Source organism: Hypomesus transpacificus, chromosome 4, assembly GCF_021917145.1.
Source record: "Hypomesus transpacificus isolate Combined female chromosome 4, fHypTra1, whole genome shotgun sequence".
Taxonomy (NCBI): Eukaryota; Metazoa; Chordata; class Actinopteri; order Osmeriformes; family Osmeridae; genus Hypomesus; species Hypomesus transpacificus.
In genome coordinates, this window is record NC_061063.1 from 1,165,185 (window position 1) to 1,234,653 (window position 69,469).

General features: G+C 49.0%; 5 protein-coding genes across 7 annotated transcripts; 1 reads left to right on the forward strand and 4 right to left on the reverse strand.

Annotated features, from left to right (window-relative positions):
• Positions 1-12,088: 12,088 nt before the first annotated feature.
• anp32e (acidic (leucine-rich) nuclear phosphoprotein 32 family, member E) lies at positions 12,089-17,821 on the forward strand. Of its 3 annotated transcripts, XM_047019766.1 has the most exons (7): positions 12,089-12,315; positions 14,478-14,627; positions 14,799-14,921; positions 15,271-15,433; positions 16,027-16,157; positions 16,385-16,454; positions 17,728-17,821. In XM_047019766.1, exons 1-7 carry the CDS (start codon positions 12,262-12,264, stop codon positions 17,811-17,813), a joined length of 777 nt encoding a protein of 258 aa, XP_046875722.1. In that variant the 5' UTR covers positions 12,089-12,261; the 3' UTR covers positions 17,814-17,821. The 3 variants fall into 3 exon arrangements, with proteins under 3 accessions (XP_046875722.1, XP_046875720.1, XP_046875721.1); XM_047019764.1 differs by lacking the exon at positions 17,728-17,821 and having other exon boundaries at positions 16,385-16,594; XM_047019765.1 differs by lacking the exon at positions 17,728-17,821 and having other exon boundaries at positions 12,279-12,297; positions 14,563-14,627; positions 16,385-16,594.
• Positions 17,822-20,865: 3,044 nt separating this feature from the next.
• Positions 20,866-26,216, reverse strand: LOC124467313 (T-complex protein 1 subunit gamma). Its single transcript, XM_047019560.1, has 14 exons — positions 26,109-26,216; positions 25,282-25,343; positions 25,107-25,157; positions 24,958-25,020; positions 24,215-24,311; positions 23,853-23,970; positions 23,437-23,623; positions 23,177-23,326; positions 22,911-23,043; positions 22,725-22,806; positions 22,324-22,504; positions 21,926-22,171; positions 21,689-21,820; positions 20,866-21,558 (listed from the first exon to the last, which is right to left on the reverse strand). The coding sequence occupies exons 1-14, from the start codon at positions 26,134-26,136 to the stop codon at positions 21,466-21,468; spliced, it is 1,623 nt and encodes a 540-aa protein (XP_046875516.1). The 5' UTR covers positions 26,137-26,216; the 3' UTR covers positions 20,866-21,465.
• A 279-nt stretch (positions 26,217-26,495) lies between these two features.
• Positions 26,496-31,912, reverse strand: LOC124467314 (protein disulfide-isomerase A3-like). Its single transcript, XM_047019561.1, has 13 exons — positions 31,627-31,912; positions 31,214-31,292; positions 30,960-31,077; positions 30,750-30,857; positions 30,401-30,530; positions 30,054-30,167; positions 29,646-29,771; positions 29,299-29,481; positions 29,072-29,180; positions 28,582-28,710; positions 28,282-28,361; positions 28,110-28,167; positions 26,496-28,027 (listed from the first exon to the last, which is right to left on the reverse strand). The coding sequence occupies exons 1-13, from the start codon at positions 31,785-31,787 to the stop codon at positions 27,938-27,940; spliced, it is 1,485 nt and encodes a 494-aa protein (XP_046875517.1). The 5' UTR covers positions 31,788-31,912; the 3' UTR covers positions 26,496-27,937.
• A 185-nt stretch (positions 31,913-32,097) lies between these two features.
• Positions 32,098-44,759, reverse strand: gon4la (gon-4 like a). Its single transcript, XM_047019544.1, has 27 exons — positions 44,677-44,759; positions 43,750-44,006; positions 43,381-43,488; positions 42,881-43,086; positions 42,671-42,745; positions 42,512-42,562; positions 42,276-42,326; positions 41,915-42,010; positions 41,678-41,782; positions 41,095-41,253; positions 40,638-40,842; positions 39,863-39,964; positions 39,739-39,779; positions 39,394-39,509; positions 39,053-39,236; positions 38,844-38,930; positions 38,492-38,654; positions 38,089-38,239; positions 37,752-37,902; positions 37,068-37,184; positions 35,597-36,616; positions 35,275-35,469; positions 34,864-35,058; positions 34,165-34,308; positions 33,636-33,949; positions 33,084-33,186; positions 32,098-32,986 (listed from the first exon to the last, which is right to left on the reverse strand). Exons 2-27 carry the CDS (start codon positions 43,988-43,990, stop codon positions 32,858-32,860), a joined length of 4,509 nt encoding a protein of 1,502 aa, XP_046875500.1. The 5' UTR covers positions 43,991-44,006; positions 44,677-44,759; the 3' UTR covers positions 32,098-32,857.
• A 9,176-nt stretch (positions 44,760-53,935) lies between these two features.
• On the reverse strand, positions 53,936-55,396 carry LOC124467203 (tumor necrosis factor receptor superfamily member 11B-like). Its single transcript, XM_047019393.1, has 4 exons — positions 55,325-55,396; positions 54,795-55,187; positions 54,494-54,676; positions 53,936-54,401 (listed from the first exon to the last, which is right to left on the reverse strand). The coding sequence occupies exons 2-4, from the start codon at positions 55,171-55,173 to the stop codon at positions 54,073-54,075; spliced, it is 891 nt and encodes a 296-aa protein (XP_046875349.1). The 5' UTR covers positions 55,174-55,187; positions 55,325-55,396; the 3' UTR covers positions 53,936-54,072.
• Positions 55,397-69,469: the final 14,073 nt, after the last annotated feature.

Here is a 69,469-nt window from a genome sequence, read left to right on the forward strand (position 1 = left end):
CTGGTCTCTGTAGTATCAATATTGTTCTATAATTATTTAAAACCGTGCCTCTTATTGTTCTACATGGGATCATACCTCCTCCAGGAAAACCAAGACAATGATTGAACAGTTGTCCTTTTCAGAGAGGGTTGAAGCACGAGTCCTTGTTCCCTTGTGGGTGTGTTTGAAACGACCTCCCAGGCACTCCTGCACACCCCACTAACATTTCCCGGGTGGGATAGTGGGGTTCATTGGTTCATTCTCACAAATACCTGGTCACTCATAACAGCTGGACTTATTGCAAATAACCCAGATGACCGTTCTAACCCAACCTTAATGCGGCCCGGGAGAATGGCATGCTGGGACTTGTAGTTCATTGTGAAGTGTTTCCTGGTGGGCTAGTCAACGACGGTTTAATGTTTCTCATGGGGGCTCTCCGTCCTTCTCAGCTCTGAAGCTCTATAGATAGACCTGCACACTGGCAAACACACACGCACACTTCAGCGCCGTTGGGACATAGGTCACGAGCCAACACGACAGTTCCCACATCAGTAACCCTGACAGGAACATAAAGCCTTCACCAGGCTCCTTGAAGAGTACAGTAGCGCAAAGTAGGAGACAGTAGAGCAGGGGTGCACAATTGGCGGACCGAGTGAAGGTCCTTTCTGGACCTCGATACGTTTCGCATAAATAACTGTTGCATCAAATACTGATGAAGCCAACGTTATTTTCAATGAACACGTACTGCGCTGACTCAGCAGCACAGCTGGGAAGGTCCCAGACAGCGCCCCCTACTACCATGTGTTGTCCAATCACGTGCACTATTTCAAATCACTTCGCGAAACTAAGAAGACAATCAAAGCAAAACTTTACAACGCATGTTAGGAGAGAGAGACGGCGAGACAAGCAAAAGCAGAAACGAGAAAAGTTGTAGAACGGCGTGTGCAAAAGTCCCGAAAGTCAACACAGAGAATGTAGCTTTCAAAAAGGAGTGGCTAGGCAAAGTATGCCTTTATCCATCCCGCAGCAAGTGTCAGTAGTTTGTTGATTAGGGCCTACTCAGACAAGAGTGACACCCCCAAAATACATTTTAATGGTTTGGACCTTTGGGGGGAGAAAATGGTGGTCAATCTCTTTGAATTTTGATGTGCATTCCTGCAGTAGAGTATGATGGACGAAAGTAAAGTAGTGAATGAAAGACAAAATGTCAAGTTTAGTATGACAGAGCAACATAGAGCATTATAGGGTAGAGTCGAGTTGACTATGACAGAGTAGATGACAACATCATGGAGTATGATCGAGAAAGGTAGAGCAGAAAATAATAGCCGGGTAAATGAGGATAGAGTAGAACATGATCGTCAAGAGAAGAGGAAAGGAGATGAGGAGACTCAGAGGGGAGGATGGGAGTGCAGATATCCATTCATCAGGGTCCTAGAGAGATGCACTGAAGATTCCCACATAAAACCACATGAAAGGAGACCATGTATGTGACTCTGCATGGACCACAAAAAAAAGCTCATATCCTCTCTGGATCTGACCCCACATACATAACATTCTTGATCCACCACAACGTATCCTCAAGAGAATCCCAGGATGTACCCATAGGACACAAGTACACTAGTATGTACCCATAGGACACAAGTACACTAGTATGTACCCAGCAGGACACAAGTACACTAGTATGTACCCAGCAGGACACAAGTACACTAGTATGTACCCAGCAGGACACAAGTACACTAGTATGTACCCATAGGACACAAGTACACTAGTATGTACCCATAGGACACAAGTACACTAGTATGTACCCAGCAGGACACAAGTACACTAGTATGTACCCAGCAGGACACAAGGACACTAGTGTGTACCCATAGGACACAAGTACACTAGTATGTACCCATAGGACACAAGTACACTAGTATGTACCCATAGGACACAAGTACACTAGTATGTACCCATAGGACACAAGTACACTAGTATGTAACCAGCAGGACACAAGGACACTAGTGTGTACCCAGCAGGACACTAGGATGTTCCAACTGGATACATTTGACATTAGCAGACACTGCATTTAAAGATCAGGTGCATGATTCTGACTGTATTTAGGGGAGATTCAAGCAATGGTCTGTATTTACCAGGCCTAGTGCAAAGTAACCACATGAGATGAGGGATGCATCCCATAAGATGTATACTCTACGGTACTATCCTGTGTAACCGATCCCCTGTGGAGGCCATCGATGTCAGGTATGCACTCCTAGTGTCCCCGGTCATCGTTCCTTTATTCCCGTGGTAACCACAGCTGGGACTATGGGATGTGAACAGCAGTGTTGGGCCAGCTCCCTGCAGAATCAGCCTGGCAGATGGGAAGAGCACAGGAATGCAACCACATACGCAAGTCTGCATAGCCATTCTTGTGGCTTAAAAAAGCCTAATTTAGTGCCATAAAAAAAATCCTGTTTTCCCTAACCTTTGGGAACGCTAACTTTAACCCAAAAGCCTACCCTGAAGCTGAAACCTTACCTTAAAACTATCCATAACTCCAGCCCTTAATGTCATTCGAAACCCAATACAAATTCGAACCCTCATCTCCTTTCCTGTGAACATAGAAACCTAATCTTTGAAACACACACACAGTTTGACAGACAGCCCCCTCTGCAGACAATATGTGGGTGATGACATCACCCCCTCTTCCTCTCTGGTCTATACTACAGCTAGCGTTCACCACACACATACTGGCATGGTTCGTTCCAAAACATGACGACCTCTCTCTCTCCCACTCTCTCTTTCCAGAGTTGTTGTACCCCTCATTGCCTTGGCGATAACATGTCGTTTTTTAGTGTTACTCACCACCCCCAGGTGTGCAGTTAATTACAGTGCCGTCTATATGGAGGAAATGTTTATTACAGGCACTATGGCAACACTCTCAGGACTGACTGTCTCTGAAGTGTACAAACAAGGTGATATGAACTTCCACACTCTGCTAATGTCTCACCTGGGATGGATTTATGCTAGAGAACATCTGGAAGATGTACACCTTTTGTGTTCGTTAGAATACCTCACTCTAACTCCTAACTCTACCCCTCTTATATAGTACCTCACTATAGTACATAACCTGAACACTTAAAATCCAGTCTCCACGGGACACTTTTCAGAGCCAGAGAAATTCTGCCTCCATTTTCCATGGGATCAGCTGGAAACCTTCCACATATCATTGTGGGATATGTGGCGATGCCAAACTGGTGAGGAAAGTGAATAGAACACAAAGCCCTATCCTAATTCAACTTGTGTCCTGTGGTGGAATTTCAATGATTGAATGTCTGAGGTCAGAAGAATTTGTCTATCTGTTTATTCTTGAAATCAAGGAGGAGCAGTTCTAAAACAGTACCATAAATGATGTCTGGAGTAGAAGGGCTCTCTAAAAGTGTCATGATCTGAGCACTATTATACAGTAATTCCAGACAGTTACATCATTAGTTCAATAGTTCATGTCTATCAAAAGAGGAACTCTTCAATAAACAGAAAGAAAAAGGGAAATAGGTTGCAGAAATGAATACAGATGCTCAATATTAAAAACGTAGCTTGAAACAAGAGAGAAGAACTTGTCAGCAAAATTCCTTAGAGTATGGTCAAAACAACCAGGGTTAAACAGTCAAATTTGTTAGAAGTTTGTCACCAAACGGAAACTTAAGCAATACTGTCTTGGGTTATCAAAAGGTTATGCTAGCTTTACAGAAGTTAAAACCTCAGCAATAATTGTTCTAGGCCAAAGAATATTATAGACATCCTAAAAAATAGTAATCTTCTATTACAGTCCATGTGTATCCATTACTTGGACAAAACAACAAACAGTTCATAGTGACAATTGACATTACATTTAGCAGACGCTTTTATCCAGAGTGACTTGCAGTAAGTACAGGGACATTCCCCCCCGAGGCAAGTAGGGTGAAATGCCCTGCCCAACGACACAACGTCATTTTGCATGGCGGGGAATCGATCCGGCAACCTTCTGATTAATAACCCGACTCCCTCAACGCTCAGCCATCTGACTCACTCCTTTATGCAAAGCGACTTCCGAGAGAGAGTTTTACAAAAATGCATAGGTCACTGATCATAACGAGATAGCCCCAAACATTGCGGGTAGCCAAACATGAAGCATACATTGTGAAACCAAATAAGTCCCAAAGGGAAGAACAATAAGAGCAAGTAGTTAGAAAAGTTGCAATTAAACAGCAAAAACCTCAAAAGTGCAAGAGTGTACCTGTGGAAAAAGCAAGCAACAATAATATATCTACAGCGAGTACAATAATTTTAAGACAGTTACAACAAACCAACAAGAGCAACAAGTGTTAGGAAACTAACATCATATCCAGCCAAACATTCCCGTTTGTGCCGTTGTAATCCCGGAACAAGTGCGTCTTGAGCCTTTTCTTGAAGGTGGGGAGACAGTCAGTGTCCCTGATGGAGGTGGAGAGTTGATTCCACCATTGGGGGTCCAGACAGGAGAAGAGATTGTGTTGGGGCCGGGCGCTCTTGAGCGGTGGGACCACCAGACGGTTATCAGAAGAAGACCGTAGGTGGCGGGTAGGGGTGTAAGGCTGGAGGAGAGACTTGATGTAGTCGGCTGCAGTCCCGTTCACGGCTCGGAAGGTCAGTACCAGTCTTGAATCTGATACGGGCCGTGATGGGAAGCCAGTGGAGGGAGATGAGGAGCGGGGTAACATGGGAGCGTCTGGGTATATTAAAGACCAGACGGCCTGCCGCGTTCTGAATTTCTGTCTTTGCATTGTTCGAATTATAGGCCATGCCTTTCTTATCATAGAAGGACACTTAGATTTCGGTGCGCTGGCATTTGGCATTATTTCTTTTTTATATTTATTATTATTTTCCCACCCATTTTTGCACTATATAGACAATGTCGGTGTGATAATGTTCGTCTTGGTCGCAATTCGGTTGCTTGTATCTCTGTGACCTTTTAGTTTGACGGTTTTGCCATAAAATGTAAATTATGGCAAAAAAGTGAAGCTACCGGTAGCTAACTAGCTAGCCACAGTCAATAACCCGCATGTAATTACCTATAGTAGAACATCGGTTTATTAGCTCGTTAACTTCTGGGAGATAGCTAGCTAGTAGCTAAAGCCGAAGAAACACCACAGGCAAAGTCCAGGGTAATGTAATGTAGCTAGCTATGTTTCAAGGCTGTGATATCAACACATTGTTGTAATAACATGTAGATAGCTATGTTTCCAGGCTGTGATATCAACACACAGTTTTTTTTGTATGCCTTTCATACTGGTTAGCTCCTGCAATCCCACACAGACTAGTATACTTAGCTCAGCTGTACGGTCTGGGGGTCATGTCTGAATGTAGGAGCAAAATGAAGCACATACGGCTTTTCCATGTGAGGAAAATAGCTGCTAGGATGTGCTCTTCTGTAGTAGATAATCCAGTTCTTCAAAGCACAGGATGTACCAGCTGGTAGCCAGCTACAGTACTAGCTTCCAAGCAGTTAGCTAATACTTTTGTCAGCTTTGTTTTCAATGTATGTGTTCGTTAGAAGGAATGTTCCTACCCCTCCAAGAACAGTGTGCAGGCTTTGCCTTCTCCATGATATTGTGACAGCCAGGTATGAGTCCATGTTCATGGAAGTACACAGCAGAGACCTTCCTCACCTTAGACATGGCTTCCTCTTTGTGGGTCTTGTATTTGGACTCCACTTTCTTCAAGGCCTTCCTCCCAGGGATGATGTAGGTAGGATCTAGATGAACACAAGCCTTTCACAACTGTAACAGGCTGGGCATCCTAACATCACGTTGATTAACGAGTCATCCAGCATTTGTTTTCTGGACACTAATGAAGAGGATCATGTTCCAGATTCCAGAACAGATCCTGGATTCCAGGATTATGATGTTATGATGACAGTACAGATTAAACAAGTCTAGTACTGTTCGAAGGAACTCGAGCGCTGCCTGGATTAGTCACATTGGCTAACGGTGTAGCCCGATGCTCATGTTTGGCACAAAAGTGCCTCAACATTGAAGAGGTGTTATTGTGTTTTGTGCCAACTCTTCAGAGCACAGTATACACTGAACCTTAAAATAATGGCAGTTGTATAACCTCTGACAATATGCCAATCATTATGAATGAATGTAATACATTCCACTATAATATTTACCTTACTGGGGGATAACACATCAAAATGTTCCAATACTCTTTAACGCTTCCTTCCTCCAGTACCTCTTTAATGGTAAGAATTCCTCTGTGGCCAGGGAAGGTGACAACAAACACATTGAACAGTCTTTTTAAAGATGGGTAAACCACTTGTACAGAGCAGTAAGCTGATGCTGGACCAGTATTCTTTGCGTCACCAACTGTTTAACCAGGGCCGGTCCTTCCTAAAGGCGAGGAAATGCTCTGCACAGTCCGTGGGTGTAAGGGGTGGTGCAGGGAGGCCCCAGGTGCGAAGTACATTTACATTTAGTCATTTAGCAGATGCTCTTGTCCAGAGCGACTTACAGTGAGTACAGGGACATTTCCCCCGAGGCAAGTAGGGTGAAGTGCCTTGCCCAAGGACACAACATCATGTGGCACGGCGGGGAATCGATCCGGCAACCTTCTGATTACTAGCCCGACTCCCTCACCGCTCAGCCATCTGACTCCGAAGTAGACAGGAACAGGACTTTAGACCAAAGAAGAACACGGCAGGGGTACTCACATACAGCAAACAAGGACTTCAATACAAAACAAAACAAGGTACAGGTGAAAGCTAGGGGCAGGGGCAGGGAAATCAAGGACTACGCTTAACATGAAAGGGGCACTGTGGTGATGGGGGAAACAAAGCTTTCCGAAGCAACACGCTATTTGAAACAATTGTGTCAAAAAAGTCTCGCTTTTTGGAAGCCGTCATTACATCGTCTCCATAGGGACATCTGCTGGTCAGTACATGGTATGGCAACTCTATTGAGAGATTGAAGGCATCGAGTGATGTCAAGTCCTTTTTACAGCTTCCTGTGCATTGAAATGATTTCCAAAGGCTAAGGTTTTGAATTGTGGGTCCAGCACCATAGCCATGGCCAGGAACTGAACATTTTCCACACTGCACTTTAAGGCAGTTGAGTTGCGCATTGTGGCACACTTAGAAGCAACCTTATGCTGCACTGCAGCATTCTAAGGCGGGGTATTCCTTTGCAAGATGAAGCTCCTCGCTCCAGAGAGCCTTACGGTCGCGTGTTTGAAAGGTCCAAGCACTTCCAGGCACTCGGATACAGTCAGTATCTCCGTGGTGCTCAAGGCAGGAATATCCGTTATTCAACTGCCCAGGGCTACTCCCACCGCTAGGCGCGGCTCATGCATTTGGAAAGTGTTATTCCATCTATCCGTCTCCTCCTCCTGGATTAACTTCAGTTTGGGAATGCCCTGCTGGTCTTGTATGACTGGGAGCCTCTCTTCAGCATTGATGCTGGACTTAAAGAATGCCACAATCTTCCTGGCTTGGGTGTGGATGTTGTTTATTTATTTCAGGGGTGAGTTCCAGTGCCTTCTTCACCACCAGGTTGAGGGTGTGGGGCCACATGGAGCAATCCAAGTCGCTTCGCACATAATATCACGTTGGAAGCCTTGTCGGTAATGAGGCCAGGGACATATCTAGGTTCCCACGTTTGGGGGGGGGCTAAGCCCCTAGATAAAACGTATAATTTTTCCTGTGACCCAGCAAAACTAGGGGGGTCTGGGGAAGAAGAATACATTTTTGAAAATATTTCTTTAAAATAGTGTCCTCCACTGCTTTTTAGGAAGAGAAATTAACACATTTAGTTTAATTTTGTTGTTTTTTGTTTTGTTTTGGGGGGCTAATGAAACTTTTGGGGGGGCTCCAGCCCTGGCTAGATAGATACGCCCATGAATGAGGCAATGAACGTTGTCCTTTAGGCCCTATTCTCCATGTAGAACATTCTACGCCTCCTTTATGCGCTCGGCTGTGTGCATTTGCGGGAACTTGGCCCCACCCCCAAGAGCACGGTGGAGAGCTTAGGAATCATCACTGATGAAATGGCATGTGACGGCAAGGACAGCCTCCATGTTCATGGAAGTCTACATGTCTGATGTCAGACTCACTGACTGGACCTCAGACACCTCAGTCATAGCCTTTGCTTTAGTAACCTCATACTTGGGGGCCACCATGGTGTTCAGTGCCTGTCTGGTGGGCAGGATGTAACTGCCGACCCAGGCAGCAGCCAGGAGGCTGTGGGACTGGCGTCAGACGGCCAGGACTCCCCTGGAGGAGGAGGCCGCACGGACGGTGCTGGGCAGTGGCTGAGACACCGGCACAGGGGACAGGGAAGCTAGCAGACCCACCCCATCGTGGGAGTCCCCTCCCAATAGGGCTGGAGGAATTGTATTTTTCCTTTTGAAGGCTGTTTTTTTCTAAAATACGTAAATGACTATATCATACAATACGTAAAGATATGGAAAACACGATACCGAAGCAAATTCCTGCATTTCTGATTCATTCTTGTATAGACTTTTGTGGTCAAAGTGAAAAGGTGTTCTTTTTGTTCTGTGAAGAAAAACGGATTAGTGTGAAAAATCATTCAAACTTCAAACCTGATCTTCCCTCCTCAGAAGTTATTGGCAGAACACCCCCATGGTCATCCACACCTGTAGTAATGTGATCTGTGAAAGTCGCTCCATAATACTCAGGGCCCATTCCTCCTCCGGGGTTAGAGAGCTGACAGAGCCAGTGCCACAGCCTAGTTTGTCCTCTTCGTATTATGCTTAGTTATGACACCTGCTATATGCAAACATCATATGTGAACAACATGCACTTCTTTTTTTACGATAATAACATTTATAATAAATGTTACGTTTTCTGTACCGACGGTAAATAATTTGTGTACCGTGATTAATCTATTATTTTAGTATTGAAGTTGCGACAGAACAATTTTATCTAGTACACCATGAAAACGGACAGTGTCTTGTTAGAGCATAATCTTTACTTACCAGCAGATATATAAAGACACTGCTTCATGTGATAACACCACCCAGTTTAACTCCTGCATTATAGTTGTTTTTGAGGTCACAATGACCTAACCGTCACCAACCCTGACCTCATGACCCGAGCAATGCAAACACACGCGCATGTGTGCACAGACATAGAATTAAGTAACATGCTTGTGCATACACACATTGTCTCTCACACACACACACACACACTCACACACACACACACACTCACAGACTCACAGACATGTCTGTGACCTGCAGCAATAGGTCACCATGCTGCCCAAGGACAAAGGCACAGCAGGCTGCTACAACTGCCCCCTCCCCCATTAGGGTGGAGGCTGAGACTCACCATGGGGGGTGGGGGGCATACTGGGAGGGTCAAGGATGGGGGTGGGGGGTCGTTAATAGAACCACCAGAGCTCCTCCTGAAACTAAGATGTATCCTGGTTTGATCCTTTTATCTAGAATCATGTCTAGATACATGACTACTTAGTCAAGCTAAGTAGAATTCTAGATGTCATTTAAAATGCTTTGGGGTGGATGGATGGAGACAGATAGGATTGATTTATCTATATATGCATGTCGTGATTCGTGCCTGAGGAAGGCCGCCTTCAAACCACCAACTCATAGTAAACTGCACACCAAACCCATCAGACAGCTGGTTATAGACCCACAGCGCCCTCCTGTGGCCGCTGGACCTCACGGCACCCCCTCACAGTCACCATGATACAAGGCATTGCTGTGCGCCAGCCAGGAGAGCCTTGCACACTACGATTACACAGATCCAGTTTGAGCAGGTTCTGCCCTCGTCGTTGTACTTGGCCGCCACTTGGTGGCTGTTGGCAGAACTGCAGTCTGTTTATCTGACGGGGTGTGATTCTGCATGGACTCCATTGCGAACGTTCAAAACACTATGAGTCAGAATAGATATGACTCGGTAATAAAATGCTGGTGGCTCATTCAAAGAAGCAACTTGTGTTGTTCTAGATGTGCTCCACATACCTGAATTGTCAACTAGTGCATGGAACACAGACATGTAACAGAGAGAGTTGGAACCCAAGTCAACCGTGACTGAAGAAGGGTTTGAGAGACACTCCGAATTGGGGAAACGTAGAGAGGGGGAGGAGAGAGGGAGCAAAAGGGAAGAGGACGAAAGAGGGGGAGGAGGAGGAGAAATGGAGAGAGGGGGTGGAGTGGGGAACAAGAGAGAGGGAGAAAGAAAGAAAGAAAGCAAGAGAGACAGAGGAGGACACTTAATGTATGTGGAGTTGAACCTCACCATTAACTTGGCTCTGTCTAAACTTTAAATACCAAACCTTGATTTGTATATTACTTTCAAATGTTTACACTAGGCCAGTGTCCACTTCCTCTCGCCGCTCAAGCATTTCCTGTTTCCTTTCTGAGTCGTTACTGCCCCCTCCCCCCCATCCCCCCTAAATCACACACACAATAGCACACAAACAATTAAATGGCACAGCATGTTGTTCATACAGTCTCTTTAACAGTACTCTCTTTCTGTCAACTTTGACCTACAAAAAAGTATGCACACAGATTTCACTCAAATTGTTATTTTTGGACTTCTAAGACTTTAATTTGGTATTCTGCAGTCAAATTCATTACAAAAACTCTGTGCAAAATACGAAAGTCCACCAATGGAGAGCGACCACACAATAATCTGACATCATATTCACTAGGGAAAGAGCTGTTGTTTGAAAAGAGAGACCAATTTCTGCGACGGTCTCTATTGTATATAGAGAGAGGGAGAGAGATAGAGAAGGAGATCAGCTCATTGTTATGGGGGTATAGCAGTCTCCATTCTAGTTGCTTAATGACCAAATCTGCTTAGAGAGGCTGGAGAGAAGATCTCCTGTGCGCTGAGGTCGTCCCCCTGCTGGTCACCTTGGGGTACTGAGCCTGCTCTGTTTACACCCTGCGATCCAGGTTTTATATATGAGCTCACTGCTAGTTTGACACAGCGCTCGGTCACAGAGGCTACGCTGGGCGACAGCAGCACAGACACAGATTGAATCCACAATCTGTAGATCAATGAGTCTTCTGACATGGATGGCGTGAAAAGCAGAGGATTAGAAGTTCCTAAAGTAACTGTATGATCCTGGGGGGGGGGGGGGGGGGGGGGGGGGGGGGGGGGGGTTGTCTTATGGTAATTATAGGCATTGTAACTGTGTGGCCAAATATAACACGTTCCCTTCTGTCTAGGAGTGCTACTCTAAGGCACATGTAGGATATGATTTAAGATTGTGGGTGAGTGAGTGAGAGAGTGAGGGATAGAGGACTGACTGACAGAGTGAGCGACTGACTGAATTCCAGGGCACTGAGGCTAGAGGACTTTGCTCTGTGAGAGTGGAGCAGCTGAGCGGAGAGCTTGACGACACATTACTCTGCACAGATGGTCTCTCTGCTTCCCTCTCCCACAACCTCCCCCCTTCTCTCCCTTCTCGGTCTCTCTCCTCCCCTCTCTCTACCCCACATCGCTGCTTCTCTCTCTCTCTCCCCTTTCTGCCTCTTACTCCCTTTCTCCCTCTCTTCTCTTCCATTGCCGCCTCTTCTGCTCTCCTCTCCACTCTAAGCTTCAGTCAGCTCCCAGTGCCTGGTGGCTGATGGTCAGCCATTTTGTGAAGCCGTCTCAACCCTTGTAGCTTCTCCTTTTGCCCCATAACTCACATGGCAGACAACAGGAGCAAGGTTGGCAGAGGGGAAGGTCATGCAGTGGGCAATTGCTCAACTAGTGAAGATTCAATGTAAAAAAAAAAAAATGCTACATGTTCTATGTGAATGGGCTTTTGTGGCGTTCTTGACCTTAAACCTCAAGTTCCTGACCGTCCATTTAAAATGTGGAGGAATTAGAGGGTAGAGGGGGGCGAACGCGACCGTAGCTTCTGGAATAAAGGCGCCAATCGGAACAAAGCGGAGGAGGAGGTGTTGTTTAAAGACGGATACTGACGTTTGCACCGACCCATCTAATTCTACTGCGCGCACAATAAAGGCCAATGGCGACCGTCGTGAGAGACGGATTATGTTGATAAGGATGATCAGTTTGATTGACAACCGCGTAGTCCCATCGAGATCAGAGATGGGGGCACTGGCCAATAGGGAGCCGCGGGAGGCGGGCTGGGACAGAGGGGGCTGGGTGCGAAGTATCATGGAGGATCAGTTGGAAACTGTGGTTATCCAAGAAAGCCGAGCTGCGGGTCCAGACTCCGGAGTTTCTTAACATTTGATTGATATTTTTTTAACGTTCGCCCGGTGTTTTTTTTAATCTATTAAATTATGGAGATGAAAAAGAGGATCAGTTTAGAGCTGAGGAACAGGACACCAGCACAGGTGAGACTTTTAACGACAATATCATTTATCTTTTAATAACCGAGCAGTGATGGAAGCCGGGGAGCTGAAGATAGGCTTGCGCTGTGGTCCAGGAAGAGCCGCGCGTGGACACTAGAAAGGATGCGAGTCCTATTACGTGTCCAAGTTAGTTTTTTGATTGATTCCGAATGCTCCTGGTCGCAACAATTATGGAATGTTATAGTATAGTATTTAAACAATTACAAACAATCCTAAAAAGACGTAAGCGTTAGGGTCATTTTGTGGGAGCACAAGCATCTTATCGATATCACCCTCCTTGTCGTGCGCCGAGGATCTCCATGGACAACGAAGGCGGCTACAGGGACACCATTTGATTTAAATCCTTTATTGATTTCGGAGCCCTGTTTAATCACCCAAAGTCAATAACGTCGAAAGAAGCTCAGAGAACCGCGTTGTTAACTTAAAGCACGTCTCGCTGTTAAGTATTAACGGTGTAGACCCTGAAGGTGTAACTTTTAGGCTATTACCCACGGAGGCGTGGATCCGTTGTTTTGAAAGTTGTTTGCTCTAATTATCATTTTGATGCAACGGCCAATTTTTTTTTTACCGAAATCATAACACAGGCGTGTCGTGCGTAATGGGGCGATTCAAACGAGCTTACCGGGATGACCAAATGGCACAACGTTCGTTTTCCCGAGCGGACATTTTACATCGGGTTTAACTCCGACCTCTTTTTCTCTACACAAGCCAAAGCTCTCCGCAAAATCAATGTTTTATAAACGATAGCTACCGTCTTTAGCTATGGTGAGCAGCTTCTGTCGAAATGTAGGTATATGCGCATGAAGTTGATCTTTGCCAAAAACACAAACCGACCGCTCTCGGGGCGAGACGCGCAGGCACTGGCGTCGGTGGCGTCAGTGCTGCTGATTCTGTACTTGCCACAGTAGCCTTGAGTCTGTTGTCGACCTCCGTTCCTGACGGGCGGGGAGTGGAAGTCATTTTGTTACATCTATATGAGCCAAGTGGTGACGGATTTAGACACAGCAAATGGCCAAATATGTAAATGAGAGTTAGGCTACACGTCGTATTAATGAAGTGTTAAAACGGTGTGCTTCATCTGCGAATAGCGGGCACCTCAGCAGCCAGTTTAAATAGTCCATCCGCCCGTCGAAGAGCAAGTTGTTGTTCGACTCCACCATAGCCTTTGTAATGTAGCCTAGTGGTTATGTAATCGACAGTGTTTCGTGTCCATCAAATGATACACACACACACACACACAAAATCACTTCCCTATACACTCAATATACATACATAACAGTTTGGAGTTTAGAGTATTCCCCGGGTTCTGTAGTAGAGGGTATGAAGCAGATGGCTGGCGGGGGGCTCAGACCCCCCCCCCCCCCCCCCCCCCCCCGCGTGCGCCTAGACTAGATTACAGTAAACCCCACATCTACTCCATCAGGCTAGGCATTCACTCGGCAAAGCCCTGACAAGCACGGCGACTCATTCATTCCCAGTTTGCCCGCGGCAAGGCGCTCTCCAACTATACATTTTTTCGTAGTTACATAATTCCGTCGTTGTTTAAACTTTGGCCAGCTTCGGTGAATGTTAGGCGGATATGCCTTTAGCCTAGTACAGAATTCTTCAGTACACGACGCCCCATATCGGGATCGTGTTACAGTAGGTCTAACTATAATGGGATGTAGTAGCCTAGCTAAAAACATTGAAAAGAACAGCCCTCTGTGAAAGGTGCACGGAGAGAGACGGAAGTTTCTCGCGCCTGGGGCTTCTTCAGGTGTGGCAGGTGTGCCAGAACTACTAGCACCGGAGCAGCGTAATACAAGCTAGTTTGTCCAATGATACTTCCGGTCTTTATAAAGCCCCATAGATAAGTAGGCTGAGCGCACCATGTTAAATGTATTTGAAGAAAGAGGCGTGCAATTTAAAAAAAAGTAATAAGACGTTGGACCCTAGAATGGACTTTATCACGTTTTCTTGCACACCGGGCTACCGTTCAGGACCCTTTATCATGTTTAATCTACTAGACTATAGGGGCAACCAAGAAGTCTATTTTGCTATTTTGCTACCTCCCCCTGAGTCCACCACTGATCTAATGTATGTGTGTGCCTGTGCTTCTGTGCCTGTGCTTCTCTGTGTATATATCATATGTGTGTGTGTCCCAGGTAGCAGAGCTGGTGGTGGATAACTGCCGCTCGAGTGATGGAGAGGTGGAGGGCCTGTCAGATGACTTCAAGGAGCTGGAGTTCCTCAGCATGGTCAACGTGGGCCTCACCTCCCTGGCCAAGCTGCCCTCACTGCCCAAACTACGCAAGGTCAGTCCCTGGCATCCCTGCCCCCCAACTACACAAAGTCAAGTCAAATTTGACTGCAGCACAAAAACAGACTTTGCTATCTAGATACAGACTACTGTATCAATGGATTGGTTGATGGATTCATTGATGGACCGAAGAGTTGAAATCCAGTTTCTTGGTCCCTGCTCCTAGCTGGAACTGAGCGACAACAACATCTCTGGCGCCCTGGAGACGCTGGCGGAGAAATGCCCTAACTTGACGTACCTGAACCTCAGCGGCAACAAGATCAAAGAGCTCAGCAACGTGGAGGCCTTGGTGAGCCTACACACACACACACACACACACACACACACACAGGAACCATCCTCTGGGGAACTGTAGGGATAGGTGTAACTCACCTCAGTGGTAGAGTATGTGACGACAGATTGCGAGGTCCCAGATTCGTTTTCCACCATCACCACATTCACATCATGTGTAAATAATAATGTGTACTCAAAGGCCAGTAGAGTCCCAATATAGATGGAAAGAGAGAGCGTGGGAGAGAAAGAGTGTAATAAATACTCCATACTAGCCGCTCTGACCGGCCGTACCTGCACATATGGGTGGTGGGGTGACAAGAAGGATGAATAGTGACGGGAGTTGAACCCTGACCTTTCCACCTCAGCAAAACCTGAAGAACCTGCGTTCCCTGGACCTGTTCAACTGTGAGATCACCACGCTGGAGGAGTACCGCGAGAGCATCTTCGAGCTGCTGCCCCAGGTCACCTACCTGGACGGCTTCGACCAGGAGGACAACGAGGCCCCCGACTCGGACGCAGACGACGACGGTGAGACAGGAAACGCCGCGTCACTAACGGAGCAGAGCTTCGCTAGCCTGGCAGGGGCTACATTTGGGATTGTGTTGGTCTAGCACACGCCTTTATCCAAGGCGACATGCCAATAATGTACATAGAGTAGCGCAGAAGATCAAGGATCAGAAGTGAACGGTATTTTGGTGTTCAAAATGAAGGAGCAGTCTGTATTTACCAGGCACAGTGTAGAGTAACCACATCTCAGCTACCAGACACAGTGTACAGTAACCACATCTCAGGTACCAGGCACAGTGTACAGTAACCACATCTCAGCTACTAGAAGACAGGAAAGGCAGCATTGCAACACTGTTCAGAAATAAAACCAAACCAAATGTCTCTGCACTTCAAGTTTCCTGAAGTATCTGTCACAATGGTACAGCTTTTTTATTGTTTTGGGTTCCTCTAAAACAGAGAACTGGTCGATCCCATAGATCTATCATACTGAAAAAGTCGAGTTCTCAGAGGGGATAGACCCAGGTTCTCATAACAGGAGGGTTCCCTGACAACCTGCTAGACTTCTGGGTTTGCTCAATGTCTATACTCTTGTCTGAGTTCCCGTTCTTCCTCAGATGATGATGAGGATGGTGAGGATGGCGCCGGCCCCACTGGGGACTACGATGACGAAGACGAGGAGGAGGAAGAGGAGGGCTCGGAAGGCGGCGAGGTGGGCCTCTCTTACCTGATGAAGGAGGGCATCCAGGTGAGACCAACACGAGCGGCGCATAAAGGAACATTTCACTGTCTTTAAGAGCCGACTCAAATCAACTCAAATCAAACGTACCAGACGTTTTGGACCGTAAAACTTGAATAGATATTGTAACTGTTCAGTGGTTCATTCCGGTCCAATGACATCTGTGTCTTTAAGATGTGCGTCTTTCATTGTCAGCCAGGGTGAAGGTGTGATGGTCTGTTTTTTGTTTCCTGCAGGACGAAGAGGATGATGATGACTACGTGGAAGAGGAGGAGGAAGGTGAGGAGGAATATTTAGGAATAGTTCGTTTGTTCGTTGTAACAGTTGTGCAGAGTCATGGCGTGACTCAAGCTAGCAACTTTGGCGGTGTTCCTGCCATATCCCACCCGAGGCATGCAGACCAGCTGTGTGTGTGTATTGATCCATGGTAAGGTGTAGGTCTGAGTGACTGTTATTGATCTGACACTGATCCATTTGTCTCTTCTCCCTGTGTGAGACCAGACTCTGGCTTTGACCTACACTCTCTGGACACACACACACACACACATATATAGGCATGTGCACTCATACACACAACCTCACACACATTTGTAGTTATGGTAAGCCAGATAGCATCAGATAACGCATCTTCAGGTTCAATTGACCTGGTTTGTTTTATGTCGTCATCCAGCTACTGCAAGGTTGTTTTCGGCTTCCTGCAGCTGCTCTGTGTGTGTGTGCTTGCACAGTGTGTGTGCCCGTGTGTCGGCATGGAGTGTGACCTGAAAACACATACGCACACACACACACGCACACGTACCATATAGGGAAGTTCATCTACACTCACTGCACATGGTCTTGGAGATGTGTGTGTGTGTGCGCAAATAGGTAATTGTGTGTGCCTTTGTGTGTGGGTAGGAGTGTGCGTATGTGTGTGTTTGTGTAGGCGTGTGTGTGCGTGTGAAGGAGTGTGTGTGTGTGCATGTGTGTGTAGGAGTGTGAGCTGAGGGTTATCAGTAGGCAGCAGCTCCCCCCATGTGTGCAGAGAGTGTAGATGAACTCCTCTATATGTCTCTGCACACACACACAGGAACACACATGCACACAGGAACACACACACAGGAACACACACACACAGGAACACACATGCACACAGGAACACACACACACATAAGCGCACATACGCACTCACACCCACACACTGCAGATCTGAGGTGTTAACAAGATGCAGTGCTTAAAATTTGAAGCCAGAGGATCCCATCAGCATGATTGAACCAAAATGGCTGTCGCAGAACTGCTTCTGCCTCTGTTAATGGTGGACTTGTTTCTTCAAGGAGCCACTGGATTGGTTGGGGGGTGAGACCAGAGATGTAGAATACAGTGGGATTGGTTGAGGGAGGCTGTCTGTCACCTGTCAGACAAGCGTCCTCTCTCTGAGGGTGCCATGACGGCGTGTTCTCACATCACTACGCCAGAACACGTTGTTACCACGGCAGTTGTCTCCAACACAGTAACTGGTAATCTGACGCTGTGATGGGCTGGTTTGCTGTCACAGAGGAGCATGTGATCTGACGCTGTGATTGGCTGTTTTCTCTTCCAGAGGAGCGTGCGCGCGCTCAGGGGGAGAAGAGGAAGAGGGAGGCTGAGGACGAGGGAGAGGATGATGACGACGACGACGATGACTAGGCCGCCCCCCCCCCCCCCGCCCCCCCTCCGCCCTCCCCACCACCCCCTCAGAGCCCCCCCTGGTCTGGACCCCAGCAACTCCCCCGCCCCCCTTAGAAGAACCTGGGAGGAAGACATGGAAATCTTCAGATTGTTTCTCTTTGTACACCTTAGACATTTCACTGTAGAGGCTACATGGGTCCTTTTATATATATATATATATATATATATATGATGAGATATATATGATAAACAACTCCTGATTTTAATGATTCATTTGTAATATTTCAAAGGAAAATGAATACCCCCAAATATCTCCTCGTTGCACCGGGGTCCAGTTGGAAGCGGAGAGGGGGCAGAGGGGGCGGGGCCTGGCGTTCCTCTGCCCCCTCTCAGCTCCGATCCTCTGCTCGAAAAAGTGTTCACCTGGTTCCACGTGTATAAAAAAAGAGGATTCCGTGAAAGTCAAAGCATTTTCTGCATGGTGGAAGGCAACCCTATACACCCCTCCACCACCCTCAGCCCCCCACCCCCAATCAGTTGTTAACCAGATAATCATGCCCACAAGGCAATACAGTAGCCTAGCTGAGTCCAAGGTCCACCCTGTATGTGATTAGCAGTAGGAATTAAACTGGGATGGATAGATAGAGGGAGGGAAGGGGGGGGGAGGTAAAGAGGGGGGGGGGGGGGTTCGTTCAGGTAAAGTTGGTCTCTAGTTGTTTCAATAACAGTATCTGTCTATCCTGGGGAGTTTGGAACATTTAGACCCCTAGAATCTCCGGAACGTTCTCCAGAGAGGTTCCATGTGAGTCGCTGTCCAGGAAGCTAGCCCACTCCCACACCTTAGCAGCTTGTCCTACCACCTCAACTGTCCTTCCAGAACAGACGGAAACAAATAGACTTTTGTACTATTTTTCTGAAAGGTTTAACACACCATATCTGTTACCGGCTTGGCATTCCAAGACTGTAACCAAGGATACTGTTGTCACGGTAGCGAGGTGACCCCAGGGTACTGCTGGGTTGTTTTGATGTCTGGTTAGAGACAAACTGTCAGGAGTGGAGGAGAGAAAATCTAATCTGAAGAACCTTTCTACCTTTCTGTCTTGCTGTTAATGCAGGTTAGTTTAATAAAACTTTAGGTCTGCTTTTGTTACTTATACAGAGCAAGGAACTTTCAATCTATTATTTGTAAGGCAATATGTATATAGATTCAGTTAAAAACAGAAAACAGTTTGGTGTTTTATGTGTTGTTTTTTTATGAAAATAAATTGCAGTCGATTGTTTTACTACGAAGCAGAGGTCAGAGGTTAAACTTCTACTTTGACCCCTAACTCACACTTGATGTTTTTTTTCCATCCTTGGCTGTTGTGACGAGTCTGTGTGTTTGGCGTTCTGTGTGCTGTCTACACGGAGGGGTTTTCAATACAAAAATTAAAAAGAATTACGAAAGGAAAAGACGAAAGCTTTGAAATAAATTAATTGATTGTTTGGCTTTCGGTGTGTGGTTTGGATTACTAGGGGGTAAGAGAAAAAAAACATTGTTTTTGCTGTCTTTGTGGCGCAAGCTGGGTGGGGCCCAGTAGGTGAAAATAAATAAGTAGTCAGAAACACAGGAACACTATATCACTCACTAAAATATTGGAAAAACACGTACACACAGTAACTCAAACCTTTCGGTCAGACCAAGAACATTCTCATAGCTTCTCTGCAGGGTGCGGATTACGGGGGGGTTTGACCCCCCTAACTAAGACTTGGACCCCCCCCACCCCAAAAAAAAAACAACAGGTCGAGGAGGTCGATACACGCCCTGGAGAAGATATTGACCCCCCTGAATTCTGCAATTTCCCCACTGCGGGACAAATAAAGGATCTTATTATCATTGTTTAATTCGCACTCTGCTTCTCTGTGTACCTGAAGAAGCTATGAGCTGCTACAGTAAAGGGTGTGTGTAAGTAGATGCGGTTAGTGGTGTGTGTGTCCAGGGGGGATGGTAGAGCCCACACCGGCACACTGACAGGACCAGGTAGAATGTATTAGTAGAGATTGTCCTGGGAGACGGCGTGGGCTCAGGGTGTGTAACGGGACCCAGAAGGCCGTTCTGCGCGGTGTGTGTTAGCTCACGCTGTCAGTCTGGCCTCCCCACTGGGCACCATGTCACACACACTTGCCTGCCAGCTGCTGGGAAAAACACGGGCATTCATTATGCATGAGATGAGCACACACACTAACGAGAATACACTTCTCACACAGACACTCATGCACTCTTATTATGCTAACACTCCATAGTACAAACACACTCAACCACACTCTCGTGTGGGTATCCTCACTCGGACTCTCACATTTGTATATACACTATACACACAAATATGCACACTACACAAAGACAAACTGATACACACTAAGATGAATTGGAGGGGAGAAGCTATTGGGTTATACCATAAGGGGGGTGTACTTACGAAACTGTACTCTTGAATAAATCATGAAGCTGTATCAGACAAGTTATGAACAACAGAGGGGGCCGGACCACTTAACAAAATCTCTTAAAAAATGTATGAGGAAGATCTCGCCTTGATCACTCAGCGGCAGACGGAGGGGAGGGGACATAAGGCAGTGACGCCAAATGACGAAACGACTTGATGAATCTCAGCTAACTGGTATGAGACGTTACCGTTCACCTCTTCCTCCAGTTTCCGCAACGAATCCAAATCGTTAAAACAGAGCAGAAGCCGGTGCGGTCTCCTCCGTCTTCAGAATCAACGTGGTGCAAGGCGGTTTTAACATGGATACAGCTACAACGTAGTTTAGCTGGCGATACAATAGCACTAGCAGGGTGCACTTTTCGTATGTATGTCTGGAATGCAGAACAGTACTTGTCTATATGTTGAATAATGTTGTATTCAATACTTAATATTTTACTTCTCATTTGTGTATCGCAATGCTTATCCCTTAAGTTATCCCCACTTGATTGTAGCTAGCTCAACACGATTCATGCTAGCTAGAGCTACGTCAAACATCGGATAGTCATTCTGTGGATAGAGCAGTACCCGACATTGGGGCTTATACAACGCACACGTTAGTTTCACACCCAACTTTATTGAGGTTTTAGCAGTCCTAAACGACAGGTCGGGGAGGATGGCGGAGGACAAGTTCTAGACCAACACAGTAAAACGTGCAGCCACCGTTAAGACGACCTCACCACTTGAGTCAAGTTTACAGAAAGAAAGAGCATTCAGTTACAGTACTGTTATACACTGGCAAAGTCTTCAACGACTGGACGTTATCAACTGTGAATGAGTATCGTGTTGGTGTTTTGTGATCCGGTGTTGGTTCAGTCAAACTCCCAGTGGGAGAGACTCCTCACTGGAGGGCACACGACTAGCGTAGATGGATCCTGGTCTGGGAGTGCAGTCAGAAACATTCATAATCACCCACTAACATAAATACTGTAAAAACACACACACGCATGCACACAAACACACTCTCACACATTAACTTCAGTAAACTCAGAAACATATCTGTCAGACTGCCATGATGACCAATGCTACTAACGTGACAACCAACACTGGTACCGAGACAACCAAAACAACTGCCGTGGCAACCAAAACAGATCAGGTGACTGCTGCTTCTTTTGTTCCTCTTCCCTCTCCTCTCACCCCCCCCCCCCCCCTCTACTCTACTCCGCTCCCGGTCCTCCTCCAGTCTGCTCATCTCCCTTCTTCTTGTGGCCAGACACAATGTCGTCAATGCGCAACAACAAGATGGCCGTCTGAGGAAAGGAAATAGACAGGAGGAAAGAAAGAGATTAGAAAAAAGACAGAAAAATATAGAACTCCCAAGGTATGGGATTTACTGAATGAATGATTGTGTGTGTGTGTGTTAGTCCACTTCCTCCTTACCTCCACTGCAGTCTTGTATGTCTGAGCCTTGACGGCCAGGGGCTCCCAGATCCCCATGGCGGTCATGTCGGCCAGGGCTCCGGTCTCCCCGTTCACCCCCCAGGATGTGCTGCCCTCCTGGGTGTGTTTGGCCTGGAGGGGGGAGCAATAGAGGTCAGCATGAAGCATCTTCCACACACCTCTAACCAACACCATACTCTCTCTCACACACACACACACACACGCAGTCTCTCTTACCCGGAGCGAGGTGAGCACCCTGATGGTGGAGGCTCCACAGTTCTGGACGAGGGTCCTGGGCACCACCTCCAGGGCCTGGGCCACGGCGCGGTACGGCCACTGCTCCACCCCGGTCAGGGAGCGCGAGCGCTCCATCAGCCGCTTGGACACGGCCATCTCCGTGGCGCCACCCCCTGGCAGCAGGCTGGGCTCCAGCAGCACGTTACGACACACCTGCATGGCGTCCTGCAGGTTACGCTCCACTTCCTGTTAAGGGGAGAGGGGGGGGGGGGGGGGGGGTGAGTGAGAAAGTTACAAACGCAAAAATCACACACATATGCTGATTGATATGCCTGGAGAATAGTGCAGGGTTAGGGGTCTCTCTCTCTCTCGTCCCCCTACACACACGCTGGACGTACAGCCAGGATCTCCTTGCTGGCCCCCCTCAGCAGGATGGTGCAGGCCTTGGGGTCCTTGCACTCGGTGACAAAGGCGAAGTACTCGTCTCCGATCTTCTTCACCTCGAACAGCCCCGCCCCCGTGCCCACGTCTTCCTCACGCAGCTCGTCGGTCCGGCTGGCGATGCGCGCTCCGCACGCCCTGGACCACGCACACACACACACACACACACAGTTATAGAGCTATAGCTGTATGTGGTCTGGGAGCAGGAGCAAGTTAACTAGCTGCGTGCACATACACACTGCACAAGCACAGGAGGATTACCGTTTATGAGCTCCACATTTAGAGTGCATTATGCATGAGTGTGTGTGAAGATGAGTATGTGTGTGTGTGTGTGTGTGTGTGGGGGGGGGGGGCTGACCTGGCGATCCTGTTGTTGTCAGTCTTCCTGACTCGGCGGATAGCTGTGATGTTGGCCTTCATCAGGTAGTGCTGCGCCAGGTCTGGAGGAAGAGGTATTCATGAGAATACTGGAAAAAGAGTGAGAACAAACGTGTGTGTAGAACGTGTGCGCGCGCCCGTGTGTGTGTGTCTGTGTGTGTATTACCGGAAACTCCCTTCTCGGTGAAGATCAGGTCAGGTTTGAGGCTGATGATGTCTTCACAGATCTGCTGGATATACTCTTCCTCCATCTGCAGGATCCTGGAGAAGTCTTCCTCACGAGTGATCTCTATGTCCGTCTAACACATACACACACACACACACACACAGTGTTGGTGTCATCCTGGAGAAGTCTTGCTTTGTGACTGATCTCTATGTCCACCTGACACAAGCACACACACGCGGTGATAGTGTCTAAGTGTGTATGTGTACCTGGCTCTCTCCCTTCTTGTACTCCAGAGAGCAGTCCAGCAGGATGATGCGAGGGTTCTTGATCATGCGTCTCATACGCGGGTGTGTCACGTCCTTGTTCACCATCACCCCCTTCAGCACGCACGAGTCCTCGATGATGCCACCGGGTACCTGACCACACACACACACACGTTACTCACATAAGGAACTATTCATGTTGCACATGCAAGAAAAGAATACGACTCTTGCTCATGTACTTAACGTCCCACCCCCGTCCTTACCTTCTCAACCTTGGCATACTTCTTGATGTCGATCTCCTTGCGGCCGCTCTCCTCCATCTCCACGGTCCTCACGGCGTCCAGGGCGATGCCGCAGGCCATGTCGGACCAGCGGCTCAGGGCCTTGGTGTTGATGGCTGAGTGGATGATCTTCAGCATCATGGAGCGGTCCTCCGGGTCCACGGGGGTGCTGGGGAGGAGGGGAGGGTCACTGGGTGTCCGGGTAGTTCAGTGGGTGTGTGTTTAGAGGGGGTCACTGGGTGTCCGGGTAGTTCAGTGGGTGTGTGTTTAAAGGGGGTCACTGGGTGTCTGGGTAGTTCAGTGGGTGTGTGTTTAGAGGGGATCACTGTGCGTCTGGGTAGTTCAGTCTCAATGTGTGTGCGTGTTAAGGGGATGCGGATCACTGTGTGTGTGTGTACCTGATGTCCTTCAGGGTGTTCAGCATGTCCTCCAGGGCCTGTCTGTAGGCACTGATGACGACTGTGGGGTGCATCTGCTGCTCCAGGAACTGCTCGGCTACAGACAGCATCTCTCCAGCTGGGGGAGGAGTTCAGGACACGGGCTTTACCTCATCTGGTCCTGTGTGTGTGTGTGTACCTGGAGCTGAGTACCTAAGTGGGTCACAGTCTTAAACTAAACTAGCATGGACAACGTTATATACTATACGTGATGTCCTAGGATGCCGGAATCAGAACTAGGTCGTACGATGTAGGTTTCAGGGCTAGGCACTAGGATGTAGGATTCAAGTCCTAGGATGTAGGAATCGGGGAGCGGGCCGTACCCAGGATGATGACCGAGGTGGTCCCGTCCCCGACCTCCTCGTCCTGGGTGCGGCTGATCTCGATCATGGACTTGGCTGCAGGGTGCTGCACCTGGATCTGTAGGGAGACACAGCCAGACGGGCCTTGGTACACTGCACCCAGTCTGCACACTCCTGACCAAAGCCACATACAAAGACAGCAGAGAATCAAGGATCAGGAGTGCACCTTCTAAGAGAGAGATAGAGAGAGAGAGAGAGAGAGAGAGAGAGAGCTGGGTAGGGAGGTAGGGAAGGGGCAGAGGCCCCCAGGGAGACTAGCCACAAGGACATCCATCACTGCCATCACTATGACCGGTCACAGGTTTCACCTCTGGGAGGAAGACCTCTGGGAGAGTCTGACAGGTGTGAGCTAAACAAATAACAGAGACACTGCCTCCTGATGGCAGCGTCTGGCAAGGTGACCGTAGTAACCGTGTTCACACCTGTCCGTCCCCTCAGACCTGCAGGGATGGGGTGGGTGGGAGACGGCTCTATCCTGACTGTGACCCCCCCACCCACCCTCGTAATACTAACCACTTGACTTAAGTACTAGGTTCTGTAATAGAACAGAAAGGGGACATGCTGGATTGGGGTGACTGTGGTGTTTTACCAATAACAAGACTGCAGAGAATATAGAACACTTCTAAGGTTTCATGTATATGGTGTCCCACAAGCTCCAAACGTACACAGGGTCAGCTACCGTGGAGCAACATCAGTACACTCACCTCTCTCAGAATGGCGTTTCCATCATTGGTCATGACAATACCGCCCATGGGGTCCAACAGCATCTACACACACACACACACACATATTACTCCTTGGCCCGTCATGGTACAGGTGAGTTGATACATGAGCAGTGAGACCTGCAGCTCACCTTCATCATGGCCCTGGGACCCAGGCATGTCCTGATCACATCAGCTATCGTCTGGAACACACACACACACATTAATATTTCTAGCATGGCATCAATTCAATGCCATTCAGGCTGGCTGACATACACACACGCACTCTCTCTCTCTCTCTCACACACACACACAGAGATTTCTCACCTTGGCAGCAGTGATGTTGCCCTTCTGAACCTTACGGCCAGACTCTCTCTTTATATTCTGGTCTGCAAGGGAGACAAAGAAGATAACAGTTTGAGAGAGAGCGAGAGAGGAGGGGTTGACAGAGACAGAACGAGGAGGGTCAATAATTGATCGAAAAACAGCGGCCATAAGGGATGGAAACAAAGCGCTAGTCATATAAATGACTCAATGAGCGACACGGATTTTCTTACATTGCACTGTCAAAACACAAATGAACGCTGGACCAGGTGTAAGTCTGTCAACTACGGATTACAACTTGCTAGCATCGTACCTGATGTAGCCTACGGATGTATAAGTCATATGGGCGAGCCAATGAAGAAGACAGTCTGTTACTTTGTAATAGCTAGCCGTCGGTTTACTGTCAGTCAACTAGCTAGCTACCTAGCTAGCCTAGGCTAGTTAATCGGTCTGAGAAAGGCTCAGTGTCTGTTAGTTCGCTAGCCAAATGTAGCTAAGGATACAATGTATTTCTTGGATTCACGCAGCTTCAATGTCTTGGTTGAAGTTTTTTTTTTTATTTGAATACCGGTGCTAGCTAGTAGTGCCGGGATATTGCAGTATGGTGGCTAGACTACAGCTAGTTAGCATAGCTAGATTTCCGGCAGTTTAGACATGCCGCATCATTGGTGTTGCAGCACATGCTGACTGCTTTGTCGTTCGCTAGCATCCGCTGTGTGTCAGTCGTGTCCAGATATCACACAAAAAACAATACCTACATGGATTTCATTGCAATTTCACACATGCTGTATCTATTAGGCGTATTATTATAATTAATGTGAAGAACTTACTTAACACTAAAACCTGTTGGCCCATCATTTTGTCAGCTCGGGAGGAACAACGGCCTGGAACTTTCTGGTGAGCACGAGAGGAAGGGGAGGAAGAAGCGAGGCACAGGAAGGCGGGTGGCTGCTGACGTCTTGACCAATAGTCTACGACGAAATAATGACTGACTCAAATTTCTACCAATAGAATGAGTGAAGAACGCTTAAGAGGATTAATGGGGATGTGACAAAAAGGCACTCCCTAAACAGTAGCCGATAAATTCCATCGTTGATTTTGAATGACCTGCATTTGTTTGTACATTAATCCAGTGCATGCATTTCACAGGACCATCATTCTCTCTCGCACATACAACATGACCCATGCCAGACAGTCATAGAATGGCATCAGAAGACTTCAGACAAAAGTATCTTTATTTTTATAAACTCTGCACATCTTCGTTTCATTGATAAAGGGCCAAGAGAAATGACAAAGACCCCAGCTTCAGCAGCAAACAACACACTGGTAATGGTTGCTCCTTCACTGGCAAGACAACAAAAAAATCACACTGATAAATTATAAGGCTTTGTCAAAATAGACTATTCAAAATGCAGAGACAATATTAGACAACACAGCGCTTTTATCGATATGTCCAAAAGAGTTTTGTTTGTTTCATTCCATTGTATCGTTCATACTGAATAAATAAATATGCATAATAAAGTAGTACCACACAACAAACACACAACTATAGTATATGCATGTCCCAGCTCCTCACGGTCTACTCAGGGTTCTAGAACTTTTGACCTGGGGTTCAAAAACTGGTGCATGGAATGGGGTTCTAGAACTGATGTAGGACCGGGGATTCTAGAACTCTGGGTCTGGGGGTTCTTAGAATCTGGTGAAGGCCCTGACGTTCCAAAAGTCTGGTGTAAAAGCCAAGGACACGATGCACGCCCACCTCACTAACGGCCTTTGTCCTCCATGCCCCTGGCTAGTATACCTGTCAATCAAGCCATCCACCCCCCAATTATACAGATCTTTGAGGCCTAATATCTACATAATCAAAAACAATGCAGATGGACCACCAGGACACTGATAAGAATAAGGGAATCTAGCTAATGACACCATAATGAATTGTGGACACTTTTTTGAGTGAGAGAAGTTGGTGATATTTGAATGGGAGACAGAGATTTTTGGAGCCAGCCCCTGGCGACCATTGGCGGTATTGCACTTTGAGCCACTTCATTTTTCATCCTTGGAGGTTGCCCCTTGATTCCAAAATAAGAAATCAGTTATCATGCTAGCTGCCAGTGTCGGAGTGATGGTGTGTAAACTGGGACGGAGTTTCTCTAAAAATGATGTAGCTCGGAGGTCATTAATTCGACTTTAAGCCACAACCAATAAAGGAACCAGGATAGGAAGCTTGAACAGAGTCTATACAAAATAATGTGGTTTAGAATGAGAGGAGCAACACTAATATACACGCACCATGAACCCTTAAAGGCAGCTGAGTCTGGTGGCTCCAGGGTCCTCAAGTCATGCCAGAGAACCTACCCACCGGTCTCTGTCCTGGAACTTCCAAGTGTCTGTTTAATCAACAGAGGTCTTCTCTTTCTCTCTCCACCTCCTCTTTCACTCCAAGTAGTCCTTATGTTTCAGTTCCGTGGGAATCTTTTCCACATAACCGGTGGCTCTTTTCCTGTCGAGTCGGCCACGTGTCATCGTTTGAAAACAGTTTTGTCAGATGTTCCATTGCGACTCTACAGTAAGACAGCCTGCGACGTGAGCGCCGGGGGACGTCCCAAACCACATCTCCGCCATGCACCCCGGCCAGTCCTCACGTCCCGTTCCTGCTTGTTCACAGCTCCTCCCTCACTCCGCTCACGACGAGGGCGTGCGAGGCTTCCTTCTTCAGGAAGTTGAGGAAGTCCTTCACCTCGCGAGCTCCCTGGAACCAGAGACAACGGATAAATGAACATGACTGGCCAGGCGCAGGGCTCGTTGAAAGATTGTGATGTGGTGGGTCTTACCTCGTATCGTTTCGGCTGGTTCTTCTTACCGGCTGGGGAGAAGTAGATGGTGGGAAAACTAAAGCGGGAGACAGAGAGAAAGAGATGATGGAATTAGCAACCAAGATGGTCACAGTAAAAGAGGGAGGAGAGAGGAAAGGAGAGACGAGGAAAGGGGGATGCGGCGTCTCACCCTTGTATGTCGAAGCCCTCAGGGACGTCATTGGCCGTAGCGTCCATCTTGGCGATGACAATATTGGGGTCATCGTAGAGCTGCGAGGCACAACACATACAATCCATCGGAGAAAAAGAGAGAGATTGTTTGTGTGTGTGTGTATGTGTGTGAGGGGAAAAAGAGTGTGAGTGTGTGTGTGAGAAAAAGGTGAGTGTGTCTGTGAGTATGCCGTATGTGAGAGTGTGTGTACGTTTGTGTAAAGAGAGGGAGTGCGCGTGTGCGTAAGTGTGTACAAGTCTGAATGTGTGTGTCTCTCACTTGCTCCGCCAGCTCTTTGTATTTGGGCTCCAGGGTTTTGCAGTGTCCACACCAGGGAGCATATAGCTCTATCAGCACGTCCTTCTCTGCAGCGTTCACCGTCTCCTCAAATGACTCAGCTACCACCACCTTGACACGCACGCACACACGCACGATTAGATAGGAACTGTTGTTGTTGAAGACAAGGTAGAGATAGACAGACTGGCAGACAAGCAGGCAGACAAACAGACAGACACGCAGTCAGGCAGGCAGACAGACATGAAGACAGACAGACAGACATGAACACACAGACAGACTGGCAGACAAGCAGGCAGACAGACATGAAGACAGACAGACAGACATGAACACACAGACAGACTGGCAGACAAGCAGGCAGACAGACATGAAGACAGACAGACATGAACACACAGACAGACTGGCAGACAAGCAGGCAGACAGACATGAAGACAGACAGACAGACAGACATGAACACACAGACAGCCAGACCGACCTTCACGGGTCCCTTGTTCTTCTCAGGGACGGGTTCAGACTTGATGTAGCGTTTCAGTCGTCCGGCAAAGTACTCATCCAGGAACCTCTCCAGAGACTTCCCGTCCCTCCTGCAGCACGGGGGGGGGGGGGTCAGAGCACGCCTCCACTTGAACCCTCAGCTCCTCCAGCAGGCAGAGTTCTCCACACCCTCTGACCCCAGCCCCCTAACCCAGCCCTCGCACTCACGTGAACTCCTCCCTCATGGTGTACTTGTGACCGCGGGCTGTCCGGATGGTCACAAAGGGCAGGTCCCCCCCGTCGGACGCCCCCAGGCCAAATTCCTGCTCCAGCTCGTCCACAAAGTCCCGCCGATTGGCCACGGCGAAACTCAGACCCTGGGAGAGGAACTGGGAGGCCACCTTCATCGCCCTGGAGGAGGAGGAAGAGAGGGATGCAGGAGAAGAAGGGGAACGAGGAGGAAAAAATGGAAGAAATAGACGAACAAGATAAAAAAGGAGTAAGAGAAGAAGGAGCATTCAGGTTCCACTGACAGACCAACGCAGATTGGTTTCAGGATTGGCCAGTGGCTCTACCTGTTCCTCCAATAGTTGGAGCCCTTGGGGTTGCGTAGGTAGTCCAGGTCGTAGTACACTGTCAACAAGTCCCGCCCCTTCATCCTGTCCCTGTTCTCATTGGTCAGGTGCGGGCAAATTCCAAAACTGTTCAAAGAGGGAACAGGGACATTTAGTAGACAACACACAGAGAGATACTGTATAGACATTTACTATTGAGACAGAGAGAGTGATAGATAAAGGCAGAAGAGAGATATACATACAGTACAGAGAGATCATCAACATGAAACTATTACTTTGTCCACATAAAATTGTTTCCCCATGGGTTCGGTAATAAAAGCCTCTACGACGGCCCCCCTCCAGTGTTTATGGAGCTGCTGGAACAACCAGAACTAAAACCAGAACCTAGACACTAAAACCAAGCCTCACATGTTGTCTCTGATGAAGCGTCGAAGAGAGGCTGGGGAGATGGTGTCGGTGAAGTGGACCACGCCGTCCTCAAACTTACTGCTCAGCCTGGGGGGCCGGAAAAGAAGCACGCCCCTGGATACACATACACACACACACACAGACACACACACACACAGACAGACACAGGTGGAAGAGAAGGTGAGTGCGTTGGTCTGGCTGTTAGACAGTAGATATAATCCTACATGAATGAAAAGTATGAGTTCAGAAAGCTGTAGTGTGTCGCCTGGAGGGGTTTTAACACAGCCACCCAGCAGTGACTGTGGAAGCGTGTTGGTGCTATGAACACGTCCACACGCGTGTCTCACTTGGCGGCCACGCCGTACGGAGCTCCCAGGCTGAGGTCGGACGTGTGGGCGAAGCGGAAGTGCTCCCTCATCATGCTGGCCGCCTTCAGGAACTCGGCCAGCTGGCTGACCTCCGACCCTGGGAAGAATCCTGGATGGGAGGGGGGGGGGGGGGGGGGGGGGGGGGGGGGGAGATCTGCTGTGTTAGACATGCACACAGAGCCATCAAAAGACCAGCAAGGAGAAAATCCCTGACTCAACTCTCTTTCCTCCCCTTTTCTCTCTCTCACTCCCTTGCACACTCACTTACACACTGTCACTCACTCAGTCACACACTCACCCCTTCGTACCCCATTCCTCCCCAGCTCACCAACAACGCTGGCATCAAAGTGGTTGATGAAGGCCTCAAGGTCAGCCTGGTTGTGCAGGCTCAGAGAGTTGGGACCGGCCTGCTTCTTCATGTGGTGCACTATGCCATCTGGAGGCACAGCCGGGGTCAGAGTTTACAACAACGGTGGTGATCACACACACACAGACACACACAAAGTAGACATGCACACACACAGACACAAATATGCACCTGCTGTTCGTGGCCCATCGTAGCTTGAGGAATCTTCTCCGTTCCGGAAGATTTTGAGTGTGGGATATCCTGTTACCCCAAAACGACCACATGTGTCTGGGTTGGCAGTACAGTCCACCTGGGGGGAAAGGAGAGCAGTGGGTGAGGGGGTGGGGGGTGAGGAGACGGGCAAAGAAGATAGAGAGGCAGGAACATTTATAAAACTGCTAATTAAGGAGCAAGCACAGCAGAAGTTTTAGTGACAGGATCCCAACCTTGGCCAAAGGAACAGTCCCTTTCAGTCGGGTTGCTGCCGTCTCAAAGTCTGGGGCGAGTTTCTTACAGTGTCCACACCTGCAAACACCAAGCAGACGTCTCGTCTAACCAGAATACAACAACTTAAGGGCAGGAAAATACGGTGACTGGGAATGTCAATGTTTGTGGCATTTATTTATAAAGATAGCGTCCGAAGTTAATGATTATACATTAATTAGCCTGTTATTAAGGACAAGATCCGCGGTCTTGGATCTCAAGCTAGCCTCCAAGTGATTATGATGGGGATATTCTTGTCAGCAGATGCTTCTGGACGCCCGCTCCACCGGAATAGCGGAAAGTAAGACGCAGAATTGCAAAACAAGTGGCACAAACGCCGTATTTAACCCGTTTCTTTCATAGCATTTTATCTTACCACGGAGCGTAGAATTTTACTAGCATTGTCTCGTGTTCCGATGCCAGATAATCGAAATCCCCGTCTCCGAGCTCGAGCACATCGCCCTTGGCGAGAACCGATCCGGCGAGCATCCATAGCGATAACGTGAGAGCAAAAATGAGAGATGAAGACAATGCCATGTTTTATAGATGTATAGCTGCAAATAACGCTATATGTATAGTAAGGAAAGTAAACCAGAAAAGGTATATTTACTGTCACAGCGGATGACAGAACACCTTTCCCTGATTACGATCCAAGAGGCACACTGAGGGGGCGGGGCATAAACAGAACTTGCCGGACAGCAAGCGTGTGATTGGACCGGAAGGGTCAACGTTGATGCGATGTAACAATTCAATTGCGCTACTCGGATGCCTATCACATTACAACCTGTCATGTTGGTTTATATTCCAACATTTGTACGACTTTGCAATTATAACAGTACGCTCCACATTGAACCCTTCCAACTTTAATATTAAAAAAAGAGTGGTTGTAGCCATCCATACACACGTTTTTACAGTACATCATATTATACAGGTTGTACAACTATCAAAATTATTGTTCAAGCGCTTCCCGTTAGACAAATACATCATCAGCCCAGTCACCAGGATTTATTGTTAACATCAGCTGACACTTGTCTGTGCATGAGCTATATGTAAGCCCTGCACACTCCTTCACAGGGCATATATACATCCTAAACAATCTCCTCCTGTCTTTAAAAAGCTTTAAAGAGATTGAAACTGTCCTAAATCAAAGTAAAAGATAAGTTGCTCCCTCCCACAACACAAAAAAAAACAAAAAAAAAATTGAGTCTCGGAAAACACACATCCAAAGCCATGCAGAATCTGTCCCATGTTGGCTGTGTAGGCTTGTCTCCGAGGAAGCACCCGCTAGCTGCTGGACAGCTAAAACAGGAAGCCTAACATGCACCGGCACTGCTACTGTGGCACCTAGCCGACATGCTGGGGGTATAAGGTGCGTTTTTGTAAACATTTCTCCCTGAGAGAGAAAGACACAGTCCTTGATGTGTCTATTTAAACTCTCTCTTTACCTCTCGCTTCCTCTTCTTCTCTCACTCTTTCTCTCCATCCCTCCCTCATAACCCGCTCGACTCTCTTGAGTCCAGGTAGCTAAGCTGTTGTTATGGTTCTGGTTCCAGCTCTGAGCCGGTAGAACACTGGTACTTTTCCTTCTGGGGTTCCCCAAAACACGTTCAGTCTGGGGCAGGTTCTGTGGAGCTGATTTCCTGCTCAGTGGCGCTCACTTCCTCTTCCTGGTCTGAATGTGGTCTTTGATTGGCTGAGCGGAACAACCGCATGAGGTCCTTGAAACGTGCGCTCACCTAGACGCAAGGAAATATGGGTAAACAGAAGTTGTTCAAGATGCAAGCTGCATTCCAAAAGCAATCATTCATGGTTGAAACCAACTACACCTCTAACCTCATTGGGTGTCTTGTTGCCGAGTTGGGCGGAGATGGTCTGAAACGTCCTCTGATTGGCTCCACTCAGCTGGCAGGTCGTCAAGATTGTTCGATCTGCTTCTCTGTTAAATGGAAAAAAAAGTTTGTTCAAACTTGTGTTCAGACCTGCATTTAAAAAAGTGCAACAGTTCAATCTTCATTTAATTGTTCAATTTAGGAGACACCTTCCAAAAAATCGTCTTGACAAATTGTTTGACGTTGCACTTGACACATGACACAGTTTTTGTTGTACCGCATTATGTAATATTGTTGTTGAGATGTTATTGTTGCATTATAGTTGCGTTGTACCATTTCTGGTAATTGAGATGTTGATATTTATCACTGTGCCTGATAAATACAGATTGTTCCTGGACTCTGACCACCGATAACTATGCATTTCCGATCCTTCATTTTCTGCTGTACTTTCTAAATGCACTTTAGGAAGGAAGTGAGGAGGGAATGAAGGAAGAGGAGAGGGGGGGATGAAGGAAGAGGAGAGGATGGAGGAGGAGAGGAGGGCTTTGGTTCTGACCTGGTCCAGAGTATAATCTTCTCTCCCGTGGGGGTGAGGGAGATGTTTTTGGCACAGACAGGATTGTCCCAGACGCAGGCCTGCTCATCCATGTCTCCCCCATCCTCCCCCTCTTCCTGCTCTCTCCGTTTGGTTCTCCTGGGATTGGAAGCCTGTCTTCTCCTCCCTCTTTGTGGTGCATTGTGGGAAGTGTAGTTTGAGGTGTCCTGAGGCTCTGCCTCAGAGGACAGGGAATATAACATGTCGAAAAATACCCAGAATTCTTCCTGGAGGTGGGTGTGGCCTTTGAGAAGGCCCGTGATCTGTGCTTTCATCTAGTCAAAGAAAGAGACGGAGAGAAACAGAAGAGAACCAGAAAGAGAAACACCAGGAAGAGAGAGAATGACAAAAAGAGAGAGAAAATGAACAGGTCGGGTCATAAGGAAAAGGCAGGTCAGCTGATATCAGGTATACAAACATTTATGTGAGTTTCAAACTTCAATAGTAATATCTAGTGGTTGGTTGGTAACCAGGAAGTAGACGAGTGTACCTTCTTGATACCCAGAGGGCTGTGGGCGTGGCCTCCTTGGAGGATGCTCACGATTTGGCGGTAGTGGGAGGAGTCTTCTCCAAAGCTTAGTTCAAGTTGCCGTAGGAACCGCCGACTACGCTCAAACGCCTGCTGCTCTGCCAACTGCCAGGAGAGAGGGAGGGAGAGAAAGAAGGAATGAGGCCAGGAAGGAAGAAAGTAGATGCTAAAGACATGAACAATCTCAAAAGTACAAACTCCGGTGGTATATCCTTAATAATGTAAAACAACCTATGTATTTTACTGACTGTGTACTGCGTTTCAACACAACTCCTATGTACAAACACAATTCACTCAAAGGCTGAGAAACGTTCTGCATTTGGGTGTGCACAGCTGCGTGAGGCCAATCGGAGCACATATTCTTTCACAGCCCCTGAACAGTAGCCAATCAGCGCACATATTCTTTCACAGCCCCTGAGCAGTAACCAATCAGAGCACATATTCTTTCACAGCCCCTGAACAGTAGCCAATCAGAGCACATATTCTCTCACAGCCCCTGAACAGTACCCAATCAGAGCACATACTCTTTCACAGCCCCTGAACAGTAGCCAATCAGCTCGCGCCACAAAAAAGAAACGATCTCCTGTAAACATGACGGAGTGTGTGAAACTGCGCTGTGATGAGACCAGCGGTGGCGGTCGGTGACATGCGTGGTCTCACCAGGCCGCAGTGCTGAGCCTGGTCGGGGTGGAGGAAGGCAGCAAAGTCTCGCAGCAAGTCGGGCCAGTCCTGCAGAACCGGCCTGATCAGGGAGAAGAGCTCCACGGGGCTCCGCCCCCCGCCACGCTCAAACTCACACAGGGCCGCCAGGAAGTCCCCCAGACGCCCCGGAACCATCTGGAGAGACTCACACACCTGGAGGTGAGGAGGGGAGGCGAGAGGAGGAAGGAGAGGGAAGGAGGGAGCAGAAAGAAGAGAATCCGTCGGAGAGATGGCAGGTAAAGAACGGCCATCTGAAAGGTTCATCGGGACGATCCACGTTAAGCCAGAACGTGTTCACGAGAGGCTGAGCTTACGCTAGACGGAGATAGAGTAGGCTAAACTAGCATAAAGGAAGTTAGGTCAGCTCACCCTGTTGAGGTAATCCTGTGCATACGCAAGCTCTTCCTTCTCCCTGTGGGGGTCACACCCCTGTAGCTCTGTGTCATCATGGGGGAGGGGGGGCACGGGAGGGGGAGGGGCCACGGAATCTGGGTTGGAGAATGAACTCTCTATGACCTCGAACCTCCCTTCAGATGCCAGCCAGGAAAGCTTCTCCATTGTCTCCTACGAAAACACACACGCACACACAAACTGTAATGTCTATCTGCATTCAAGCACACAGCCTGAAATGTATTCGGTCGATTTACATATCGGCCAATCACATTGAAGCAGCCTCAGCATGTGACCTCACCTGTAGCTCCGGCACTGAGAGGGTGGACTCGTCAGAGAATGGTGACATCACTTCCTGTTCCTGTTGGCCTTGCCGCTCTCTCTCCACAGTCCCTCCATTGTGCCCCTCTTCCCCTTGGACTTCCTTTTGTCCCTCTCCGATTCCGCCCCCCACGTCCGACTGCCCACGGCACGGCACCAGTGTGACCTCTTGACCTTTCTCCGACTCCGCCTCTGTGAGGTCACTGGGGTCGATGCTTCCTGCAGGACTGGCGGAGGACTCTGACAGTGCCAGGAGGGGCATGTCATCGTAACAATCCTCCTCCTCTTCTCCCTTGAGCACCTCCTCGTCCTCCCCCACCTCCTCCTCCCTCCTCACCATGACGACGGTGACACATTCCCCGTCCATCAGGGTTTCCAAGAGGGAGGGATGAAGAGTGGAGGTCTGGATCTGGATGGAGGGAGGAGGAGGTGATGGAGTCTGAGTGGTAGCAGGGGGCCGGTCTGGGCCTGTGGTGCCCCTGCTAACTGCCTCATGAGACCCTGTAGCGTGAGGGTGGGAGGGACATGCAGGGGTGTGGAGGAACCTGGGTAGCCTGTGCAGCCCAGCGAAGGTGCTGACCCTCTGAGTGACAAGCTCTTTAGCCGATAGGGCAGACTCTGACCACTGAGCATCCAATGACGAAGCGCCCGAGGCGGGCCTGTTGAGAATGACCTGCATTGGATTCTGGGAGGTCTTCGAGCGAGACTTCCCCCTCGTAGGTTTTGACTTGGGTTTCGACGCGCCCTGGACCGCCCGCTGTTTCCGTCCGTTGTTCGCGTGCTCCCCCGGGGGCGCAGTACCTCCTCCGGTCCTGTTGGGGGCGCTGTCTGAGACGAGCAGGTTTTTGAAGCCGCTGGGTTTGAGGATGAAGCCGTCGGGGAGGTGGGCTGGGTAGAGGGTGCCGGGGGGGTAGCTGTAGTACTTTTTGTTTTTGGAGCTTTTGGGATCACCGGCCATGTTCCATTGTCTCACAGCTGGGTAGATGACTGGAAGACTCCTCTGTGGATGAAGAAAGACAAGTTTAGACACAACGGGAGCTTATCACTGCTAATAGCCACTTTAAACAGCTTGTAACCACTTAATTCTGCTAATTAAAATATCTCAACTGTTGATACAGCTTCTAACCATGAAAAAACACTGACATACACGGGGGCATTTAAACCTGCAACCTCTTGCCCTGCAGTCGAAGGCTCTACCACTGAGCTAAAGCTATCAAACAATACTTTCTTCCTGCAGGCCAAGGAACAGCCACTAGTAGATGACAGGGATGCATCTGGCAGAGGGGGTACAGTGCCTGGTATATCCATACCGTTCCTCAACTCTGACCACCAGTTAGAGCTATGCACCCCTGCTCCTTGACTTTCTGCTGTACCTCCTGCATGCAGCAGTATTTCTATGTTGCTTTGGAGAAAAGCATCCGCTACATGAATACAACGTGCAATGCGGTTACCCTCAGCCAGGCTGGCATGATGTCCTCGTCTCTCTCCACCGGGGGGCGCTGGTCTCCAGGCTCCACCCTGCGACAGGCCAGGGGCATGGGCAGCACCACCCTCTGCCGGTAGTACACCTGGACACACACAGGACCACTGGTGGTTAGGACTGGTCTAGGAGTTAGTCTGCAGTAGTCTCTACCAGTCTGCAGTAGCATTCTCTACCAGTCTATAGTAGTGTCTACCCGTGTCTACCAGTCTGCAGTAGCATTCTCTACCAGTCTATAGTAGTGTCTACCCGTCTCTACCAGTCTGCAGTAGTTAGTAGTCTCCACCAGTCTGCAGTAGTCAGTAGTCTCCACCAGTGTGCAGTAGTCAGTAGTCTCCAGCGGTCTGCAGTAGTCTCCACCAGTCTACAGTAGTCAGTAGTCTCCACCAGTCTGCAGTAGTCAGTAGTCTCCAGCGGTCTGCAGTAGTCTCCACCAGTCTACAGTAGTCAGTAGTCTCCACCAGTCTGCAGTAGTTAGTAGTCTCAACCAGTGTGCAGTAGTCAGTAGTCACTAGGAGTCTGCAGTAGTCAGTAGTCTCCAGCTGTCTGCAGTAGTCAGTAGTCTCCAGCAGTCTGCAGCAGTCAGTAGTCTCCAGCGGCCTGCAGTAGTCAGGAGTGTCCAGCCGTGAGTGCATGGTGAGAGCAGCAGCCCTACCTTGAGGATGCTGTCGGGCCTGCGAGGCGTGCTCTGCTTCAGCAGGTGTCCTCTGGTCTGTGCGGGGGCCTTGGCTCGGAGCAGGTACTGACACAGGTTCTCCATGGGCTTCAGGGTTCCCTGCATGTTCCTCATGCCCAGCACCAGCAGGCTGGAGCACACGCACACACATAGAATCAACATAAGAAAGTATGGATCTATAACTGGACCTATGAGTGTAAGGATGGTCGCATAAGTTGAGGTCGAGGTCAAATCATTTGTGAATGGCACATATGACTGGACGCATGTCCACACGACTGGCCGGTCTGACTGGATGTGTGTGCAGGGGTGAACGTACCAGTCCTCAGCTGGGATGAAGGAGTTGAAAGTTCGCGGGGCTAAGAGGGCGGGGTCCAGACTGACCAATGGCAGCAGCTCTGGGTACAGGAAGACGGGACGTGTGGCGAATAGCCAGGCCAGCTGGGCGGGCATCAGAGGGTACCTACGGACTGACGGATACAACAACAACGATAACAACGATGACTGACAATCATTTGTCAGTCATATGTAAGTATCGCCCCCCCCCCCAAATTTAATATCCATCAGGCTCTAGTACTCATGGATCTATGATACTGCTTAATAACCACTGAATATATGTACATCCAAGATTTACAATCCATAGCATATCCAAACAAAGACAACTGCAGATCCTCTCGCACACGCCGACCCTATGCTGGCGCCCACCCCTCCGCCCCACTCACTGCGTCCCTGCGAGGTGGGCTGGGTGATGTTGGGGCTGTAGGGGATGGGCTGGAGGCGGAGCTCCTCCAGGAGGGACAGCGCCCCCTGGAGGTTGGAGGCCCTGAACATGCTGCCTGGGCCCTGGGACAGCTCCCTCTGCTGGGCAAACACCTGCAGCTCAGTCTGGTGGGGGAAGGGAGGAGGGGTGAGAGGAAGAAAAAAGAAGAGGATATTAGGAGGGGGGGTCTTCCCAGGAACTGCTGGGTGGTGTGTGGGTGTCTGACCAATAACTGAAGGGTAGTGTGTGTGTGTGTGTGTGTGTGTATCTCGCCAGGAACTGCTAGGTGGTGTGTGTGTGTGTGTGTATCTCACCAGGAACTGCAGGGTGGTGTGAGCTTCACTGTGCAGGGCTGCTACTGGGCTAGCCAGCATGTAGACCTGGGTGAGCAGCTGGACATGCTGCAGGACGGAGACACACAGTTAGAGAGGAGAGAGAGAGGAGAGAGGGAGGGGAGAGGAAAGGAGGAGGAGGGGAAAAAGAGGAGAGTGGGAGGAGAGGAGTGTGTGTGTGGGTGTGTGACCTGCTGTATCTGCTGCTGCAGCTGAAGTTTCTGGGTGGCGTTGACGGTGGGGGTGAGGGTGAGGGCAGGGGTGAGGGGTTGCGGGGTCTGGAGCCTCTTCTTCCTCATGGCTGCCAGCTGCTCCCTCACAGTCTGGAAGCCTCCGTCCTCTTCTTCTTCCTGGTACACGGGCTCCTGCCAGCGCCTGGGGGCACAGGTCAGGGGTCACAGGTCAGGGGTTGTGTGTGTGTCTCTCTGTAATATTATTGGACAGGGTGGGCCACAGTGTGTGCGTATGTGTGCGTGTGTGATGTGTTGCGTTTGTATGTATGTGTGGTAAGTGTGTGTGTGTGTGTGCTCACGGGCAGGGTGGAGCGGGCGTGGTGAAGGTGTGTGTGTCGCGGGATTCCTCCTGACTCTCCTCCTCTTCCTCATGTCCTTCCTCATCTTGCTCCTGAGAGCACAGGTCCTCCTGGAACTGGACCACACACACACACAGTTACCACACACACACACAGTTACCACACACACACAGTTACCACACACACGTTACCACGCACACACGTTACTACACACACACACGTTACCACGCACACACACACAGTTACCACACACACACACCCACAAGTTACCACACACACACAAGTTACCACACACACAAACAAAGACACAGGTTCCACACACATACACACAGGTGGATGTCTTACCGTTTCAAACAACTCCTCCATCAATTGGTTCACTTCCTTCTCTGGTAGAGGGAGAGAGAGAGGTTATAGCTCTAAACAAACACACGTCTACAACTTTTGTCTCCAGGTTGCCGGGGTGACTTACTGGTGATGCGTACGGCCCGGTCGTTACGGTAATCCTCCACGTCAGGCTCATCTGTGTCAGCCAGGAAGTTATACTCTGGATCATCATCATCATCAGCTTCCTCTGAGAGAGGGGGAGGGAGATACACATCATCACACACACACCCAGACGACATTACACACACAGAGAGACATCATCACAGACACACCCAGACGACATCACACAGACACAGACAGACATCGTCAAACACACACCCAGACGACATCACACGCACAGAGAGACGTCATCACACACACACCCAGACGCGTCATCACACACACACCCAGACGCGTCATCACACACACACCCAGACGCGTCATCACACACACACCCAGACGCGTCATCACACAGACACAGACAAGACATCATCACACAGACACAGAGAGACATCATCACACACACGCACGCACTGAGACATCAAGACGCACGACGTCACACACTCTCTCTCTCACACACACACACTCAGGCTTAGCGTGCCCTTCAGTCTGTCTGAAGTGTGTGTGACACACAGCAGTCAAGTGTCCAGTGTGCTGATCATGCAGAGCAGTGCAGTCTGTGGCATGCACTAAACTGGAGTTACATGTCACACACACATCGTACATCCTGCTTGCGCGCGCGCACACACACACACACAGGAGGAATTTCTATTGACCCAGTTCCGCAGGCTGCCTGTTGACAAGGATTTTGCTCACGCAAGGGTTAGACACTCACTCACACACACACACACACACACTGTATCCAACACACTCTCACAGACCATCGTTCTCGGCGTCGGAGCACATGAGCCCTCTCAGCCAATGGGTCCACTCGCGGTCCTCCTGGGCGGAGCCACACTCGTACATGTCGGGCGTGATGTCAGGGGCCCTTAGCTCCGCTTCCAGGCGCCCCAGGGGGACGTCCCTGAGGGGACGCTTGGAGCGAGTCCTCCACGCCATCACACTGTCCTCTGCTGGGGCCAGAGGCTGGGGCGGGGGCTGGGGCAGGGGCTGGAGGGGGGGCAGGGGCTGGAGGGGGGGTAGGGGTTGGGGCTGGAGGGGGGGCAGGGGCTGGAGGGGGGGCAGGGGCTGGGACTGGGGGGGGGGCAAGGGCTGGTGGAGGATGAGAGAGAGGGAGGAGGAGGAGTGGGGCGAGGAGAAGAGGAAGAGGAGGTCAACTCAAATGGTCAGCTTCCGTTCGGGGAATCTGATAGGTCCGTCTCTGGGACGGGGCGGTACCTGAAAGGGTTCCATGCAGGCGGGGACGGGACCTATGGCTAGCTCCTCCTCCACGGCGTGGAGCTTCTCCAGGAAGCTGGAGTCTGGGGGCGGTCTGATGGGCGGGCCAGGGGGAGGAAGGGGCGGGCCCATACGACGTCTCGCTTTGTGATTGTACACCTGGGAGGGGGGGAGAGAGAGAGAGAGAGAGAGAGAGAGAGAGAGAGAGAGAGAGAGAGAGAGAGAGAGAGAGAGAGAGAGAGAGAGAGAGAGAGGATAAAGGAGGGGATGTGTGTGTGTACCTAGTAGAACTAGAAAATGTTCACGATAACAATGACATGTTTATGAGATTGATTTTCGTTGATTGGCTTTCCTCAACCTGCAAAAACACTACCAGCCAATCGTTTAGTAGAGACACAATGGCTGCCCTCAGTTTTATACTGAGTGGGAGCCTGAAAAATGTATGAACCACATCCGTTTTTGTGTGAGCGTGTATGTGTGTGCACCTGCAGGGAGCTGTGTGTGTGTGTGTGTGTGTGTGTGTGTGTGTGTGTGTGTGTGTGTGTGTGTGCGTGAGTGTGTGTGTGTGTGCGTGTGTGTGTACCTGCAGGGAGCTGTGTTCCTCCTCCTGGCTGGCAGCTCTGAGGATCCCTGCTCTGACTCCCCTGGGAGACGAGGCTGTGCTCTCCATGTCACTCTCCTGGAACGTCTACACACACACACACACACACACACACATGTAACAGTGGTACAGTCAGTATTACTTCCTCCAGATCTTGCCCCAACCGGTATTCGAACCCGGGTCCTCTGATCTAGGAACACAGTAACATGAAGCTCTTACATCTTCACACGTCTCATCCTCCTCTTCCTCGTCGGGGCGGTACTCTTCATCAGAGGAGTCCTCGTCTTCCAGGGGGATGTCCACAAACTGGGGCGCCTTCGACCCACACACACACACACCAACATCACACACACGTACGGTGATCTTTAGTGCAGTGGTAAAGCCTTGTGTGAGTGCATTTACATTTACATGTATTCATTTAGCACACGCTTTTATCCAAAGCGACTGCCAAGAGAGAGCTTTATAAAAAGTGCATAGGTCAATGATCATAAACAACGAGATAGCCCCCCAAAATATATTGTGTGAGAGTGTATGTGTGTGTTGTTCTCTTCAGCAGAGCAGGAGGGCTGGGTTAGGTTACCTTGACTTCAATGGCCTTCTTAATGGGGGAGATGTTCCATGCTGGGATGACCTGGGAGGCAAATCAAGCATACTCTAAACACCATCTGAGCCCTTTAACATGCTTACTTATGCCTTCACAAAAAAAAGAGAGTGATAAGAGAGAGAGAGGAGGGGTGGGAGAGAGAGAGAGAGAGAGAGAGAGAGAGAGAGAGAGAGAGAGAGAGAGAGAGAGAGAGAGAGAGAGAGAGAACTTACCACTCCTTTCTCCACCACCTCTTTCAGTTTAGAGCGGGTCATTTTGGGCTCCTGGGAATAATATGAGGGGGGGGGGGGGTTGAGGTGAGAAACCTAGATGAACCAGGAACAGGAATTGAATAAACTCTTATTCTTGGCTTGTATCGGAGTGACACTCACAAACACAGGCACAGCCTCGGTCTCGTTGATGGCAGCCTTCATCATGGCCACCACATGCTCGTTGGTGATCACTTCCTGTATTGGGTCAAAGGCCATTCAATTCCATTTAACATTCGTAACACTGAATCTCGACATTTTAATCATCCCCTCATCGCCACGCTGATGTCACCGCTGGTTGCCGTGGCGCAAAGTCTCTGTGGACACACTCACATGAATGATGTTGCGCACGTTGGTAGTGGTGAGGTTGTGCTGTTTGGACTTGTTCTCCAGCTGTTGGTCCAGCTGCCTGTCAATCTCCACCTCTGAGCCCGGCTCTTCACTCTGACTTTCTTCTGATTGGTCCTCGGCCGGTCTCCTCTTCCTCTTTGCCCCGCCTCCTTTCTTTCGGACTCCCTGGCGCGTCCTGCACTGTTCCTCTGAGGGAGAGAGGAAGAGAGGAAGTAAGGGAGAGGGAGAAAGGGAGTAAGAGAGAGAGGGAGTAAGGGAGAGAGGGAGTAAGGGAAAGAGCAGGAGAGAGTAAGGGAGAGTAAGCGGGGGGGTAAGTGAGAGAGTGTGTGTGGGGGTAAGAGAGAGAGAGTAGGAGAGGGGAAGGAGTCACAGAGAGAGGGGGCAGGGAGTAAGTGAAAGGGAGGAGTAAGAGAGGGAGTGTGTGTGTGTGTGTGTGGGGGGGGGGTAGAGAGGTTGAGCAGGACAGCGGTCTTCCTGCTCACCAGTGACGATGACCAGCAGGTCTGTGTCAGTCATCTCCTCCTCGGTCGAGGGGCGTGGCCAGGAGGGGCTGGAACAGAGGCGAGACCCCCCCTCTCTGCTGCCGTGCCCTGCATGCGAACACACGTTACAAACACACACATGCAACACTCACACGATACAGTATATGCTTAATTCACAGCCATCCAGGTGCATGTTGGCTCAACCTGCTATAACCTGTTTTCCTTCCCGCCCTCTTCAACCCCCCAACCTCCCTCTTCCCCTTTGCTCCACCCGGTCCGCCGGCCCTTCATCTTAACCCCTCTTTCCCTCCATCTGCCCTCTCCTCTTCCCATCCACCCTTCTCCTCGCCTCCCTCTTTCCTTCCTTACCCCGAGCATCAGATTCCTGAAGGGGGCCCTGGCCTTGACCCCTGACCTTTGCCCCGAGTCGGCATGGCAACGTGCTCTGTCCCTCCTCCGGGCTCCTGTCCTCTTGACAGTCTTCAACTGTAGGAGGCGATGCATTGGTGGATGCCGGAGGTTCGGGTGCCGGTAGCTTCTCTGCGCGCGTTGCCTTGGAGGCTCCGCCAGCTTTGACGGAGATGGACTTCCGTTTGCGGACCAGGCTCATAGCGTCGCTGCATCACCTGGGAGACGCGACAGGCGAATATGAGGATGTGCTCAATTTATATGTTAATTCGGATAAAAGCATCTTATAAATGAAAAACATTGAAACTGAGCACCGACGAAGTGCCTCTGCTCGGCCATGCTTGAGTACAGACCGTGTGACAGTTTTTTTACAGTACTAGTAGTTACCTATTCCAATATCCATTCCAGTGTTTGTCTTTTAGGCTACTCGAAACACATCTCACATTTTGCCATTGAATTGTGTAGGGAAACTACACGTAGGTAACGTTAGCTAGCGTGCTTCCGATGTATGTTACAAGCTGTTTACGTTAGTCAGTGCCCTATTCAACCAGACAAAAAGTCTAAATATGCGTGACCAAGATCAGACAGTCTGGTTTGATTCTTAGCACGCTGAAATGAAGTGAACAAGCAGGTCAGTACACGCTATAAGACAGTGGAACAAACGTTATCACACTGGTTTGTTGTTATGTGTTACATTAGCCTCGTTTTTCCTGAGTAACTAGCAGTCTAGCTAGCGAACAAGCGAACTTAGCTACGAATGACTTCCAGGAAACTAAACCTGTCCTCTACCTCAAGGACGAAACAGATTGCCCAAGTACTATTATACAGGGTAAATGTCATTATAAATCTAGATGTTCAACGTGTGTTTTTCAAAACAATAGCTCTTACCCGCCACAGCGCGAGCTCCATCAGCAGTGAGCTGAAAACTACATTCGTTATTTCATTTCCGGGCGCAGCACAAAAATCTTTCCCACTCTACGTCCTACAACAAACACCACACGATGTCTTACCGCTTGCGCACAGTACCATGTTTCGTGATTTTAGGGTCACTGTGATTGAAAATATGGGTCACTGTGATGGGATGTGAATATAAAAAAAATAACAGAAGATGATTGGGGCCGTCTTTTACTGAAATACAGGGTGGCATAGTATCAAGACCACTGTTGTTAACCCAGACAGAGAGACCAATAACTAATTTGATTGAGATTGGCAACACCTTGCATGAACCTGTATGCTATAAAACACGGTTGCGTCAAAGTGATACATTGGTACGACCATTGAAGAGATCAGTCCATTTGCTTATGAAAAGAAATATCCTTGTTTCGATTATCTTTTACTATTTTACGCAAGTATATTCAGCATGTATGCGTCAAAGGCTAGTGCCTCTGTGCGAAACATTGTTCTGACACAGGAGAGAATCCCCAGCTTTAATATACCGTCTCCGCAATTTCGGTCTCCCCGAGCACGACTGCGGGATAGTCATGAATCGGACCGCTCGAGGCTGCTTTCTACGGACAGCAACAGCCCCGAACAGCTCTCGCGCACTGCATCGCCATTCGTTCCAACCTCCCAGTTACTTAAGGTTTCTTCACCAGCAAGGAAGATGAGGCTTTACCACGCCAACAAGGACCTCGTGGACCCGTCCACACAAGCAGCCATGTCCATGCACGTGAAGAAAGTCTCCACACCGTATGGGTTCTGTTTGCTAGCCGAACGTCCGGCCACGCGGCGACGGGAATCACTGTTTCACAAGCGTGCACCTGCAGAAAACACGGATGGAGACAACTATGGTATTCTACAGCCCTGTCCAACGGAACAAACAAGCGGGCACAATCGAACGCGCTTGGTGGTGACTGCTTCCAACTCAAATTTTGGTGATAAAATTCACAACTCCATGACCCCGGAGGCGCCCTGGTCTGCCCAGAAGACTGGTAGAGCGGCCGCCCTTCAGGCGTTCCTAGACAAACCACTCATTGCTTTAAGAGCCTTAACACCAGGGAGAAGGCGAAAGGACCTTAGCGAGATTCTGGAACAATAGATGTTCCCCATGTGCCAGTGTGTGTGTGTTCTACGTTTTTAACATTTGTCAAAATAAAAAACTTTTATTACACCAAGCTGTAACTATTCAAGTTAATACAAGAGGGGGTTGAGTGCAAAATATCTGGTTATTGTTGGAAGTGTGAGGACAACCAATTTTTAGGTTCCAGCATGGATATGATTGGGAAGGAAACCTGATTTGGATGTTAATCCCAGATTGGTAGACTGTTCTGATTTAGGTTGCACAAGACGTTTAAGTGGTCTGGAAAAGTAATCAGATCAACTTGAAATATGTACACTGCCAACATAAGTGAACCATTGAGGTCTTTGACTGGTGGTCTAGGAAGTTGAACATGTAGCATGGGTCTCCAACCTTGCACCTAGAAATACCCTCCTGTAGGGTAACACTCCTGTACCTTTCTGTGACTCTCAGACAAGTGTTAGTCCACAGACTCCTCTGGGGGGCGACCTCCCTCTGGTGTTAAGTCTGGTCCAGCTCCTCGTTTATCAGACTCCTCTGGGGGAGACCTCCCTCTGCTGGTAAGTGTGGCCCACGTCCTCGTACTTCTGCTGGACGGCCTTAAGCTGGCCTTCCATCAGGGACTTCTCGCCTCAGAGGTGCCACTTTGAGTTCTAAATGCTGCCATTTCCCCTCCAGGGCCTCGCGAGACTTCTGCTCATTGTCCATCCCGACCTGGTAACAGTCAAGCTGCTGCTTGGCAACGGAGAGTTGGGTCTGAACCCTGGAGATGTCAGTCGCCAGCAGCTCCATTCTGTTCTTCGAAGCGGTGGCTTGGTTGATTACTGCAGCAACCCTGTCATTGGACACTGCTCTGGAATCATGCCCCTGGAGGTCGTAGGTCATCTCCAGGTGAACCAAAATGTCAGAAAGAATCTGGAAGGAGAGAGATACAGCTTGTTTGATGCATCCATTAGATACACAGAGGAAGGTATGACAACCGAAACTAAAGGTGATGAATAATAACAATTAAGGTCACGTCAATCTTTTACAGCAATGGTCTCCTCAGTGTCTCTCAGGGTCTTCAGGTATTCTTTCACCCTGCTGACGGTGGCGACGGTGTTTGCCCTTCAAAACCTTGGCAGCATTGCGGAGGAAGCGCTGCTGTTTCCTCAGCGCTCCGTTCTCCTTCTCTAGGTCCCTCCAGCAGGTGTGGAAGGCCTCCTCGTGGCTCCTCCTCTCCCCTGCGGCCGCATGCGCCCTAGCCAGCTCCTGCTTGGTCGCCACACCAAGTCCCACGGTCCAGAGCACTCGCTCCACGATGACCAGGTACGCTGGGTCCCAGGCAGGGGCGGTTTTAGGCACGGGCAGACTGGGCAGCCGCCCGGGGCGGAATTTTTTCATGTCACGTGGGGGGCACACGAAAATTTAAAAAAAGAAATCTCTGCGTGGTTTTCTCTTATTTATCATTTCAGTTTGTGGGGAATTGGCATATTGGCGCCCCCTGGTCCCAGGGCAACACTACTGAAGAGTCACCCTGTATCCATGGGAACACGGAAAATGACAAGTCCTGAATCCACGAGGTGCTGGAATCTGAGGTGCTCTGATAGGACACGGCCTGGTCCAACACAGCTGGGTTGAAGACGGTCAGATAAATCATGTTTGGGTCGAACATGGTCACAGACATGATGGTTGGATCAAGACTGTATGATACAACCCAGTGGTGTTAAAAGTGCTCAAATTTAATATGGTTGGGTTCAACCTGTTTTGATTGAACACACTGGCCAGTTTATGAAATCTTCTCCCTTCCTGTCACTGTTCGTTCGCTAGATGGCGACATATGAATGAACAACCTGCTGTTTTTCCAGGAATATTTCTATGCATGCCAGTTTTTAATGTCTCCCAGTCAAGCCTGCCCATAAGAGGGTAAAGCTTTCTGGGGCCCAGCCGCAGTGCCGGCAATAATCACGTTCATCCTAAATATTTTGCCAGCGCAGAATTCCTTAAAATCTGCAGATTTTGTTTGGGTTTGCTCATCACTGAGTACATTTTTCTCGGTAAACGTAATGTTTTATGTAGGACAGAGAGAGCACATACACGCATGCGTTAATATGAGTAATGCCGATTAGGGGTGGGCCCATTCATTGAACCTTTTCAGGGCCCCAGCTATTTCAATGGGCGGGCCTGCCTCCAGGTGCCTTAATGTCTCATCATAATTATCATATCTTAATTGTATTCTAAAACAGAAAGCATCTATACTCTGTTACCTTCTGATCAAACCACACAAGCTGAAATATGCAGCTAAAACAGTGACAGTACATTTAGGTATAAAAAATTGAAATTGGCATTGAAACAACCAGTATTGGCACTGAAACATTTTCAACTGAAGAAAAGAAATCTGCCAATCCTATTATTTTATTTTGATATTTGTATGCATCATGATGTGTTTTTCAATTTCAATCTTGAAATAGGATAGCAAGATTTTATTTCTCCAGTTGAAAAATTTTCAGTGCCAATTTCTATTTTGAATACCTCAGTTTACTGTCACTGTTTTAGTTCCATACTTAAAGCCATTAAATCAAGAGGAAGGGATGCAAGAAACCATGTAATTTAAACAGGGTCTTAAACTTCCTGTTTTTAAAGCATATCCTAGTTGTTATTCTGCAAAAACTATGTCCATCTGGTGTGCGTGCGATGGAGAAACAACTATACCAGGCTTCCAAGTGCTTAGCCAGGACATTTGGCGATCACCCCACCCTGGAGGTGAGGCTATACAGACACCACCAACTAAACTAACCCTAACTTTACATGTTTCTACCCGTCACCTCTCTGTCAGGTAGTTTCTCAAAGCTCAAATATCCTTTACCGGTACTGTAGCACACATTTTATTTCCAGGAAATAGTGATAGAGAGAAAGAGATTTTTATTGATTATTGACAACAAAAACATTGCAGTGATTTGTCATATAAATATATATATAATAAAATGTAATGCTTTATAATGCTGACATGACCAATAACTGAAAGGTCCAGCTGCTAAATTCCAATAGAAGGAGTGCAGGAAAACATTCAGTTCCACTTCTGCCATTGTTAGGCGTTGTACAGTCTTATAGCCAGGGGGACAAAAGACTGTTGAGAAGAACCAAGACAGAAATCTTCCAATAAACACACTCCTCTGCCCAGTGAATGTGCTGTGCAGAGAGTGGTGGGCATTGACCAGAATAGAACAGCTTATGTAGGGTCCTTCTCTCCACCATGGACATAAGGAAGACCTCATGCCAACCCCAGTCAGCTCTCCTCACCAGCCTGTTCTTCCTGCTGCTTCCCCAACACACCACAGCATAGAGGAGAACCCTAGCGACCACTGACTGGTAAAACATCAGCAGGAGTTTCCTACAGATGTTGAAGGACCGTCAACCCTCCATAGGAAATAGATCCGGCTCTGCCCCTTCCTGTAGAGACTGTCAGAATTCGCCGACCAGCCCAGTCTATCGTCCAGCAGCTGCCCCAGGTACTTGTTGGTCTGGACCCCCTCCACATTGACTCCCTCAATGGACACTGGTAGCATATGAGGCCTAGTCCTCCGGAAGCTCACCACCAGCGCTTTAGTCTTGGAGCTGTTCAGCTGCTGACGCTTCGATCTGCACCATAACACAAAGTCCTCCACAAGACTCCAGGACTCGCCCTCCTATACACCCCTGATACCCCACACAATTTCGATGTAATCCGAGTACCTCTGCATGTGGCAAATCTCAGTTGTACTTGAAGTGGGAAGTGTGCAGGGTGAACAACAAGGGTTCACCATGGCGTGCCTGTGCTGCTGACCACTGTCTCAAAGGAGCTGTCGCTCAGCCTGGCATACTAGCGTCTCCCCGTGAGGTAGACCGTAATCCAGGTCACCAGGTGTTAGTCTACCCTCATATCTGTCAGCTTGTCTCTCAGTAGGAGAGTTTGGATGGTATTGAAGGCACTGGACAAATCTAAAACCATGATCCTCGCAGCACCGCTCCCCTTGTCCAGTTGAGAGGAAGCCCTGTATAGGGTAGACAGAAGATGGAATCTTCCACTGCCACCTTCTCCTGGTAGGCAAATTGCAGTGGGCCAATTGCACGACTATCCTGGGGTATAAAGAGATAAAGTAGAAGCCATTCCAAAGTTGCTACTCTGCTGACTTGGATCTGGAGTGGTGGGGTGGTGGGTCACCTCATCTGTAGGCAGCATGGGGAAGGAGAACATCTGTTGATAATGTAGATAATGGGAAACATGCATCAACATCAGCATCTGTGGGGGGTGGGGGTGTGGGGGGGTTCCACCTGAACACACTGCAGCTCTGCCTGATTTCCATATTTGAAGGCTCTCTTTGTCTTGGTTATAGAAGTCCTTGACGTCACTGCTAGGGCTTGTTATTTGGGAAGCATGCGTACAGTTTTAATGGGAACCTACGCCCTTGCAAAAATGGGGGTTGTCAGGGATGCAGTATTTGCTTAGCTATAAACACATGCTTTCTACTTAATTTGATCGAAGATTTCATTAACCCAATAATGTTAACCTGACCAATAATGTTTGTATAACATTTCCTGTCTGATATTTTAATTGAAATCTGTGATCGGATTCCCCCCATTGTAGTTCCTGGTGGTGCTAATTGACAGTCAAAGTTGTTCTCCATTTAAATGTAATTCGACCTACTTAAGTATTAGAATCAACTTTTTTCTTACTTCCTAAATCAATTTCAATTTGAAATCTGGCGAGGCAAAGGAAACACCATTCCATAAGAATAGCATAAATGTTGACTGATATTAAAGAAAGAACATTTCCCGGAGGTGGAATTAACCGTTTAGCCTGCATCACTTGCTTGTGTTAGCCTACATTAGCCATGTTCCCATTAATCTAATATGGTATATGTACATTAAATGTATTACATTTAATAAGGTATTACATTTTCGATCAGGCTAAGTCCACATTATTATGAAATTATTCAGGCGTTATTACATTTTCAGGAAATTATTAGATGGATGGATCTATCGATATCGATCTTTCGATAGATTTACATTATTAATCCCCAGGGAGGAAATTAAGGTGTCTTCGCAGCCAGGCACATATATAAGAATAAAAACAAATACAATCACAATAACATTTCTGATAAATGCAATAAGATAAATAAATTCCATCATGCCACAAGCTTAAAGTCCAGTTTCCTGACCATAGGTTTAATAATAGGCACTGGTGAATTTACAGTGTCTAATAATAGTCATCTAACAAAGGGCGAGTGAGGTCTGACGGGGCCAGATGAGTTGTAAAGTTTGATGGCAGCAGGCAGAAATGATTTCCTGTAACGTTCCTTTAAACACTGTGGTTGGATGAATCTGCTGCTTAAGGTGCTCTTTAGTACATCAAGTATTTTGTGGAGGGGGTTGGATTGTAGGTCCGGACCCTGGCTTCTACGGGGACCCAATACTTTCCATATGACAGAAGCCTTTCGTTAAAGGTAATTAAAAAAAAGATAGTTCAACTGCTGCAGGGATCAACAATAAATCAAACGTCTCATGATACTTGACCCAGTGTTAGCCAACTAATTATTTGTCATTATTATCAGTAAAACTGTTTTAACAGAAAATACAGTTGTACTTTCAGGCAAAAGCTTCATGTTTTTTTCTGTAGGTAAATGGACAGTACTTCAGGGGGCCAAGCTGCCACCCATACATGCAGTTGCCTAGGATGGGCCTATGGGGGCTGCTGTTGCGTTGTTTATGGTCCAGTTGGCATCTTGAATGCATTTACAGTCTGAATCAGTCCCATCTGACTCTTGCCACGGTTCTGTTTTAAATAAGGTGTTATTTCCTGTTCAACTGCAACACAGAGATCCTATTCAACATCACATGCCTGCTAACCACAATGTTCTGTGTTTTCAAGGGAGAGATAAAAATGGTGTATTTACTAAACAAATTCTATATACTTAGCACAGCTTATTATAGACCAGATGCAAAATGTGTGCGCACTACAAGCAACACGTAACACCTGTGCTGCTTTACACACAACATTTACATTTTTGGTGACCAAAATGACAGAGTGTATCCTATTTTGCCTATGGTCAGGCATTACATGGTGCTTTCTGTGTGTGTTTCACAAAGAGGTTATAAAGTGGTGAATGCCTACATTTACTAAACAAATTAGCCTAACAATAGTCATATGTCAAATGACATTAATTTGAAGCATGTGCAGCATCCTCTTCTGTGCATCTTTGAATCAAATCCAATATTAGTTGTTATTATTTAGCCAACTTTAACGACTTTGGCCAATTTGTCCACTGGGCTACCTTCCATGACATTGTACTTCACATTTACAGTATGATATTGTTTTCTCTTCTATGTAATATCGTAGTTGAGATATTGTGGTTGCACTGTAGTTGAGATATTACTGTGGCACTGTGCCATCATGGTGAAATGTGGTTACTTTACACCGTGTGGTAAATGCAAATAATTCCTTGACTCTAACCACGTCAAAGCTGACAGGTTCGCAGATTTTTGCTGCACTTTCTCTGTACAAAAGCATCAGTTAAATAAATAAAATGTACAATCTGGGAGCTGTGTTCAGGAATGAGCTAAGTTGCTGAGTCAGGTCAAGTCATGTGGTTTTTAATGTCATTTCAATCACATACATACAAACGACGCTCCTCCAGGACCATGGCGTTACATAAAACAACACAAAATTCATGAGACTACATCTATTTCTGAACTACATGTAACTAAATAAGACTTGCATTTCTACATACAGTGCATGTGAAAACGTGTGCCAAAGGACAAACTGTAACCTAGTGCAACATGATAAAATAATATGAATATTCCAGTAAAAATGCTTACTTAAAATAACTTACTCTTAAAAACACTGGGAGGTAGATTTCCTAAGACTGCGCAGTTTACGCTGCGTCTGTTAATGAAAGTTCGGTAATAGCGCCCGCTATGCTTCCTCATTTTGTGTAGTAGGCTATTTATCAAACCTGACACTCATCGGGCAATCAGAGCATACTCCACTCTTTAGCGTAATTAGCGCGCCTTTAAAAGAGGAAACAATGGGCCCACGTCACGTGTATCTATCATGGATCTTCCTACTTTAAAAAGAGAGCGCAATCTTATATTTCGTGACGATAAAATTGACCTATTAGTGGATGAAGTAACAGCAAACCTGAACATATTACAGGGCAGAACATCCACACCCCTCGGAAAAAAATGGTGTATGTCTTCGCCTTGCTTGGATCATTGCTGCCATTGAATACGGTAAATTTGTACACACGGGAATACGCGCTTACACCTGCTTATAAGAGGCGAAGAATTTCCCCCGCAGAACAGAGGCTCGCTCTTACTGGCAGTCTTTGTAAATACCACTGAATATATAATCAGGCGCACTTTACGAGTATCCTCCCACCTTTTTGGATGGAATTCTCACTTTCACTATGACCCTCCCACGAACGCATATTGAAAGCGCAACTTGTCTGTAGGCCCACTCGCTCATGTGGCAGGCAATCTGCGATTTTACCCAAGTGCGCCCTGTTTGTAAATAGCCCGCATCGGTTAAGTCAGTCTTTGCGGATATTACTCCTGCTCTGAAAAGGGGTCTGTAAGGAACTGTGAAGGGGTTCTGCGTGGAACAATTATATTTAGTAATAATCAATATTTCAGTTAGGTTGGTATTTTCTTTGTTTCTTCAAGGCCAATCCTCATACCTTCTGTCTAGAAAAAATAAACATAATCGTATTAAAAGTACACATTTACATATTGTACTTTTATACACATTGTACTTATTGTGTCAGAGATCTTTCTCAAGGAGGATTGTTGGGGGTCTGTTCTCTTTCGTGATGGATGCTCGCTTAACTCTTTTGCGGTGTCTGGGGCACCTTTACACCATTATAAATGTATGTTTTCTCCACACTTGTCTGCCCACCCCTCTCCATAGAAATATGACTCAATACTGTAACGCACTCGTATGCAAGTAGGCCTAATCCTGTAGGCTACATCTAGGCAGATGTGTGTGTGTTTGTGTGTGTGTGCGTGTGTTTGTGGAGGAGCAAGTAGACCATAGTCATACTGTACAACGTGTTAATATGTTTACCATCAATGATAAATAGTTACTAAATTGATCATTACCAGAACAATGGGGTTGATAAACGATCTTTATTGTAAACATTATTGAATAGTTGATGGCGTCATCATGCAACAGTGTATTAAATGTATACTAGAGAAAATGAGGAAGATTTGTAATAAATACCATAAATAATAAGCATACCTTCTATGAGCTATTATAACATATTTACCTCTTCTTTACTTTTGCAAAGTTTAACTAAAGTATCTATTCTCTCCAGCTTCCACTGCAGTTTATCTGCAACCAGAATCCGCAATTTCATAAAAGTCTCTGGTAGTTTTCTAATCTGATCAACAGTGGCCATATGAACCCAACTTTTTATTCGTCCGATAAGGTCACTCTGGTTAAGTCGCAAAATGCTGGCACGTGTTGGTCTGCTGGATCCCGCAGGTGGATAATTCTTCACAAACCGACGCATTTTACTAACGCTCATCTTGTGGTGAGATACGAAACCTGGAAGGATTTGTCGTAGGAATTCGGCACCATCTGAGAAAAGAATACACATACAAAACACAATGACTAAAAAACGTTTGAATGGTGTTCGGAAATGATTCGTTAATGTTTATAAACGTCCTTACCGCGGCTGATGATCTCAGCGCATGATGCGCAAATGACATCGTGCCAGGTGCGACCTTTTAGCACCACGTGTTTATCCGCGGCAGTGCACGAGGAGTGAGGTGTGCACGGAGCGTCAGAGGATAATTCAACTGAAAAGAATCCACTCGAACATTGTTCACATTTGGAATCTTTTTCAGCTGTGCCTGTGGACACAAAAGGCAGTTAGTTTGTCTTCTATAGGCCTACAAGGTAGAAGAAATGGTTAGCCTATAACTAGCCTACAGTTTGTTAAAATTGTGTTGCTCTCGGCGTTATATCTACCTTTAGATATCACACCGTAACCCGAAGAGCATTCTGTGTGTCTGGTGCAGTCTTGAAGCCACTTGTTAAAGTAATGCCCTGGCTTGCACTCGCACACGCAGTTTTGAGAAGGGGTGCACTCCTTTTTGACTACCCTGTTCCCCACGCACATTCCACAGCGCAGGCACTTGGGTATGTAGTTCCAAAGCTCCGTGAATGAGCCAGTTGGGCACTTCGCGCAATCGCTTTTACCGTTGTCATCACTGCAGGCTTTGCGGAGGTAGGTTCCGGGCGGGCAGAGTTGACACTCTAGCAAACGGCCGCTGTACGGGTCTTCATGCTGGAAAGTTTGCATGTGAGGTTCCGTACTGGCACCGGAGCGACAGCCTAAAATCAGCATCGTTGTCAAAAGGAACTGTGGACAGAGAAAGGGTAAAACAACGAAGAGTCAGTTAAAATTAGTAATATAAGTTTGTCTTAGACTGTAGCCTAATATTGATAAATAATGTTGATAAAATGCCGCCTTTGCCTCTAGCAGAATCAGGACCCACCATGTTTCTAGGTTATGTTCCACCGCTGTAAAAGCGTTGCGCTCTCTGGTCCTGATGGGAGCTCTTGGAAGGCTAAATCCTTTTATAAAGGCATACCTGACGCACATGTGGTGGGAGGGGCTCAGTATTTATGAATGGATACAACATCTCACAGCATCAATGGGCATTAGGCAAAGGCGGGAAAGCCTATTAGGAAAAACATGCAACTTATTTAGTTGGCTAAATGCTGCGTCAGGGTGGTCAGAAGATAGGCTGCCGGTATATGATAGAATGAATTAGGATAATTCTGCTTCCGTGCGGGAACATGTTGCCATTCAGTCGTAACTAAAAATAAATAACTAAAAACTTCCGTGAAGCTTCAAATCGAACAAGGATGTGATCTCCAGTTAATGAACACTGAAATCACACTGTCTTATGTAGCCTATTTGTGAGAACGGAAGTTGAAAGATACCGGACTCGAACAAATATAAGGCACTACGCATAATAGTCAGCAACAAAACAAAATGAACCAAGTAAATTGTGGTTTAAAAATCATAAATGGTCTGAAAATATTTTTCCTTTCCAAAAGGGGCAGTGAATGGGTCTAACGACATTGTTACAGGAAAGCTCTAACTGGGTAGGCTATTAGTTGTATACAGTTTTGTTTATTAGTTAGGCCTATATAGCTAATCCATCTCTACCACTCTTAGTTCCAGTTCTATTACTGTAGCCTATATTAGTTAATCCATCGCTACCACTAGTACAAGCTCTATTATTGTATATTAGGCCTATACCATGGTCTGGGTGAATACTCAATTCTGATTGGCTGCAGGGGTGTACATTATAGGGATAATGCCCGACGAGGTGTCCAATATCATCTGATAATGGACGATGCGGAGGCGTGAACCGTTGCTTCCGCGGAGTCCATTATCAGATGATATTGGACACCTCGAAGGGCATTATCCCGCTTAAACCATGGTCACTTGCCAACGATTTTTATGTGTTTTAAGGCGTTTTGCAATAAAAATCTAACGTTTTTCAACTTTAACCAACTCTGATATTTCTAGTCTGCTCAGCTCAAAGAACCAACACCGGCTTTCCCTTGGCTGAGCTATTAGCCCAAACGATAACGTTATGCTAGCAGGATTCAAAGGCAATAACATTGTGTACGGTTGACAAACAGTAAATATAATTTTACAGTATGTTTGACAATAAGATTTGCTAGCTAACCAGCCATGTCACTGTCCCAAAATCAATATCAAGATTTTCACGAACAATATCGGCCGCATACTGAAGTATGGTCGCAGCCTGTGGAGGGAGTTGAATAGCAAATGGATGTGAGATGATCGCATGAAAGTTGAAATTTTCTCCAAACAGTGATTATAATTTGACAGTATGTTTAACAACAAGACTAGCCAGCTATCGAGCCATGTCATTGTCCCCAAATAAAATCAAGATTTTTAAGAAGAAAATAATCGGCCATGTGTAGAGTTGCTGCTACTGTCGTGTTGGCCGCAGCCTGTCTGAGGTAGATTGACTAGCGAGCTGAATAGTGAATGGGATGTGAGATGAGCGGTTACGTGACACTGACACACTACATTCAGAAAAGAAACATTTTTCAAAAAGGTTAAAATAAATATTGAAGTCACTCATTGTTGTTGTAAGTTAGCTTGTTAAAGTATTTCACAATTGTAAATGGAGGCTTTGACTACGTCACTGTTGTTATGATTACTTATTTAAGACATTTTGTACAGGCTCTTGTGTAGCCAGCGGAATAATTTAGAACGGTAAAAAGACAGTTTTTCTGCAATGACGCAGTAGGTGTCCGTTATCATTCTATAATGTACCCCCCTGCAGCCAATCGTCGTCGTCGTCGTCATCTGCCGCTTGTCCGGGGATCGGGTCGCGGGGGCAGCGACCTAAGCAGGGAGGCCCAGACTTCCCTCCCCCCGGCCACTTCCGCCAGCTCTTCCTGGGGGACCCCAAGGCGTTCCCAGGCCAGCTGAGAGACATAGTCCCTCCAGCGTGTCCTGGGTCTTCCCCGGGGCCTCTTCCCAGTGGGACGTGCCCGGAACACCTCACCAGGGAGGCGTCCAGGAGGCATCCTAATCAGATGCCCGAGCCACCTCAGCTGGCTCCTCTCAACGCGGAGGAGCAGCGGTTCTACTCTGAGCCCCTCCCGGATGACCGAGCTTCTCACCCTATCTCTAAGGGAGAGCCCGGACACCCTACGGAGAAAGCTCATTTCGGCCGCTTGTATTCGCGATCTCGTTCTTTCGGTCACTACCCATAGTTCGTGACCATAGGTGAGGGTAGGAACGTAGATCGACTGGTAAATAGAGAGCTTCGCCTTTCGACTCAGCTCCTTCTTCACCACGACGGACCGATGCAGAGCCCGCATCACTGCGGACGCCGCACCGATCCGCCTGTCGACCTCGCGCTCCATTCTTCCCTCACTCGTGAACAAGACCCCGAGATACTTGAACTCCTCCGCTTGGTTCAGGATCTCCTCCCCGACCCTGAGATGGCACTCCACCCTTTTCCGGTCGATTACCATGGCCTCAGATTTGGAGGTGCTGATTCGCATCCCAGCCGCTTCACATTCGGTTGCGAACCGCTCCAGTGAGAGCTGAAGGTCACGGCCCGATGAAGCCAACAGGACCACATCATCCGCAAAAAGCAGCGACCCGATCCTGAGGTCACCAAACCGGACCCCCTCAACACCCTGGCTGCGCCTAGAAATTCTGTCCATATAGGTATTGAACAGAATGGGTGACATAGGGCAGCCCTGGCGGAGTCCAACCCTCACCGGAAACAAGTTCGACTTACTACCGGCAATGCGGACCAAACTCTGGCACCGGTCGTACAGGGACCGGACAGCCCCGATCAGGAAATCCGGTACCCCGTACTCTCGGAGCACCCCCCACATGAGCCCCCGAGGGACACGGTCGAACGCCTTTTCCAAATCCACAAAACATGTGTAGACTGGTTGGGCGAACTCCCATGTACCCTCCAGGACTCCGCGGAGGGTATAAAGCTGGTCCACTGTTCCACGGCCAGGACGAAAACCACATTGCTCCTCCTGAATCCGAGGTTCGACAATCCGACGGACCCTCCTCTCCAGGACCCCTGAATAGACTTTCCCAGGGAGGCTGAGGAGTGTGATCCCCCTAAAGTTGGAGCACACCCTCCGGTCCCCCTTTTTAAAGAGGGGAACCACCACCCCGGTCTGCCAGTCCAGAGGCACTGTCCCCGATGTCCACGCGATGTTGCAGAGTCGTGTCAACCAAGACAGCCCTACAACATCCAGAGCCTTAAGGAACTCCGGGCGGACCTCATCCACCCCAGGGGCCCTGCCACCGCGGAGCTTTTCAACCACCTCGGCGACCTCAGCCCCAGAGATAGAAGGGCCCCCCCCGATGTCCCCAGACTCTGCCTCCACGTCGGAAAGCGTGTTGGTGGAATTAAGGAGGTCTTCGAAGTATTCCTTCCACCGATCCAGGACGTCCCCCGTCGAGGTCAGCAGCGCACCATCCCCACCGTATACAGTGTTGACAGAGCACTGCTTCCCCCTCCTGAGCCGCCGGATGGTGGTCCAGAACCTTTTTGAAGCCGTTCGGAAGTCATTCTCCATGGCCTCGCCGAACTCCTCCCATGCCCGGGTTTTTGCCTCCGCGACCGCCAAAGCCGCGTTCCGCTTGGCCTGCCGGTACACATCAGCTGCCTCTGGAGTCCTACCAGCCAATAAAGTCCGATAGGCCTCCTTCTTCAGCTTGACGGCATCCCTCACCTCCGGAGTCCACCACCGGGTCCGAGGGTTACCGCCGCGACATGCACCGACCGCCCTGCGGCCGCAGCTCCGGTCAGCCGCTTCAACAATGGAGGCCCGGAACATGGCCCATTCGGACTCAATGTCCCCGGCCCCCCCCGAGACATGATCGAAGCTCTCCCGGAGGTGGGAGTTGAAGCTCCTTCTGACAGAGGGTTCCGCCAGACGTTCCCAGCAGACCCTCACATTACGTTTGGGCCTGCCAGGCCTGACCGGCGTCCTCCCCCACCATCGAAGCCAACTCACCACCAGGTGGTGATCAGTTGACAGCTCCGCCCCTCTCCTCACCCGAGTGTCCAAGACATGCGGCCCCAAGTCCGATGACACGACTACAAAGTCGATCATCGAACTGAGACCTCGGGTGTCCTGGTGCCAGGTGCACATATGGACACCCTTATGCTTGAACATGGTGTTCGTTATGGACAAACCGTGTCTAGCACAGAAGTCCAACAACAAAACACCACTCGGGTTCAGATCGGGGGGGCCGTTCCTCCCAATCACGCCCCTCCAGGTCTCACTGTCATTGCCCACATGAGCATTGAAGTCCCCCAGGAGGACGAGGGAATCCCCAGGAGGAGCGCTTTCCAGCACCCCCCCCAGAGACTCCAAAAAGGGTGGGTACTCTGAGCTGCCGTTTGGTGCATAAGCACAAACGACAGTGAGGACCCGTCCCCCCACCCGAAGGCGGAGGGAGGCTACCCTCTCGTCCACCGGGGTGAACCCCAATGTACAGGCGCCGAACCGAGGGGAAACCAGTATTCCCACCCCAGCTCGACGCCTCTCACCAAGGGCAACTCCAGAGTGGAAGAGAGTCCAGCCCCTCTCAAGGAGACTGGTTCCGGAGCCCACGCTGTGCGTCGAGGCGAGGCCGACTATATCTAGCCGGAAACTCTCTACCTCGCGCACCAGCTCAGGCTCCTTTCCCGCCAGCGAGGTGACGTTCCACGTCCCTAAAGCTAACTTTTGCAGCCGAGGATCGGACCGCCAAGGCCCCCGCCTTCGGCCGCCGCCCGTCTCACACTGCACCCGACCCCCATGACCCCTCCTGCGGATGGTGAGCCCACTGGAAGAGGGTCCCACGTTGTCTCTTCGGGCTGTGCCCGACCGGGCCCCATGGGAAAAGGCCCGGCCACCAGGCGCTCGCCATCGAGCCCCACCCCCGGGCCTGGCTCCAGGGGGGGGCCCCGGTGACCCGCTTCCGGGCAGGGGCAACTGGGAACCATTGTTGTATTTCTTCATGGTTGGTTTTTTGAGCCACTCTTTGTCTGGTCTTTCACCTGGAACCTGTTTGCCTTGGGTGACCCTACCAGGGGCATGAAGCCCCCGACAACATAGCTTCCAGGATCACTAGGACACGCAAACCCCTCCACCGCGGTAAGGTGGTGACTCAAGGAGGGGCCTGCAGCCAATCAGAATTGAGTATTCACCCAGACCATGGTATGAAGGGTGATAACGGACACCTACTGCGTCATTGCAGAAAAACTGTCTTTTCACCGTTCTAAATTATTAGACGAAAATGTCCAATGATACTAGACACAGAAATGGCTATATTTGATTGGCTTAGATGGTTTTGGGAGCAGTGTTCCTGCCTTCTTCTACGGAGACACTAAACTTTTTTTTTTTACAAGTACACAAATCTTTTTCTTCTACGGAGACACAAAACTTTTTTTTTTACAAGTAAACAAATCTTTTTCTTCTACGGAGACACAAATCTTTTTTTTGCAAGTACACGAATCATTTTCTAGAGAGACACAAATCTTTTTTGCAAGTTACAAATCGTTTTTACAGAGCTCGCTCTCCTGGCACTAATTTCACGCCATATGCAAGACCATTCTCGCAAGGAGGCTTGCCAGAACGTTCTTCAAAAGAATGTACTTGCGTTCTCAGCGTTCTTCGGATTGATAAACAGCCAGTGAATTCTGGTTAGACTTTTTGTCCGACTTGAGACGGCGCCGATGATACGTCACTGTGACGTCGCCTTCAAAGTACCGTGATATCGATTCGAGAACTGCCGGCTGTGTAGCCGAGCGCATTTTCTCAAGAGCAACTGCACGGGTTCAAGTGACGACACAGCTATTTCATGATTGGCCAGACTCACACACGACTACTTTGACGTGTGTTTTGTAATATTCGGACATCTTCAGTTTCGCCAATGCTCAAATCCGGACCAAACTGTTGAATTGAATGAAACATTTCTGGAAGAAAGGGTTTTACTCCGCCTCTTCACTAATGTAAAGACTACGTTTAATTATAAATAGAGTAAAGTAAGCAAACAGCGCTTAATCGGCCGTTACTGACATCAACGCAGCAAACCACGAGAAGCTGAAATGTCCGACTTCACAGAGCCGTTTTCAACTCCTCCCCAACTGCAAGCGGCCACTTTCACCGGTCGTTTCATGCAGCCGCAGTCGATGTCGAACGCACCTATTAATCCGTATCAGACTGCGGACCGGTGATAAGGTCAATACGCAGCTGGCATGACTACCTATTAGCCAATCAAAACAATCGTACTGTCGTTGCCATATAATAATAGTTGTGTACATATATGTATGTATGTATATATATATATATATATATATATATATATATATATATATATATATATATATATATATATATATATATATATCATATTTAATCACATTATTTCATATGATTAATTGCAAGATTATTAAATCTTTTTAATCTGTTAAAATGTTACCCCAATAAATGATTTTTTTGTGGAAATAACAATAAAATGGGTGTACTTAACTTCAGATAGGCCTAACTGGATGATAATGTCCAGGTAACAAGTTCAGATGGAACACAACTTAAATTGTAAGGGAGTTTTATTCACTATACTGCTGTATAATAAACATCCACTAAATTAGACTTATTCTGGAATATAAAATATATTTAAGACATTTTGTCTCACAGCCTATTACGGTATCCTGCTCCATAATATTCAAATCTCACTCAAACATACTTCATATACTTAAGCAACCACAGATTGACCTTAATATAGAACAATACCGTTTTTATCTTGTTGAACCCAGTCAACTGCTCGCTTCTTTTGCAAGTGTTGTCTGCCATATATTACTGGAGCAAACGCTGCTGCTGCTACCTCTAACGCTGCTAAGGCTGCTGCTAGCTGTGTGCTTTGCTTGCATGTGATAGCAGGGTTTTTCCTACATAAGAGAACATTTATGCGCGCGCCAAAGCCGTTTTCCCAAGCGCCAATGATAAATCCCGAGCGCCAAAGGCAAAAAAAGTCTGCCATGAAAAAAAATAAAAATAAACCTGATCATCACGCGTGTAATGCATGTCAGCGAATATGTTCTCAATAGTATGTTTCAAGTAGGCTACAGACGAACCCTTGTTCTGTTTTGATCAATAATTAAGTTGATAAGCGTGTCTTCTTGTCTGATCAATACGCAACTGTGAGGTGCGCCGAATGGACAGAGCGGCCACTAAACTGTCGTTCCGCTGAGAGGGCCAGCCCGACGTGCACAAATAGTACACCTGTAGCCTAAAAATGCTAATTACATTTCCACTCAAAATGCTGACAAAAGTTTGATTTCAAACGCAGCCTCCATTGGTATTCTTAACCTGGAATGATAATATATAGTGCAGTGTTTCCTCTATGGCTAAATTTCTGCCGCCACGGTATTAGAAATCAGGCTGTACAAAAGTTTAGTCTGTATTTCAGCAGTGATTGTTAGAGTGCATGTCAAAGAATAGCACGGACATGCGCTTCACACCGCAGTTGAGATAGTGTGTGTGCGTCCTTGAGAACTGTAAGTCGTATAACTTGTGGTGTCAGTTCTTAAGCCCGTTAGTGTATAAGTCTATAGTTCTTGCTAATTTTAATCAAGTTAACTGGTGATTTTCGTTGTTTGTATTCTTCCCCTGCTAGCTAAATTGCACATGTCTGTTGATTTGATAGCGATTGCTGCCTTTTCTCAGGTTTGTATTTTAGGTGCATAATTATGCTGAAGTAGTTGTAATTATTAAAAGTGGGTTTATTGTTAATATTTGTTACAGAATGCTTAGCCTATCAAGATCAAATGAAGCAGGCAGTGTACATGCTGCAGAGTGGCTTCCCTTAATCATAGGCTAGGCTACTGACCATTTACAATAAGTTGTTAGTCAATTATTAATTGGCAGCATTTATACAATTTAGAACATACTGTAACGATGGCGCTAGGGGTCTATATTGGAGTGGATGCGTAATAATCGGACGCAGAGAAGAAGACCTTTTTATCCTGTGTCCCATACACCGCTCGACTACAGGTTTTATTACTACACCACCAATCACATGTGAATGCCAACAACAAGTCATTAACTCACATACAATTCACAGTTATGGCAACAACGATAACTTATAGTTACTAATATCCACACATCATCCACTGACAAACCTAATTGACAGAACAACAACACTCAACTCAAACATGCATACAACATTAACCAAACATGAAACAAGTATGTGAATTGCGCCACCCACAATCCTTTGCGCCAACAGCGCGAGTTAACACGCGACCAATCCGTGGGTCGCTACATAGCCCCCACCTGAGGGGTCAGTCGTCCCCGACAACCCCATCACCCAACAGGTAGTCTCTTAAGTGTCCTGGCCGTAACCGCCGCCGAGTTGGCCTCCTGGGACTGGTAGAAGGTGCCATAGGGGGGGGGTTACATTGTCCAGTGGGAATGGTGCCGCTGGTGTCGTTCTCTGCTCCACCCGTCTCTGGAGCAAGCGGGCGATATGGTGATAGTCTGTCCTGGTGCAGCACCACCACACGCCCCCGACCAGGCATGCGCACCCGATACACCACCTCAGAAACCCGTTCCATAACCTCACTGGGCCCCTGCCAGTGACTGCATAGCTTGGGTGACACCCCCTTCTTACGAGTAGGGCAATACACCCAGACCTTGTCACTGGGCTTGAAGGTCAGCTTCCGACACCGGGTGTCGTAGGCTCTTTTCTGCCGCACCCCAGAGTTAGCCTGGGCCTGACGAGCGTACTCATGGACTACTTGGAGGCGATCTATCAACCTCCGGTAGTAATCCATCTCCTTTCCTCCAGCAATCTCCGGCTCGGGCGGGGTCCCGAAAACCAAGTCCACCGGTGTCCGTAATTCCCGCCCAAACATGAGGGCAGCTGGTGTGCACTGGCTGGACTCTTGGACGGCCGTCCGGTACGACCACAGGACCAGGGGCAGGTGGCGATCCCAGTCCCGCTGATGTTGGCTGGTCAGGATGGCGAGCTGGGTAGCCAGGGTGCGGTTGAACCGCTCCACCAGCCCATCGCTCTGAGGGTGGAGAGGTGTCGTCCTCGTCTTGGATACTCCCAGCCGTCGGCAGACCTCGCTAAAGACCTGGGACTCGAAGTTCCGCCCCTGGTCACTATGGAGTTCCGCAGGGACCCCGAAGCGGGCAAACATCTCCTCTACCAGCCTTTCCGCAGTTGTGGTGGCACTCTGATCCGGCACCGCGTATGCCTCCGGCCATTTGGTGAAATAATCCATGGCCACGAGGACGTAGCGGTTGCCGGAATCAGTCGCTGGAAAGGGCCCAAGTATGTCCACCGCTACTCGCTCCATCGGAGCCCCCACCAGGTACTGCTGCAATGGGGCATGGGAGCGCTGCGTTGGCCCTTTCTTAGCAGTGCAAAGGTCACAGCAGTGCACATACAGCTCCACGTCCCGTCGACAACCTGGCCAATAGAATCGGCCCCTGAGGCGGCGGAGGGTCTTGGCGATGCCGTAGTGCCCCGCCCCCACCGAGCCATGGACGGTCTGAAGGACCTGTTGGCGGAGTTCACGGGGTACCAGCAGCTGAGCGGAGGTCCATGGAGAACTCCCCTCGCAGTCAGCTGTCTGAATGGCTGCCACCGTCAGTGGTTGGTCCCGCTCCTCTTGTCGTTGGCAATACCGACATTCCAAGACTGCACAGGGGCGGCGGGAGAGGGCATCAGCATTAGCATGCAACCGCCCTGGTCGATGCTGGATCTCGAAGTCATACTCCTGTAGGGCCTCCAGCCAGCGAGCCACCTGGCCCTCCGGGTTCTTAAAGTTCAACAGCCAGGTAAGGGAAGCATGATCGGTGCGCACAAGGAAATGGCTGCCATGCAGGTACGGCCGGAATTGTCGCAGTGCCAGGACCACTGCCAGCAGCTCACGCCGGGTCACACAGTAGTTCCTTTCAGCTCGGTTCAGAGTGCGGCTAAAGTAGGCTACTGCGCGCTCCACCCCTCCAACACTCTGGGACAGTACGGCGCCAACTCCCACGTTGCTGGCATCAGTGTCCACGATGAAGGGCTGTTCCGCATCTGGGTAGGCCAAAATGGGAGCCTCGGTAAGGTCAGTTTTTAGCTGGGTGAAGGCTCCGGCACACACGTCGTCCCAGTCAAAGGGCTGTCCCTTGTCAGTCAGTCGATGGAGGGGTTTGGCAATCGTGGCGAAGCCCCGGACGAAACGCCGGTAATAGGACGCCAGGCCCAAGAAGCTCCGCAGTTCGGTGACGTTGGCAGGGGGTGGCCAATTCTGGACTGCGGCCACCTTAGCGGGGTCGGTAGCTACCCCGTGCGCGCTGACCACATGGCCCAAGAACTGCGTTTCTCTTGTCAGCAGGCGACACTTGGCAGGGTTCAACCGCAACCCAGCCTGACGAATGGCTTCAAAGACCTCTTGCAGGTTACCCAGGGCTCGGTCAAAGTCGCTGGCATGCACCAGCAGGTCATCCAGGTATACCACACAACGACTCCGTGGTATTTCAGCCAGTACCCTCTCCATCAGCCGTTCGAACGTCGCTGGTGCATTACAGAGTCCAAACGGCATAACGCGAAACTGCCACAGTCCCTGTCCAATGGTAAAGGCAGTCTTTGGTCGTGCGTCAGGGGCCAACTCCACCTGCCAGTAGCCACTACGCAGATCAAGGGAACTGAACCAGCTGGAGCCTGTGATATGGTCGAGGGCGTCATCTATGCGAGGGAGGGGGTAAGAGTCCTTCTTGGTCACCGCGTTGAGACGTCGATAGTCCACGCAGAACCGCCAGCTGTCATTCTTTTTTCGAACCAGGACAGCTGGTGCGGCCCACGGACTGTCAGAGGGCTCAATTACCCCAGCAGCAGCCATCTCCCTAACTTTGTCTTCTGCCACCTGTCGCTTGCCGAGGGCCAGCCGGTGAGGCCGCAGGCGGATGGGTTGGGCGGTACCGGTGTCAATGGAATGCTGAACCAACCCCGTCCGCCTACAGTCCTCATCCTTTGCTGCAAAGATATCTGCATAGTCCTCTAGGAGGTGCCTCAACTGGCCGCACTGCTGTTGGTCAAGGCCATCACTGCTGCGGCGGCAGAGTTCCCTCACCGCCTCAGACGTCTCCGCCGATGTATGGTTGGTAGGCTGACCTGGCATGGAGTCGCTGGTGGCAGCTGTTTGGCAGCTGGCTTGCTGGTCTCTGACCTTTGTGTTCTTGTCCTGGCCGGCCTGGAGCGCCACAGTCTCCCCACCAAGGGTGATGGCTGCCCTCAGGACATCAACATAGGCACCCCAACGGGACAACAGGTCCAGGCCGATAATGCACGAGTCCTGAATATTGGCAAGCCAGAACTCGTGCTCCGCCTCCTGGTTCCCAGCCTGGATCCGCAGATGCTTCTTCCCCTTTGTAGCAGCCTTCTCCCCTGTCACCGTCACCAGGTTCGTGTCTGACTTTGCCCATGCGCCGGAGAGCGTCCCCATGGTTCCTGGAAGGACGCCAGGACGCACCAGTGAGACGGTAGACCCCGTGTCTACTAGAGCTTGGCAGGGTTGGCCATCAAGCCAGCAGTCCAAATACAGTCCCTTAGTGTTGCCTACACGACCAATCAACAGTTCTTGGCTTAAGGGAGGGGCCAACGATTGGGGTGGCGGGCCCCTCACTGCGCCACCCCCCCGTCGTTTCCCGTCTGCTGTGGTGCTCTGGAGACTGGTGCTGGTGCTGGGCAGTCACGGGCAATGTGACCAGGTTCGTCACAACGATAGCACCGAAGAGTGGATCGAGGTCGACGGTTCCCAGCTGGGGCTGGCCGCCGCTGAAACTGCACCTGACAAACTGGCTCGGCCTCCTCACCCTCACAGTCGATGGCCCGGACGTGTGGAAGGGACAGCCGTGGGGCAGCCTGAGTGCAGAGCACCGCCTCTGCCCGTACCGCTTCTTGAAGAGCCCCCTCCAGGGTTCTGGGCATGGTGAGACGCACATGCTGGCGTAGCTGCTCTGGCATAAGCCCCTTGAGGAATGCATGGAGAGCCAGCTCCCCTCTTGCAGCGGCGTCGAACATTGGATAGCCATGGCGGGCGTAGAGCTGGATATCTGCGGCGAAAGCGCCCAAACTCCCTCCCTCCTGGCGGCGACAGCTGGCTAGCCTGTCCCTACTCTGGTCAGGGAATGGTGGCTGCCCGAACCGCCTCTCCAAGGCCCCGGTCAAGGTCTCCAGGTTCCGCTGTTCTCCCGGGGTCAGATCCAGGAGCACCTGCAGCGCATTTCCCTCCAGCGCCAGGGCAAGATGAGTGGCGGCTTCCTCGCTGCTCCAACCACCATGCCACACTGCCAACTGGAACTGGGCAAGATATGGCTCCAGGAGCGTCTCTCCATTGAACTTGGGCACCTTCGCTGGTGTTCTTGGCATGGCAGTGGAACGGGGCAGGATGGCCCCAACATCCACCTGTGGGGACGCCCCAGGTAGGTCAGGTTGGATGTCCACAGCTATGGCTGTGTGTTCTGTGGTTCCACTCCCGGCCTCTAGGGGGCGACAAGGCCGTGGCACACTGGACCCATCAGCGTGGGACGACGTTCTTGCCCTGGAACGCTCCATCTTCAGCCTACGTTTCTCCAGGTGTAGCTGAGTCCTCTTAATGGTCTCTTCAAGATCTGCGATTTCTTCCTCCATCCTGCGTGGTTGCGCCATCCCACTTCTGACACCAATGTAACGATGGCGCTAGGGGTCTATATTGGAGTGGATGCGTAATAATCGGACGCAGAGAAGAAGACCTTTTTATCCTGTGTCCCATACACCGCTCGACTACAGGTTTTATTACTACACCACCAATCACATGTGAATGCCAACAACAAGTCATTAACTCACATACAATTCACAGTTATGGCAACAACGATAACTTATAGTTACTAATATCCACACATCATCCACTGACAAACCTAATTGACAGAACAACAACACTCAACTCAAACATGCATACAACATTAACCAAACATGAAACAAGTATGTGAATTGCGCCACCCACAATCCTTTGCGCCAACAGCGCGAGTTAACACGCGACCAATCCGTGGGTCGCTACATAGCCCCCACCTGAGGGGTCAGTCGTCCCCGACAACCCCATCACCCAACAGGTAGTCTCTTAAGTGTCCTGGCCGTAACCGCCGCCGAGTTGGCCTCCTGGGACTGGTAGAAGGTGCCATAGGGGGGGGGTTACATTGTCCAGTGGGAATGGTGCCGCTGGTGTCGTTCTCTGCTCCACCCGTCTCTGGAGCAAGCGGGCGATATGGTGATAGTCTGTCCTGGTGCAGCACCACCACACGCCCCCGACCAGGCATGCGCACCCGATACACCACCTCAGAAACCCGTTCCATAACCTCACTGGGCCCCTGCCAGTGACTGCATAGCTTGGGTGACACCCCCTTCTTACGAGTAGGGCAATACACCCAGACCTTGTCACTGGGCTTGAAGGTCAGCTTCCGACACCGGGTGTCGTAGGCTCTTTTCTGCCGCACCCCAGAGTTAGCCTGGGCCTGACGAGCGTACTCATGGACTACTTGGAGGCGATCTATCAACCTCCGGTAGTAATCCATCTCCTTTCCTCCAGCAATCTCCGGCTCGGGCGGGGTCCCGAAAACCAAGTCCACCGGTGTCCGTAATTCCCGCCCAAACATGAGGGCAGCTGGTGTGCACTGGCTGGACTCTTGGACGGCCGTCCGGTACGACCACAGGACCAGGGGCAGGTGGCGATCCCAGTCCCGCTGATGTTGGCTGGTCAGGATGGCGAGCTGGGTAGCCAGGGTGCGGTTGAACCGCTCCACCAGCCCATCGCTCTGAGGGTGGAGAGGTGTCGTCCTCGTCTTGGATACTCCCAGCCGTCGGCAGACCTCGCTAAAGATCTGCGATTTCTTCCTCCATCCTGCGTGGTTGCGCCATCCCACTTCTGACACCAATGTAACGATGGCGCTAGGGGTCTATATTGGAGTGGATGCGTAATAATCGGACGCAGAGAAGAAGACCTTTTTATCCTGTGTCCCATACACCGCTCGACTACAGGTTTTATTACTACACCACCAATCACATGTGAATGCCAACAACAAGTCATTAA

Coding starts and splice junctions, on each gene's coding strand:
- anp32e (XM_047019764.1), top strand. CDS start 12,262: ATGGAGATGAAAAAGAGGATCAGTTTAGAGCTGAGGAACAGGACACCA. Junction 12,316..14,477: donor GGAACAGGACACCAGCACAG/GTGAGACTTTTA, acceptor TGTGTGTCCCAG/GTAGCAGAGCTGGTGGTGGA. Junction 14,628..14,798: donor CACTGCCCAAACTACGCAAG/GTCAGTCCCTGG, acceptor CCCTGCTCCTAG/CTGGAACTGAGCGACAACAA.
- LOC124467313 (XM_047019560.1), bottom strand. CDS start 26,136: ATGATGGGCCAACAGGTTTTAGTGTTAA. Junction 25,344..26,108: donor CCAACAGGTTTTAGTGTTAA/GTAAGTTCTTCA, acceptor TCTCCCTTGCAG/ACCAGAATATAAAGAGAGAG. Junction 25,021..25,106: donor GTCCCAGGGCCATGATGAAG/GTGAGCTGCAGG, acceptor GTGTGTGTGTAG/ATGCTGTTGGACCCCATGGG.
- LOC124467314 (XM_047019561.1), bottom strand. CDS start 31,787: ATGGCATTGTCTTCATCTCTCATTTTTGCTCTCACGTTATCGCTATGG. Junction 31,293..31,626: donor GTAAAATTCTACGCTCCGTG/GTAAGATAAAAT, acceptor TGGTGTTTGCAG/GTGTGGACACTGTAAGAAAC. Junction 28,711..29,071: donor AGAACAAGGGACCCGTGAAG/GTCGGTCTGGCT, acceptor GTGCGTGTCAAG/GTGGTGGTAGCTGAGTCATT.
- gon4la (XM_047019544.1), bottom strand. CDS start 43,990: ATGAGCCTGGTCCGCAAACGGAAGTCCATCTCCGTCAAAGCTGGCGGA. Junction 43,087..43,380: donor CCTGCTGGTCATCGTCACTG/GTGAGCAGGAAG, acceptor TCTCTCCCTCAG/AGGAACAGTGCAGGACGCGC. Junction 32,987..33,083: donor GCAACAAGACACCCAATGAG/GTTAGAGGTGTA, acceptor CCTTGCGTCTAG/GTGAGCGCACGTTTCAAGGA.
- LOC124467203 (XM_047019393.1), bottom strand. CDS start 55,173: ATGCTGATTTTAGGCTGTCGCTCCGGTGCCAGTACGGAACCTCACATG. Junction 54,677..54,794: donor TTACGGTGTGATATCTAAAG/GTAGATATAACG, acceptor TTGTGTCCACAG/GCACAGCTGAAAAAGATTCC. Junction 54,402..54,493: donor CGCTGAGATCATCAGCCGCG/GTAAGGACGTTT, acceptor TTCTTTTCTCAG/ATGGTGCCGAATTCCTACGA.